This window comes from Poromitra crassiceps (genome assembly GCF_964638095.1).
Source record: "Poromitra crassiceps genome assembly, chromosome: 22".
Classification (NCBI taxonomy): domain Eukaryota; kingdom Metazoa; phylum Chordata; class Actinopteri; order Beryciformes; family Melamphaidae; genus Poromitra; species Poromitra crassiceps.
This window is the reverse complement of record NC_139647.1, coordinates 11082131-11154219: the sequence shown is the minus strand read 5'-3', so window position 1 is coordinate 11154219 and position 72089 is coordinate 11082131. Positions and strand designations below refer to the sequence as shown.

Sequence of the window (72089 nt, the reverse complement as noted above, 5' to 3'; positions counted from 1 at the left end):
TGGGAAAGTATATCCTCCAACAGACCCACGTCTGTCTCACAGATACTGGCTATCCGTTTTCCTGACACCACAGCTGTATGCAGTATGCATTTACATTAAGAAACTCTGACCTCTTGTGCACACAACTGGCTATATACATGAACATGAAGTTGATAATTATGGACCAAACTGAAGCTTAATGATACGCAAAAGCAAAAACCACTTAGGAAAAATAACTATAGTAAACACTATTTTTTAGGGATGACAATATCACAAAACTGTAAGTCCCAGTCCCAGTAGTGCCATAAGAGATCAACAAAATAGCATAAACTACAATGCGGTCACAATAAACTCACTAATGTAAGCGGTAGGCAATAGTGTTAGGACCAAAATGTGCCAAGGAAGGTGTACACCAGGGATTGGCAACCATGTGCAACGGAGGGTCAAAGGTTAACCTCAGACAACAACAGGTGATTTCACTGATAGATGCTCCTCTCTCTCTGGTTGAAGGCATTCTAATAACTGAAATCATCTGCTGTAGTGTTTGGTTGGTTTGGGATGAAGGAAAAGCTGCAGATCCTTGGTCCTCCATGGCACGTGGTCTGTAAACCAATCACAAGGGCACAGGCATGCCCTTTACTTGCAGCTTAGCTAAAACCCAGGCCCAGCAGCAGCACAGCCAGCAGCACATTATGACAAGCCTCAGTACCATAGAGTGCCCGATAGGGGGAGTAAAGAGTACAGGATGGGCGTGGCATACGACATTTATAGTCATTTGCATAGCCTCCTGCAGATGGCAACAATGAAGCCGTGAATTCATCCCACTATTACAACACAACACAAACGATGAGGTCTCCTATGTCGCATGGGAAATGACCATGAATGACTCTTATCAACGCGGTGATGGGCAATCTAGGCAATGTTGGACAGCGTTACGCCAATGCACCAAAAGGCATGCAAAGAGATTTGTGAGGGGGGAAAACCCTGTAAATGTTTTTCTGCCCTGCAATTCATGATAAAAAAAGAAAGAAAGGAAATAAAACAATAACACAAGCATGTAGACCCACAGCACCGAACCGCACAGATGAGCGTATTAAAGAATTGCATAAGATAGTTACTCGACCTTTCATCCCCTGCAAGCTCAGAGTCTGTCATGTTTTTGTCAAGAACAGGGGCTGGGGGACTGGAAACAACAAGGCTCACAGAAGCCATTGGAAAGCGGATCTGCCGATCCTTCTCCGGTACAAGAGTGAATGACTCAATCACTCAAGGAGACGTTGGGTTGTGAGAGATGCTGGAAGATGTTCAGACTGGAAAAAACTCACGGTGTTACATGTCTCGACAGAGACAGTAAACAGACATTCTCCTCTTTCATTTCAGTGACGTTTTAACTCAGTGAGCACAGCTTGATACCCCGCTTTGCTAATGTCCCGTCGGTTGACAGCTGCCATGGTGAAATAGAGGATACGGAGGGAGAAACAGACAGAAATGTAACCATTTTCGTTGATTTCAGCATCTTCCTAGGCTTTCTCAACAGGGACATCATCTCAAAATGGCTTCTGAGGGTCTGGCGAACATTCCTTGCTAATGTATTCGTCCGCCTATATATTGTCCTATCAGGATCTATCTAACGTGGAGACGAAAAATCCTCCCCAGCAATTGGTCGAACATCGTATCGGGTTTCGCCCATGGAAGCAAACGGCAAAGCCTATTGGCCAAAATAACTGTCAATTATGTTAGCATCTGCAACAATGAAGTGTATGAGACGCCCAATGTGTCCTTTGTGAACGTTACTACAGTATTATTATTATTATGTATGGTCACGTACATAACGCAGTTATTAAGGCCATCGATTTACAATAAAATAGAAGACATTCGCGATTCGCTGTAGTTCAGTATGTTTGACTTTTCCTCTCAAACGTACATACGCGATGGGTGCACGCGCCCATACGCGCGCACGACCTTCTTCTCGGTTTAGTTTTCAAGTCAGTTCTGCTAATCACCACCTGATGTCGCCCCGACTCTGAAAATGAAAGCCTCATTTGCTTTCAAAAGATTGTTGAGCAATAACTTGCTGGAAAAAAAGCATTAAGGCAAGAATGCAAATAGGTAACATGTTTTTATAGCCCGAAACATTTTATAGACAATAATTATCTTTCTTGTTTTTGTTTTAATAGATTCTCGTTTAAAAAAGTGCTTATTTTTTTCTTTTCTGCCAAGAAATGTATTGAACAGTAGCTAACATAGTAGGCAGGCATAGGTATGAGTAGTTTATTTATTTATTTATTTATTTATTTATTTATTTATTTATTTATTTATTTATTTATTTATTTAGAAGGCAAAGCGTCACAGCCAGGTGTGAGTTTATTGGCTTCAGCCAATCAGAACAAGTCACCCATTTCATAATTGATCAGATTAATCCTAGGTCATTTTGGGAAATATAAAAGGACACATTATAGATTATGCGATGTATGGTGTATAAACAAACAAATGGTCAAGATACTATTGTCTAAATATAGGCCTACTATTCTTAAAAAAAAATCTGGAGTAGGCTATTATCGCTGATCGGTGGGAGGGCTTATTGCTGTAGGAGCCTAGGTGGCGTGCAGAGCTTGAAGGCTCGACCATCCATCCACACACAGGCGCAGTCAGATGCAGACAAGGGGCCGCGCATCTCACAGAGGCACCTGATGCGCATCCTCTCCCTCCAGGATCTGGCTGACGGAAACTCACCCGAGATCTGCAGTTCTCTAGGAAAGAAGAGCTAAATCTTGGAGGAAAGAAAACTAAGGAAAACTATTCGGTTTTATCACTGGACTTTCAGAGATGGCACTGTCTCTTCAACGCAGCTGTTTGCTTTTGCTCTGTGTGGCAACAACAATCCACAACAGTCAAGCTGTTGTTCAGGTAAGTCGCCTGCCCTTTACATCAGTTTGTTTGACTAACAATTGGCTTGTCGGAGGTCTTGAATAACATGTGGAAAACAGGCATGCAGGCCCACTGGAGTGTCGCACTCTGCCAGACTGAAAAATATGGCCAAGCTGAATATGTTAGCATTCATTGGCCACAATGTAGCCAATGATTTGGAGTTAGTCACTGATGTGCCAAGTTAATAGCCAACGTTAGTACAGCAAATCAATCTCTCTCTCTCTCTCTCTCTCTCTCTCTCTCTCTCTCTCTCTCTCTCTCTCTCTCTCTCTCTCTCTCTCTCTCTCTCTCTCTCTCTCTCTCTCTCTTACAAACACACACACACACACACACACACACACACACACACATTGGATCATTTTTGGCAGACTCATTATACAGACGTAGGCTATTACCCTATGATTGTCTGATTGTAATAAGTTGCATGAAAAAGTTGTCAGTGTAAACTGTTAACTGTAAACTTTGATGTGCACAGCAGCCTGTACACTCAACACTGAAATGATAGGATACCTTTTTTTGGCATTTGAAGGGGGGGGGGGGGGGGGGGGTTTAATTGTAGCATCTGGATATGAGTCTCCTCTTGTCTTGTCAGCTGGTGGCATTTCCCCTGCCTGCGGCGTACAGAGGGAGCAGAGCACTTTTCTGACTGGACAGGTCTCAACTATGTGCACAATGAAAAATTTTCATTTCTCACATCTTGAACCTAGTTGTTATTGTACAAATCCGCCGTTAACGCCAGGGCAAGAATTTAAGGTATGCTGCTTCTGAGATCTTTTTTTCCAATGAGCATGTGATTAATCAACTTTTCTGAAGCGATTACAGGCTCTTTCTCTGAGGGACTTTTGTGATGGCTTATCAAGCCTCTGGGATCAAGTAACTGCTCGGAGGAGTCGGTACCCATGCTATTTTTGAATACAAGGCATGTCCATTCAGGATGTGTTCTCCATGAGCCTGTGTCTTCTACTGCCATGCTAAATATACAGAGGACCAGCATTTTGGACTTAGGTCCCTCTGACATCTGCCACACAGCTTTTGTCCAGCTGTCTGCCACTGGAGTTGGGGTAGTAAGTGAAGGGTTGTGGGTGGTGGGTGGTGGGAGTGGGGGACAGCAGAAAGAGAGAGAGGTGCATGGTGTCACCTCTCACATGTGAATGGCACGAGGTCCAGGGGGGGAGTGGTAGAAAGCAATGCAAAGGATAATTTGTGAAGTAAATCAGGGTGGGTGATGGTATAATGAAGGTATAGTAGAAATGCTGTCTTCTGGACTGGGAATGCTAACGTGTGGAGGAAAACTCCATGTACCCAGCAGTAAGCTGGATTTAACTTTGATGACATCAGACTTCACAGCTGCACTATGTATTTCATCTCCCATACTCCATCAGTTTATGACTGTTGAACTGAGGTCATTTTTGGTCCTATGCTCGTTTTCATGTTGGCAAATCGCTTCATTTAAAACGGTCTTGCCAAGAGACTTTTTTTTTTTTTTTTTAGCTGTTTGCTTATACTGCTCATGTTCACAGAACTGCATGGACAAGCACCAGGTGGCCGGGGTGCTCCGTCAGATGGAGAAGTTTCTGAAGGGCCAAGAGATGCGATTCACAGAAGGCATCCGTATCATGAAGTCCAAGCTGACGACTCTGCAGAACTCCGTGTCAAAGCTGCCACAAGCAGACCAATCAGCTGGTGAGTAATAACAGGATGACAGGTATGCACCACCATTACCATCATCATCATCATCATCATCAACCTCTCTTCTTCTTGTCAAAATATGATATCGCGAGCTTGGAATGTAAGCTTCTATGATGTGACATTTTTGATAAAAAATTAAGTTATTAACATGTTCATTATCTTTGAATGTTATTTTATGGCTGTGCTGTGTGCAGTTAAATACTGTATATAAAAGGATAGAAAGTACATGTCAGTTTTGCCAGATATATGTCAAATCTTTGATGTTCACTATCGCAGAACTGCACTCCACCCAGACGCTTCTAATTCCAAGGCCACAATAACTTGCAAAATGACTGATGCAACCAATTTGGAAAAAATCAGTGTGGCACTGATCTGATCAAGCCACAATAAATCTCAATGTTGACTGATATTATAACATCCTGTACTGTGCTGAACTTCATGATGGAACAGGTTCCTTACACATTCATGCGTATGACACGTTGATTTTTTATTTTTAGGTGGGTGGTGTTTAGTTCAGTGAATGACCGCAAAGTTGAAGTGATAGAAGATTCCAAAATATCAAATTTATAGCATGTTTCGAACATTCAGTTGTTTGATCTTGTTTTTTTGCTCAATGACAGCAGTATTTAGATTTGGAGAGCCAGAGGCGTCTGCTATTATGGGCTCATGTACTCATCCAACAGAGCAGGGACCTCTCAGTTACACAGTTCAGCACTTGACAGGCAACTTAGGAGGAAGTGGAAATGTGTCGTTTGGCAGCAGACACCGAGCCCAATGGACATTTGTTGGGATGGACCAGTGTAGTCCATCGCTCTGTGGACAGTTCTTGGCAGGAAGAGAAGAAGCTGATATCCTTCATCCACAGCAATAAAGACTCAACCAAATGAAATAGACAAGAGTGAAAATATTCCACCCACCTATTTAAATGGCCAGTATTTGCATGTGGCTAATTTGATCTAAATGATGCATTGTTCATTCTCAAAGAAGCGTTTTGTCCCATTACTGTGGAGTAATGGGACAAAACGCTTCTTTGAGAATGCAAATCAACAATTTAGCATAACCAATCAATGTAAATTCTATGAAAAAAAGCCCAGTAGTTTTTCTCTAATCCTGCTAACAGACAAACAGACAAACAGATAGACAGACAGAAAGACAGACACAGACAGACAGACAGACAGACACAGACAGACAGACAAACAGATAGACAGACAGAAAGACAGACACAGACAGACAGACAGACAGACAGACAGACAGACAGACAGACAGAGACAGACAGACAGACAGACAGACAGACAGAGACAGACAGACAGACAGACAGACAGACAGAGAGACAGACAGACAGACAGACAGACAGACAGACAGACAGAGAGACAAACAGACAGACACATACAGACAGACAGACAGACAGGCAGGCAGACAGAAAGACAGACACAGACAGACAGACAGACAGACAGACAGACAGACAGACAGACAGACAGAGACAGACAGACAGACAGACAGAGACAGTCAGTCAGACAGACAGACAGACAGACAGACAGACAGACAGACAGAGACAGACAGACAGACAGACAGACAGACAGTCAGACAGACAGACAGACAGACAGACAGACAGACAGACAGAGACAGACAGACAGACAGACAGACAGACAGACAGACAGAGACAGACAGAGCAGACAGACAGACAGACAGACAGACAGACAGACAGACAGAGAGACAGAGACAGACAGACAGACAGAGAGACAGACAGTCAGACAGACAGTGGAGGTATTGACATATTGCACATAATGACAAGTTGGCGTGTCCTATCAACCAGTTTATATTCACTAGAGGCAGGAAAGTTTTTTTTTTTTTTACATCTTAGTTGGCTACAGCGTCGGCTTCCCTCAAAGACAAACAACAAGAATGGAATTCCAAAGCATGCAATATGTCTTGGATTAGCCATAGCATAACATTGGCCTGCTCCGTGCGGGTCTCATTGTGCCTGATGAAAATGGCCAGCTCTCTGCTGGATTAAACGAGCCATTTGGGCTCGTCATTTCCCATGAAGGCTCCCCATCGCCCAGCGACACGTGCGTATCCCCAGGCACAGCATGCCAGAGGATGTAAGGAGGCTTACTCCACATGTGACCCACCTCTCCCTCCCTCTTCTCTGGCCCTACAGCTCCTACCGCCTGCCCCTCGCTGGAAGCCCCTGCCCATGGAAGGAAGTTGGGCTCCAAGTCTTTTGTGGGACACGAGGTCCATTTCACTTGTTCCCAGGGCTACCACCTCGTGGGCGCCGGGACGCGCGTTTGCCAGGACAATGGCAGCTGGAGTGGTGTCAGTGCCATCTGTAAAGGTAGCGCCCCCTACTGGGTTTGTCTCTAAGGCAGATGTTCAGACTAGGAGGCCAAATCTGATTTGTGAACTTTAATGACCTATTCATGATTCTATCCAGATTGGTTTTACGAGTCTGGACGCTCCAAGTCTGATTTGTGTCACTTTGTCCCAAACCACATATGGAGGTCTGGACACACAGATCCGACTTGAACACTTGCCCAAATCAGATTTGTGGCAGTGCCGACACTCTCCCAAATCAGATTTGGGAAACCAATCAAGATAATGATGATTAATGACTTTAGCAGCAAATCGGATTTGCCTGTAGTGTGAACATGGCCTAATTCAACTTCACGGTTTATAATATAGAGCAAAATGGAGCAATTAAAAACAGGCGATGATTGTTGGTCATTCAAGTTTTGCACAATTATTTACCAGCTAGGCTACAGTTGAAAAAGAACATGGCACAAACCAGAGGCATCACTACCATATGCAGGTAATGCAGTTTGCATTGGGGCACGTAACACGCACACGCACCCCCTCCTCTTTACCTCACTATATTCATAAAACTCTCCAGATCTGACTACAGTATACACATGGTCACAACGCTTTAACAGTCAGTGGTGGTAAGTACTAGTACTCAATGAGCCAGTGCATCTGCTCCATGGTGTCATATACACCATTCATTCACCACATCAACAATAACATAAAACATTTTTACATCGTGTTTTACGAGGTGCGCCGTCACCGAATAATGTTTTCATCTGTTATGCTGCTCCGACACCAGATTTGGTCATCGACGGCACGGCGCTCTGTTTTGCATCGTGATGGGCGGGGCCCCGGCGCTTGGCGTTGACTCGTTACGCCACCTGCCACAAACCCTCACTGTTAACTATAGACCCTTCTCACGGGGGCCATTTTGTGTCGAAAAGGCAGGGTAAATGAGGGTTTCCAACTTCCATGATTGAAATTTGAAAATTGAACCTCATTAGTGTGTTGCTTGCACCTGTGTTTACCCTGCCTTTTCGACACAAAATGGCCCCGTGAAAAAAGGGTCTATTGTGTGAGAGGATGGACTTGTTGTTGTTGGATTAGTATCATTTGAATGAGAGGAATGCAGTCTCACTTCAGTTGTGTTTCTATCATGGGATTAAGAAGTGTTAACCCCAACACACGCACGCGCATGCACACACACACACACACACACACACACACACACACAGGCACGCGCGCGCGGGCACACACACACACTTATCCACTCAGCTTGTCTCCATTGCCGCCTGGCTATGAATCGGTGGAATGCCTTGGGGCCAGGAGGACTGGAGCGTTATTCAGCCTGATGAGGGGAAAATCCACACAGCCTTCAGGGTGACCTTGGCTCAGCAGCGCCCTGAATGCCAGGCTGAAAGAGACAGCGGCCCATGACATGAGCCCAGAGGGGCTCCTCGCACAAACGGATAAGGAGACGGGCAAAGAAAAGGTCCATTCTTTTAGGGTGGCTGGAGCTCCGAGCCACACTGAATGAAGCCCTCGTTAAAATGGCATTAAATGTCTCGGAACACAGAAAAACACCTGTACTGCATTCCACTGTGTGGGGTGCCTTCCCCTCCGTCTCTCTGCTGCTCACGAACAGAGGTGCTCGGGCTACCGTAAGATCATCTCCCCCCTCGCTCATGTTTCACCCTGGTTCTTTGACAGAGGTCCCACCGCTGGACGGGGTCGGTCCACACACGTTATTATACCGAGAGGCCGCGGTCCGATAGCGCGCATGTATGCCAAGCACGCTATTGATAGCTCCTTCAGCCTGCACCGCTGGCACTCGGCCAGAAATTCCAACCCTCAGTTCAAAATGTGCCTACGTTTGTTGATGTTCCCCCGGGTAAAAAAAAAAAAAAAAAAACGCCACGGAAAGGCTCGACCCCTGCACAGTATTATCTCTGTGCGTGTTTTTAAGCCAAAAGGTCTAAATTTAGTCTTGCTTAAAAAGCACTATTGATAGAGTGTGAAAAACTTTGATGTCAAATCGAGTTTAAAAATATCCAGGAGAGTGAAGTGGGCCTTTACATTTTATACTCCTACGGCGGCCCCCCGGGGGAAGCCAAATAAACAGCAGTGGTGTTGGTGGTCATGCAGTATACAGTGGTCTCAGACCTGAAGCTCAGGCTTGAAGGTTCTTCTTCATGACTTCCTGCACTTCTGCCGAGCTCGAGAGCTGGCTACACAAACAGTGGTGACAAGGCATGTTCTTGTCCTATTTGTCCATTTGCCCCCTAAATTCAGCAGACAGAACAGGTTTAAACAGTCAAAGGATCCTCTCCCAAATCAGTTTTACCGTCTTGCTTTCTGTTGTTGGTCAACAACAGTTTGCAATAGTTCAGTCAGGACAACTTTTAGTCAAAAACACAAGACCACTTAGATCAATTTAAAGCTTTTATTTGAATAAGTTATATTTGGCGCTATGGCTCTGTTCTGGAGAGCAGCAGCAGCAGATTCTGGGAGCTCCTTGCCCCCTCCATGAGCAACATGGAATAGCCTTAAGGCAAGGAGAGCAACAAAAGAACCCTAGGTACAGAACAGAGCAAGCAACAATGACAACAGAAAGGACATTGTTTAAGTCAGACACAGCATGAAAGGGGGAGCTGGGGAGGAGGTGGGTTGCAAACAGAGGGAGATGGGTTGCAGAGGAAGCAGCCATGTTAGGCAGGCAGACGTGAACTACCGCAATGCTCGATTTCTGCATTTCCATGTAATGAGTAGGTTTCGTGCAGTCCATAATTACATCACATCTTACTTTACAGCCACTATTTGACCACAATTAATGGGAACATATTCAAGGTTTAAATGGTGCAGAACGAGGAAATGTTTAAAAAGTTAAAACATTTGCAGATGAATGAATGGATCTGAGAGGTCTCCAATCTGTTCTCCCATGTGGCAAATATTTTTATACCCGGCTCATTTTGCCCCCATACCGCTCTCTCACAATCAAAGACATTTACAGTAATACCAATGAATTTGCACATGTTGAGGGCGGAGGCCATAAAGTCGTAAGAGTGAGGTTAGTGTGGGAACTTGAGTCGGATCACTATAAACCAGAGCCATTTGAAAAGGAAAGGATGGCGATCAAGGTGTTGACAGCAAACCACTTTGCGGTCGTTTATTATGCTAATGGAAAAAACAGCGTTCACACAGTGATCTCCCAATAAAGATGTTTGTATGGTTCTATTCTCTTTCCTCCCGTGTTGGGGGGAAGCTACTTTGAAAGCATAGCTTAGGAAGCTACCAACTATACTTCACCATGGAAGTAGTTGAAACTACAGCAAAGCTACCCTGGGAGAAATGTAGTTTAGGAAACTACAAGCTATGCAGAAAAAGTAGTTCAAACTACTTATTTAAAAAAAAACATTAAATTGACAATGTACACGTGTGATATATGAAATACAATAGAATAGCCTACAAAAAGGCACAATGCCAGCAATATATATATATATATATATTGCTGGCATTGTGCCTTTTTGTAGGCTATTCTATATATAGAATTATTCTCTCTCTCTATATATATATATATATATATATATAAACACACACACACACACACACACACACACACATACACACACACACACACACACACACACACACACACACACACACACACACACACACACACACACACACACACACACACACACACACACACACACACACACACAATAAACATGTACATTCAATCTTCAGTTTCTCCATGGCAACATTCATTATTTAGAAAACTTCTTAGCTGGGACATTTCTGTATTCAATCACTCTCAGTCTCCACAAAAATGAAAACACCAGAGCACTCTTAACTTCTTAAGTCTGCACTTTGGGACAACAGACAGGCTGACGTTTTGGCGCTAAGCTTTCCTCACAGCTTTGATGAGATTTCGAATTGTTCTGGCGAAGAAATTCTACATTCTCAGTCTAGAGTCGAGCACCTGGTCCTCTTTATTCTTCAGGCTTGGCAGAAGCACACTGGGTTCATCATATTATTATTAGATGTTCAACATTCACGATTCCTTTTGCAGGACTTTATAGAGAGCCACAGTGGAACGTCACTTCCTGCTTCAGCACTGTCCCAGAGATTTCCATCCACCATTTATTTTTCCCATAGACATTTCGTAAAATGCTTATAAAAATAGTTGTACTTGTTCAAACCAAACGGTTCAGATATATTTAGAAACAGGGGAGACCACATAACATTTCACTCGGACCAAAACGTTAAAAAAAAACGGATTTAAAGAAAATATTATTAAAATTTTCGATGTAGTTTTTGTTTTGGTCTGAGTGAAATGTTCTATGGTCTCTCCTGATTCTAATATAGCTGAACCTTTTGGTTTGATCAAGTAGGGGGATCATTTATTTTCACTATAATTCCATAATTACAGTGCTGAAGCAGGAAGTAGGCGGTCACTTCAGCAGCTGGCCGGTAAAGAGTAAAGTCATTAATGGCCAAAGTAGCATCAACACTGTCTGAGAAAGGCAGGACTATCATTTTCGATTGCATCTTTTGACCAACATGTCTCATTACAGAATGATTACAGAGAGGGGTTGAGTTTTGGAGTTTTGGAGAGGGAAATGATGGGAAAAGGGACACAGATTGAAAATGGACTTAATGCTTCAAGTTCTCAACCAGTAGACCACAGTTGCAATGTGAACTCTCTCCCATTACCCACAGACGTGAGTGAGTGTGCCAGTAACCCGTGCCAAAATGGAGGTACCTGTGTGGAAGGCGTTAACCAGTACAAATGCACCTGCCCCCAGAACTGGAGCGGCTCTCACTGCCAGCACCAAACCCAGACAGGTCAGTAGTACCACAGAAGAAGACTAGAAGGTGATGCATTTGTTACTGATTGGAAGTGAAGGGGGGACTACATTGGGGGACAACGTGTTCACGTTTGCCTTGTGGTCATTGTTAAGTTTGCAGCTGTGTGTGTGTTGTTGCACATGTGGTCATCATTAGGTTATCACAAGTGGAAGGCTAAACTCTTATCGTTGACATTTTGCTCTACAGCGCCACCTGAGTGGAGTGTCATGAATGACCCCGCCTTCAGCCGCCGGCCCCGCTGTGCCAAAGTGGACCGAGCCCAACACTGTAGCTGCGACGCGGGCTTTCACATGAGCGGCACCTCCGATAACAGCATCTGCCAGGGTGAGCCATAGAAGGTTGTTGATGTTGTTGTTGTTGTTGTTTGTTTGTTTGTTTGTTTGTTTGTTTTTGTTTTTAATCTGTAAAAAAACAAAAACAAACAAAAAACGACTTGTTACCCAAAACACCAGTCCCTGTCACAGCATGTCATCAGGGCAGGTACCTGCTGTTATGGGGAACCCCTTGCTCACGACACCCACCTGCTGCTGTAAAATGTGGGCCTAAATACATGAATCTCTCCCTCGTCTAGAATCACAAGATCCGAGGTTTCGAATTAGGCTAATCTGTGAAGAAATCGGTCACAAATAAATTAATCCTCTCAAGAACTCACAAGCTAATTAGTATCTATTTAGGTCATAGCTGAGTTGTTTTTCAGATGTCATTTTGTTCAGTAACATTTTGACACCACAAACTGTTCCAAAGATGTCCATGCAAAGATGCACACCTTTTGGAATGTCAATTAAACTGCAAAGAAAACCAGATAGAGACACGTGTCTCCATTGTTTCCTATATCCTACACCTTTCCTCACTCCCTTGTCCTGTTTTATGCATATTTATCCACCACGTGCGGTCATGTGCGTGTGTGTAAGGTACACACGTGGACATGTGCTACGTGTCTCTCTCTCTCCCCTTGACAGATGTGAACGAGTGTGAAGTTTACCGGCTGGACCAAGGAGGGAAGCTGTGTGTCCATGAGTGTGTGAACGTCCCGGGCTCCTACCACTGCTCCTGCCCCAGCGGCTACAAGCTCCTCCCAGATGGGCGGAGCTGCGAGGGTGAGTGGCAGGCAGGGGAGCTATGGGGGGACAAAGGCTCATTCACAGGGCGCTGGCTGCAGATCAGGCCGGGGGTCTGTTCGCTCCAGAGAGAGGAATACCTACGCTTTACTCTGCACCGTCCGTTAGCTCAGTGGTTCTCAAAGTGGGGTCCGGGGACCTCCAGGAGTGCTTGAGGGGGTTCCAGGGGGGCCCCAGCAAAAAGGGAGGTTCATTTATTTTCAATATAAGTAACACAATGACAGAATGTATGATTGTTTTGGTTATGGGTTTCATACACTTTCTCTAATGGGGGGGACCCTGGGACAAAATCCTATCAAATGGGGGTCCGTGGTCTAATTTGGGCAGTTTAGGGGTCGTTTGACGTGAAACGTTTGAGAACCACTGCATTAGAGGTCACCACATCATGGCTTGGTGCTATGGAGCCCTGAGTTCCTGCAGAGGTGTCTGTAGTGTCAGACCCATGCAGGCATCTCTCCTGCTTTCATCTGCACCCCTGAACTAGCTTACAATGCTTGCCAGTGGAACGAATGAGCTCACCCTTTCCCATGCAGAAGACATCTCTAGGCCATGAGGCGTTTGGGGGAGACTCAACTCAAGAACCAAATAAACAATCACAGCATAGCACACACACACACACACACACACACACACACACACACACACACCCACACACACACACACACACACCCCCACCCCCAGCTGTGGTAACCAGGAAGCAGGGAGACAGACAGCCAGGCGGGTAAAAAACAACAAAAGAAAACTGTCTTCTCTCCATCCTTACATGCCTTCACTGTTTTGTCTTCCAGATGTGGACGAATGTTTGAGCCAGCAGCACAACTGCAGTCGAGGGACAACTTGTATCAACACCGGGGGAGGCTTCCAGTGTGTCAACCCGGAGTGCCCCCGTTCCCACGGCAACATCAGCTACGTCAAGACGTCTCCCTTGTGAGTGGATCTATCGCACTTTGTCCCGTTGGGCTTCATCTCTCTGTCCAAATAAATCAGCGTCATATCGTCATTGTCATCAGTAGACACAACACAACTATGAAGGTGGCACACAGCATAAGGTCTGGATAGATACAGTAGGTGGGGGGACATTGGAGAGATGCCCTTGAGCAAGGCACTAAGCTAAAGCCCCAACTTCTCCAGTGGAGCAACTTAATGGCTAATAATACAACTGTGCGTAACTGTTAGTGAAGCAAAGTGTTCCTGACTACGAGCACGCCTGCTCCACAGAACCTCCCTGGATGATGTTTTTCTCTTTTAAAACTGGACCTTCTACAGTCCTTGTGTGTCCCCGGCAAACGATCAGAGAGACGTTACTAACTTCCAAGCACTCTTGGCCTCATTCTGACAGTACACTTGCCAGTCGTCGGCAAACCGCCTCGTTTAAGGCCATGAAATGTAGCCCTGGCTGCCCCTACTGAACCATCAATGTGGTAAAACACGGCCGCGGCTGCCAGCAGAGTGGATGAACGAAAACTTGAAAGAGGGAGTCGAGCAGGGAATTGAGTAAGACTGTGTGGGTGCGTTCCAATCGCCACGACGTTCCATATTACTTAATATGGCTGAACACCCTGTGCAGTCCACTTCGCTGGGAACTACTAGCCGATTGGAACGCCTGTGAGAGACAGTGTTGGGCAAGTTACTTTCAAAATGTAATATGCTACATATTAGTAGTTACTTTCATTTGAAAGTAATACGTTACTTTACAATATTACTGTCTGTGTACAGTAACTTGTTACTGATTAGCATTACTCTCACCAAAATAACAGCAGTAGCAGAATGACATTGCCGCCCCAGAACCATCCCGAAAAATAATTTCAACCCTCTTGAAGTCAGTGTAAACCATCCAAAATTCGAAATGTTATCCTTTTCCTTTATTATTGTCATCTATAGTGCATAAAAACACAATTTGATTAGAAAATGATTGTGTCTTTATTTAAATGTGCTTTGATCAAATAAAATAAAAAAGAACTTGTGTTAGTAACTGGTATATTATTACTGAAATCCTATTGGTAATAAGCTATATTATTGCGTTATTGCTAAAAGTAATATATTACATAATATTAATTAGTAATTAGTAATATGTTACTTTTGTAATGGGTTACCCACAACACTGGTGAGAGGGGGAAGCTAGATATTGAGCTGCAGGGTCTGAGAGTACACCGGAGATGGAGGGCAAGTTCACAGCATGTTGGCAGAGCATGCTGTGAACCGCTGCGTGTGCAAGTCACAAGGAAAGAATTATGACTACTTTAGCTCTGTATTCATGTAACCCCCTGGTGGTTATATCTCTAAAATTATAAAAGCACTAGAATTAATTAGAATTAGAATTAGAAATCCCCACTCCCCAGAGGTAAAATATCCCCAATTAAAAATGTGTACATTACAGTTGCTGCAACATTAGCCTGTGTCAATCTAAAATATAACTGGTCGTGTCACTTTAAGAAAGTGAAAACAGATTATAGTTTGTTTACAACGTACGAGTCATAATCTATCTAATTAAGGGTTAGTTAATGCTTATTAAGCTTATTAAGACAGCTTATTAAGCGTATTAAGCATTAACTAGAAGACTAGTTAATTAGCAAATGTTACCACTTTGTTCCGCATTCCATCTCTCATGTTTGCTGTTTTTCTGTCCCCGCAGTCAATGTGAGAGGAACCCCTGCCCCATGGACAGCCGCTCCTGCCACCTGGCCCCGAAGACCGTGTCCTTCCACTACCTGTCCCTGTCCTCCAACCTGCAGACTCCCGCCACGCTCTTCCGCATGGCCACCGCCTCCGCCCCCGGGCGCACCGGGCCGGACAGCCTGCGCTTCGGCATCGTCGGGGGCAGCTCGCGGGGCATGTTCATCATGCAGCGCTCGGACAGACAGACCGGCGAGCTCATACTGGTGCAGCAGCTGCGCGGGCCCCAGGACATCAGCGTCGACGTGGACATGTCCGAGTATGCCGAGCGCACCTTCCAGGCCAAGCACGTGGCCAAGGTTCACGTTCTGGTCTCGCCTTATAACTTCTGAGCACACACTCTCCCGAACGGAGGAAGACTTGAGACAGAATGAGGAAGAGTGTATAACGGGCACTGAGTTTAACGATACTGTAAAATCTTCCCCCTGTCACAAAATAATACATTCGTCTGGGTTAGCCAATCGCTGGCCTGCGTCTCTCCAATGGCCAAACAGGCTTTGAAATCTGAGTGAGGGAGGCGCCAATCTCTGACAGTTATATTATGAATATAACAAGATATGGCGATAAAGCGAGAGCGGTGCTGATGATGTGAGTTTGATTGAGTGATTGAATGTGTGAATAAGATTTACGAGCCAAATTGAAAGCAAAACGACGAGTTGGGATTAATACCATTTTTGTTTTTGTTGTCGCTTGTATGTCTGTTTTTTTTTAGTCCCAGCTTAGATTCTCTGTGTAGCTCAGGAATGGGCCCTGAGGCTGATGCACTGCCCCCTAGCTTTACCGATGAGTCATGAATCTATAAGACATTAGTGTGTCTGTGGCTCTAATTTATTGGAAGTATTTGTGGCTGGTTTTTACATTGTAATATGTGCAGTGTGTTTATCTTCCTTCCTATACTGTATATTTGTTTTTGTTTTTTTTACCGGCTTGCTTTGTTAACGGAACCATTTATCATACCAGCTAAGGGAGGGTTTTGTTACAGTAGATGCAGTACCGCACCTGGGCATTTTTCTTCTATTACTCATAATTCTGTATGTTATCAATAATCATTATACTCTAATCAAAGATGATTTGGCAAGCAAGCCAATGCACTAAACAATATACCCGGTACGTATTTTAATTAGTCTCTGTATAACTGCTTTTCCTCAAGTGAAATAAAGTCAGTCCAACATTTCAGTGTTTGTTAAGAACTGTCTTACTTAACTTAGTTTATGTTAAACAGGGTGCTATCAAATATCCTTGTGATAATAGTTGTTTTCATTCTACATTCTACGCCCATTACGAATGCATTTTAATGAGTGAACGGCAAACCAATGGCTCCCATATGAATTTATACTCAAACACTGACTGCAGCGCATTCAGATGAGTGTTGAAAGGGAGGAGAGGAAGAGGAGAGGACGTTTTTTTATGTTTTAGATATACAGCTTTTCCACACAACACAGGTCAAAGTTGCATTTCCTACTTTTCTCTGGAATTTCACAGCATTTTAGTTAGAAATAGAATTTGTTGTGTGTCTATTTGTCAGAGAAGGAAGAGGTTAATGTTCACCACATGTCCTGTTATCCTCCTCTCTGTCCTGCTCCTCTCACATCTCCATCCAGGGGGTTTAGATCGTAATAAAGACATCAAAAGAGCTGCATTCTGCTAGGAGGGAGTGGGTGATGATGAGGAGGCAAACACATGACAAGTGACAAAATGACAATGTGTCACGTGTGCTGCCTCACTTCCATCATCCTCACCTGTATTTTATTTTGAGGTGTAAATCTTGAGCTTAGGGGCTAATGCACACCTTCAGTTTCTTGTGGACAGGTGCGTAGGAGGACAAGTCCACAGGCAAGAGAAGAGAGGATTCCCTCACACTGTCCTTTACTTGCAATAAACCTTATACCTTTCGGTCCTTAGACCTTCACCAGGTAAAGAATGAGAAGGAAGTGACATCACAGACAGATAGAGCCTACAACTCCTCAGATGAGGCCAATCAGGGACCAGCAGCTGACAGGCAATCAGTCCCACAATCTGTGCACTTGACACATTAAATGGCTCACCCCATCACCAAAAAAAAGGACATATGATGACAAATATATCAATTAGTGTGCAAAGAATGAAAGAATAATATCTTTTAAAATCAATTATCCAAGATCATAATAATGTTAGTAAAATGCTAAATCTCAGGGTAACATCATAATATCAACAGTATTGCCACTAGCTCACACTGCCGCTTTTGCTCCAAGCTCTTAGCAATACCAATCCATTTGCCTGGGAGTAACACTAAGGGCCTCCAGGCAAAAGCACAAAGTTGTGTTTTTTCTTTTCCACTGATAAGCCTATTGTATTTCCAAGTGTCAGAAAGATGGTGATTTTGGGGGCTCAGAGTCCATGGTTTGACAAAGAAATATTCTTGGTCATACGACACCTATAAAATGCACATACTGTACCTTTTCACACACACACACACACACACACACACACACACACACACACACAAAACAGGGGATAGGGGGGGGGCAATAATTGCAAATTCCTGACATTCCAAGGGAATTGCTAAAGCGAGATAGGGTATATACTATACCCTCCTGAAACAACTTCTCTCCGCTTCGCCCATTTGAACAATGCCATACATAAAACCATAAGTCATGTTGAAGTGAAACAGGAGGAACTCTCTTGCACTCTTGTGAAGGCCTAAGAAAACAGAAAGGGAGGCACGTGTTGCCAGTGGGGCTCGTTCAGAATGAAAAGGCTTTTTTTTTTTCCCCCAGACTTTTATTATGCAGGAAAGGGGAGAGGTCGCCTGTGGATCATCTTTCATGTGGGATAAATGTTTGGACACAATCCAGAAGTGTGTGAGAGAGAGTGAAGGAGGAGAATGGAGATCTCTGCTGCTCGCGTCAAAGTGCTCTTTTGTCTGGCATCAGAACAGGCCACAATGGGCCTCATGTTTGAAACACAAGAGCAGAGCAACCTCACACTGACAAGCTGGGGAAGAAAGCATTCGCATGATGGCTAAATGGGACTTCTGACTGTTTGTCGACTGTATGGTCTCAGACCCCCCCCCCCCCCCCCCCTCTCTAATGTAAAAATTTCAGTTAAGGGGGACCTGGGCTCCATCGGACTCTCTGGCTCTGGTCCCCACAATGCTTTTCTCCTAATGAGGGCTTGTTTTTTGTCGTGATTGTGTCCACAGAGAGATGTTGGTTTGAAGGTGACTTCATAGCCCTGTGCTTGGAAGTGAAGCATGCAGACTTTCCTAAACACAGTTGACGTTAGGTCTTTGAAGCTTTTGAAGCTGCAGCAGAGGCTTTGGCTTTGAAACACCATCTTCAATAAAGCCGGTCTGTTTCAGCCCTGCACCTGGTGGCATGAAGTGATGTCAACACCGAGCAAAAGTGTCCATTTACACATGCCCATGGTTTTTAAATGGTAAAAAGCAGTGTGCAATAGGGCTGGGGAATCGATACAGCATAGTATCGCGATATTTTGCATGGCGATATATGTATCGGTACATGCACGCCAAGTACCTATCTTTTAAAATCTCAATAATATTGTATCGTGATGACTCTGGGGAATCCCACCCCTATGTCCTTATGAGTTTTTCCTTTGGGGACACGATTTTCAGTCTAAGAATGGTAATAAATCGCAATAGACCTACTCAATCAGCATATCACAAAATGTTGAAAATCACAATATCATCTTATCATCAATCGTGAGACCACAAATATGTACAGTTGTTTTTAGATTTCACGTTTCAGCCCCTTTAGTTAAAAGCCTAAGGGCTAATAGCCTGACTGAGATATAAGGTTCACAATTTCATTTGGGCCCTTGCTGAAAAAATATGCTTCCTCCATTCCTCTCATAATTCATAATTCCAAACCAATACATTTGCTGTTTCATTCAAATTCATCCATATCACTTTTAGCATGGTAACACTTCCACATCTCATTCTGTAGATTCTTATAATAACTTTCCTATTGGAACCTGCTTGCAAGTCAGCTTTATATATATATATATATATATATATATATATATATATATATATATATATATATATATATATATATATATATATATACCGTACTGTATATATATAAAATTTACACTTAATACTGAAATCATAGATCAGAGAACAAATACCTCTGTGTCCAATGCATGTTTAATCTGTGTGTTACAAACTTCATCAGAAGAGACCGAAAAATTGCTGGAATGAACAGTTCAAGTCCATTTCTGAAGTTGAACCCATGAAAAAAAAGGCAAGTCACATTATCCAGCCACCTCTCCACCTGTGGAATGATGTAATACCAGGAGTGAGCCAAAGCCCATCTGTACAAATAATCAAGGTCCAAAGCAGGTGGTCAAAGTTTTACATAACAGAAAAAAATGACTTTATAAGCACAATGATTTCCAGCTTTCTCGACACACAGTAGAGTATCTAGACCTATACAAAAATGGAGGAAAATCTTAATAATTACATTAGAACCCATTCGGGTGACGAGATTGTACTGCAACTCATAACTTTATTTCTCTATGGTGCTTCAAAGTGCAGGATGGGCCGGGCAGATATGGGAGTACAAGTCCCTGCCACCACATGAACTGCAGACATTACAGTAGTGTTAAAAAAAACGGCATACAGACTGGCACCAGCACTGGGCCAGCTATCCTCAAAGACAACTCAAAAAAATAAATATATTAAGACTAATATGAACTAACATAACGGTTATAAAAGTTTTTGTGTGAAACCATCACAATGATTTCCTCTTCAAAGAAAGGAAATGAAAATCCTTAAGAGGAATTTGCTTAAATAAAACATTGAAAATCTGTTGAAGGTCCAAGTTTGAGTAAAAAGGAAGTATAGATTATTAAACACATACTCAAGAGGAAACACGAGCGAACAAAGACTTTTACAATTTGTAAGTACACTTTGAACACAAATAAATAATGAAAGAACAGTTAGAAGAGGGTGGGGGTGGGGGCAGCCCTCAATATTATCAACAGATGTATATTGCTCTTTATGTCAGAAGCCCCCCCCCCTCCCCCACATATACAGTAGATTCACAACATGAGCATGACTGCCTCAACCGACTACAGACCCCCAATTCGACACGTAACTAAAACTAAACTAACTGCATAGTCTCTCTCCCCCCACACTTATAACACCATTTCACCTCTGAAGACGGTAAACAACACTGAACACTTTCATCGATGTTGTGCCCAATTACGGTTACAGATTAGGCCTCGTATCGGAGCCCACACGTAGGCAGGCACAGCTTTGATCTTAAAAGGTGCATGAGAGGACATTTTTTATTTAAGTCTCAGATTTGTGCGCTGCTATCAAAAACAAAACATAAAAAAAGTGTGCTTCAGACCACTCTCAGCCACATGGACACGGCTCACTTCCTGCATTTGCTTTCCCAGATGCCCCAACATCGCTTAGCGCGCAAACAAGATCCTAAGTCATGAATCACTGACCTCAATGGTGTCAAATTCTCTGTCTTACTTCTGCGCACAATGCAATGTTGGCTTGGATCAATCATTATTCATTAATGCTGAAAAAAGGTTATTTTAGTTCTCTATTTCCAACTCATCCCCTCTCCTAAATCATCTCATTATTACAACCAAACAATGTGTGCAGTTTGCAAAATGCTGATCAGCGTTTTCATCATCACTTCATAAAGTAGCGCACTGTAAAATAATTACTGGATGCCGCAAGACACTTAAAATAAATTGTACATCCTTGTTCAACTGTTCTTATTTCTTAGATAAAATAATTTCACATGAAAAAACAACAACCCAAAAAAAACAAATAAATACAGCATTGAATACAAAATGAAACAATCTCTTTGGAAAGGAAGGCTCAAAACTGATAATATCAGGGAAATTGCGAACCGTTTGGTTGGGCGACACGACATAATCGCCTTCCAAACATAGTCAGAGGCGAGTTGACTATGTTTGCACAGTCCAGCGTTCTTGACGGGTCGGGGCTGATGAGCAGCGGGTCTCCCAAAACGGTTTGACACTTGCCTGCATTAACCATGTGAATTTTGCAGCACAACGGGAGGATGCCCCGAGAAACGTGGCGCCCCAGCACCAGCTTTCCGGAAAAACCCTGGAGAGAAAACCCCGCCGGGCACAGCGGAGTCAGGGACAGCCGCTGGAATATCCCTCTGTGCCCCACCCATGGCTGGAGACCTTTCTGTGTCACTCCATCTTTGACATCTCGTACTTTGTAGTCATGATTTCCTGGAAAATGATCGGCATAATAGATTGTATATTATTGACCAGGTCATCATGTCACCGTCAATCGCGCAGCGCTCGGATTTGTCCCTTGGCATTATTAAGCCCGTTGTAATTACTTTGTTTCCAGCTTTGGGAGAGACTTACACATGTCCACAAATCTAAACTGGCCTATCTAATGGCCCAATTATACTCCATTTTCATCCGTAAATAAGGGCGTCCGTTTCAAACGGTGTAATCGTCATTGCCCACATACTTCCATGCGTCTTTCACGTTGGTATCATGTTAAGCAATACATCCACCAGTGGGCAGTAGAGAGTCAAATGCATGAGTGTGTGTGTAGTTTTGCTCCGTTTCATGTGTATCCGTAAGCTTTCAGATGACGGACAGAAAACGGATGAAATGAACGCAGAGTACGGACAGAAGGCTCTGTCCGTCTCCGTCTTTAACGTGGAGTATAATTGGGCCTTAAGGTGAAACGAAAAACAGATAAAGCCTGTGCTGTGGATGAAGTATTAGAAGCTACTTTCACACATGAACTCTGGATTAGGTGAGGGTTGCGCCCCACTATGCCTGCCCCGGATGATACGTGAAGTGTACCCTTTCACACATGAGGCATGTTGCATTCTCACATGAGTAGCACCTCTGCAGAGTTTGTAAAGTAGAGAGGGAGAGGGGGCGGGGGCGGGGGTGGGGTTATTTGGCCATGACCACACAATGGGGAGTTGTGAAAACTAAAAATACATAATGGGCGATAACTGCCTAATAGGGGTGTCACAATATATCGTCCCACGAAATTTCGCGATAGTAAAACGTCACGATATGTATCGTTGAGATGAAATCTCATATCGTGAAAAAAAATTTTTTTTTTTTTTTTTTTTTCCAAAAATAGACAAAGAAACGTCTTTGTTTGTTGAAGTTCAATGTGTGGAAAGTAGATCAGTTGAACAAGTCTCTGAAGAGACACATGAGAAGTTATACAGGAGAGAAACCATTCAATTGAGTTTCTGGCAAAACTGTTTACTTGACAGGAAAAACTGAAGATGCATAGAAAATAGACTAAGAAAAGTCTTGTTGTTTGAGTTTGAAGAAAAACTGAAGATGCATAATGAGAATTTATACTGCTGAGAAACCTTTTAGTTCAAAGTAAATCTAAGTGACGGTGTAACTCATTCTATTTCAAGATAAGCCTTATCTCCAATCTCATGTTTTTTCTAGTTGTTATTGTAATAACAATTTCCCACAACAGCATATTTTGTATTTGTGCATTTCAAATAAAATACTACTTTTCCAGTCATATATTGTCATTATTCAAGTTTAAAAAAATATTGTTAAAATCGTATCGTATCGTATCGTTATCGTGAACCCAGTATCGTGATACGTATCGTATCGTGAACTGAGTGTATCGTGACACCCCTACTGCCTAACGTTCACGGCATATAATCGTTTGCGCATAACGTTAGTAATTAATTAAACAACCCTACAACTCACGCCCAGATGCATCGATTTCCTCGAGTCGCAAGCACTACAAACAAAACAGGTCTTTGCTATGTTCAGTCCTAAAATGCATCAAACCTACTAGAATTATACAGAATACAGGAAGCTAGACGTTTTTACCTTCAAAATAAAATAAATGTTGTATTACTTAGTAACAAAAAATCAGAATGTCGACTCACTACGGGTTAAAATTTACTTTTCGAAGAGAGCAGATATTCTTCCAGTTTATCTCCGTTCTGTATCTTTCGAAACACACACAAAAAAACATTACACGTGCATTTACTTTATTTAATTGCCATTATTGCGAAGGTTATACCCGGAAGTTTTCGTTTTATACTGCCTGACTTGACGCTACTTGGAATTTGCTGTTCTGCCATTGAATCTTCACAAACGCTGTGTAAACTTTAAATAAATACGTTAAAAATAAAGGCATGAACGCCACCAGATCCAGATACCCTACCTAGCGATGTCCAATACTGGGGAGCGGGACGACCCTCGCATCCAAAAATGCTTATTAAATGTGTGTGCTGTGCGAAGCAGACATGAAATCAGAACAGAGCCATGAGCCTTTCAATCCCCAGCAACATGTTGTCTGTCGCACACGGAGCAGGTTTGAGCTTAACCAAACGGCATGATGTGTTTTTTGCTCGCTCATTCACATCGACTATTTATATAATAATAATCTGTCACGATGGCTTTCTGTCCCTGTCCTCATGCACTCACTGAGCTGACTACTTCACGGAGCTCTGGGGGGGGGGGGGGGGGGGGGACAATCCGCTCCTGGCACTACGGCTGGGGCTACACTTCCCTCCGTCTAGGAGGAGGCTCACGGGAGCGCGCATGAGCCTCCAAAATCTGTTCACACATAGACAGCGATACGGATGGCCTCTAGATAACTCCTGAATTCCAGACATGTGTGAAAGCAGCTATAGAGAAGCAATACAATCCATACCTCATCTGAGTCTAGCAGGACTGGTAGAGCTCTGCAGTGACAGACAGGAGCAAAAGGAGAGGGATATTAGAGCATTACAGTTTACATGCACACAATATTCCACTATTGTCTCATGCCGTGTAAGGAAACACTTTGCTGGATCAATTAATATGCGATGCTTACACATCTGCAAGAGAGCTAGGAATGTTATCCTCCACCCACTTCAAGTCTTCATCCTGGACAGGTGGGAGAAACAGAAAAATGACTAAATACCGCCATCTGTTGAAATCTGTCAATTTGTGTAAAGTTGCATTTCCTCAACTCGGACTACTATATTATAAATGCAAAAAGAGTTAAAGGCCCCCAACGTGTAACTTTCTGCTGAGCAGCAGCAAAAGCGGCCTCTGCTGACACAAGTGGGTAATTACAGGATGCTAACTATGCTACTTACTTTCCTGTTTGTACATTACAGATAGCAGCCTTGTTTTACTGTTTCTGCTTGCACTCTCTACTTTGTTAACCCCTCCTGCAGTGTTTACAACTGATTCGCCGGGGGGGGGGGGGGAGGGGTAGCTCAAAATATCCCAAAAATGTTGTCGACTTGTTTTATTGAAACAAGTCCCTAATTGCACCGCTAATCAAGCCAGCGATAAACACATTTCACTTCCTATACCTACCTAGTTCACAATAAAAGCGTCCCGTTAGTTTGTCAGAGGAAAGCTTTTAATATGAAGGAGCTGTAGCAGCAAATGGAGTTAATCCAGGTTAACTTTCCTGCTCCGGGACGGCGGCTCAAAGTTACATGGTGCAGGAAACAGGTGTTCAGGGTGCAGAGTCACCATTCTCCCCATTAGAAGTCAGTGTACATCACAATTATTTAAAAGCTGTTCATATTAAAAGGTTAAAAAGTTACATATTGGGGCCTTAAGGATGCAAATAGCACAAAGTATGTGATGTAAAGCTACAGCAGAACTGTGGTGCCGTTGGGACACTGACCGGGTTTGCTGCAGGCTTCACGGTGCCATTTGTCTCACTTTTAGCTGCTCTCAACTTCATGCCGTCAGCTGTGAAGAAATGAAGCAAAAACAAACCCTCAAAAAAAAATTGAAAAAAGAATAATAATAATCAAAATCACTCCTTACAGTTTGGATAACGCAGTAACATGTCCGTGATGTGGCCATACCTAGATTTGAAGAGGCGAGGAACTCCTCAATCTCCTCGTCGTCGGAGTCATCCATGAGCGGGGTGAAAGCATACCTGGGGACAGCAACAGTGAGTGAGCCACAAAAACCACCACTAGAAAAAAAGAAAGAAAAGAGCACTGAGTCCAGCACTTGTTCGTTTTGGGGAAATTGATAAGCCTGGGTCTTTACTCGCCTTTGGTTGTTTGCAGATGGTCTCCATAAAATCATGATGACAAACAGGATGATGGAGAACAAGAACCTCCAGAAAGCATCGTCCACCCACAGCTCAATCCAATCCTTTTCGCAGGGAGTGACAAAAAAAAAAGGTCAGAAATTAAGATTCAACAATAAACTACCTTGGAAATGTAGGCCTTAATTCATATTTCCAAAGATATCCGAGACAAGAGATTGTGCCAATCGATACTCACAGACTGGCAATCTGCTAGGCGGAATTTTTTTGCCGTCCACCCCATGAAAATGATGGAAGCTGAGGAAGACAAACAAGAGGTCACAAGTGTTCTTCTCTGAAGTCAAACACCGCTGGTCCTTCTCTTCTTACTGGTTTTAAATGGCAATAATGACAAATCTCAACAATCGGCACAGCTCTTAAATTCTAATCTAATTGCAAGTGTTTCATACAACTCACCCAGGACAGCAAATATGAGTGTGTTGGTGAAATGCCTGTAGAGAGATAACTTGACAGGGTTTCTCCTGAGCTTCAGTGTCTTAATGGTTTGTGCCAGACTGATAAATATGTTCGTAGCAGTCAAGGAAAACACATGGCAGGCAATACCATTACAACCATTACATACAATGTAACAAACAGGCCCTTATAACATATGGTATGTATACATGTGTGTAATACATAATATCAATATATTACATTCATTCTTTACAATCATACCTATACAATCCACTTTATTAGGTACACCTCTCAGCGTCCTCCTCCTGAATCTCACAATGAGGCATTGATATGAAGTAAGTACGGTAGTCTGATCTCATTTTGATTTTGAACATGGTATGAATATTGCTGCCTGGTGTGTCGATTCCAAATGGTACTACAGCATCTCAAGTCTTACTGAGAAAAGTGTGGTTCACAAAAAGCACTGGCACTCCTATGGGTGAAAACACCTTGTTGATGAAAGAAGTCAGAACAGAACGGGTTGAAAGCTAAGGCAGATCCACATGATCTGAGGAAAAGAGAAAAATGTAGCCTGGTTCAACATATCCTGATCTTTCCAACAACATGATGCACCATCATCTGAAGATGGAGAGACAGTGAGGACAGTGATGACATGCACAATCCCCAAGATCACAACCCGTCAGCACATCTCTGGTGGAACGAGATGTTCACAGAGAGAACATGCTGCTGTAAAAGATCTACCCAGGCCTAGCTAGGTGTACCTAATAAAGTGGATAACTGCATTTATATATACATGTATCAAATCAAAAAAAGGTAAAAAAAAAAAAAAAAAAAAAAGGTAAAAAAAATCATTCTGTATAAAATTGCTTTAAGCCTTTTAGCAGGAGCACCTGTAAAAGCTGGTGGGTTGGCATGCACACTGCACGGCCTCTATAGAGAGGCAAAGTGGAACGTCACTTCCTGCTTCAGCACTGTACCAGAGATTTTCATCTGCCATTTATTTTCCCATAGACATTTCGTAAAATGCTTATAAAAATAGTTTTACTCGTTCAAACCAAACGGTACAGACATATTTAGAAACAGGAGGGATCGCATGACATTTAACTCGGACCAAAACGTAAAAAAGTTTAAAGAAAATATTCTTTCTGTGTTGTTTTTTAAGTTTTGGTCTGAGTGAAATGTTCTACGGTCTCTCCCGATTCTAAATATAGCTGAACCATTTGGTTTGATGAAGTAAAACTATTTTTATAAGCATTTTATGAAATGTCTATGGGAAAATAAATAGCGTAAGAAAATCTCTGGTACAGTGCTGAAGCAGGAAGTGACGTTCACTTTGCCTCTCTATAGGAATCAATCCACTACACCCAATTCAGACCAAGAGCATCCATCAGTGACAAAGTAGCAAGATTTAAATCCTACCACTAGTGAGACAAACTTAGTGATGATTTTTTAATGCTACATAAATCATATTTGTCAGATTACTGCTTCATACACGGGACAGTATTTCCTCATGTCTTATCTGCCAACCTGCATTTTAAACACCCTATCACTGCTAACGTTTTGGGGGAGAAACGCAAACATGCTTCTCTTGGTCTACTTTGGGGGCGTGACTGAAGGAGGTGAGGGGGGCAGAGGAGAGACCCAACACAGGGAAAGGTAACGGGGTACACCAAAGGATATCCACCAGCATAGAGAGGAGTCAAGCAGAGCCAGGGGAATGTTGGCTAGCAGGGCCAAGTCAGTGTCTTTCGCCTGAGAAGTGAGACCAGAGCAGGACCGGAGGAGACAACACACACAGGACAAAGACGAGATGTAGAGAAACCACAAAGAGAAAGAGAGAGAGTGAGATTCACAACCTTTCACCAGAGAGCAAAAGATCACCCGAAGCAAACGGCGAGAAGAACACCAGCTCCAGTTCTTACGATCACCGAGCTCAGTTAAATAACAAATGTGTTCCGATTTGTTATTATGAAATTAGAATAATCACAGACGGTGGGGAGATTTATTTGGGCTAACTGGTGTGATGTTGACAAGTAATAATGGAAGGATATGAACCAGATGGTGCAGGAGTCAATCACAGCCAGAGCGATGGCTGTGATGAGAGCGGGGCCATTGTCCTGAACCTTCAGTGAATGGACACCCACATCAAAAAAACACAAATCAGAATCTGGAAGTACATTGCCCCCTCAGCTTTATCACTCCAAACCATAGGACTTTTTCCATACTCAAACTTTGGATGACATCAGGTTATGATGAATCTTTAAAAAAGGTTAAAGCCCCATTCCGCAACTTTTCCAAGTTTCGCTATTGGGGAAACTGCAATAGTATCGGTATCGATATTGCCGTTCAAAGTCAACAAAACACAGCGCCAGATAAAGCTCTATGTACATGTTGTGACATCGGGTACTCACTCACCACCACGTGATGAAATAATAATCCATAGTTACGTGAACGTCATTTTCGTAGCAAATCGGCACCGAGTTACTTCCTTGTTTTCCTGAACACAGCGCTTCAGCTGTACACAGAGCATGCGCAGTATCGTATGCCGCACACGCTGCCTCCGGGACGGCGGGACAAAAATTCTTAGTGCCAGGAGAGGCCTTTGGAGGGCAGTGTGGGACTTAGAATTAGAATACACTGGACCATATTCAATGACTAAAAAGCTGTTATATTAAGGTGAAAAAGTTACTGATTGGGGCTTTAAAATAAACTATATGACATTTTTTGACTGACAATAATGCATTTAATAGGAGATGTAAACCACTTCTCACCCCAGTAATCCTCAGGATACCTTCAATGCTAGCGAAGCCAAAGTAGAGGACACCAAGCCCCACCACTCTGTGCATCACTATCCCTAGGCGAGGCCTGGAAGGGAATCATGGACGCAAAGAAGAAAATGAGACAGTCGATTGCCTGATCTTCAGATTATAGTTGACTTGAAGGCTTTTCATAAATGCCATTCGTTAACAAGTAGGCGTGTCTACAGGTGAGGCGTGTTGACGTACTTGACGATGCCGTAACCCAGGCTGACGATGATGACGAGCAATCGAGCCAAGGTTCTCTTGAGGGCAGAGACCAACTCAGCGAAGATCAACAAGCTTTGAGCTAAAGACAACAGAGACAGGAGGGAAATTACACTTATTAAAAAACACAAACATCTTCCCATCTCACATGAGGCAGACAAAAAGCATTCTTAGGGGCCATTCAGACCAAAAGCGTTTTTGGAGCTGCCAGCGTCTTTCTGCAATTAATTCTCTATGTAAGGACGCACTAGAGGTGGTCCTCTTCTAATGAACGCACCTGGTGGCTGGTGGCGTCTGTTGTTTTTGGAGGAGCGCTGTGGGCGTTTTAAAGCTGAAAAAAGTTGAACATTAGAGGAAAAACGCCCTGATCGTCTTTTTCACTCCACCTACCTTTTCTCCTCCCGAGGGATTTTCAACCTCGGCTGCTGCCAGAATTGGCAATAATCTGGCTTTCGTGTTGACAGTGAACAACATCAAACAGACAAAACCAGCTGGCTACCGTCCTTGTGGTCGTTGTGTTCTGATCTGTACTGCACGCAACTACAGGGGGAAACAAACGAAGCACAAAAAAAAACGCTCCGTGCGCTGTGTTTTGTGCACAACGGAAGCGCTCTCAACATGATTTTCATAGCGTTCTGACTGAAAAAAACACTTTTGGTGTGAATGTCCCCTTGTAACGCTGAGGGCTAATTGGGTAGCTGTATTAGCACTCACAGGCAGCGCCGACGCTATTGGTGTTTTCATACTCGGCGCAGAAGACGGCCTTCTCCACCATGCCCAGGAAGATGACTCCTGCGATCCAGAACTGGATCCTCAGCAGGTCCTTCCAGTAGCAGGCGGCCCAGATGAACCACAGCAGGGCGTACAGGATGTACACGATGCACATCACCATGTAGAACTGCAGACAGGGAAGAAGGGATTCAACGGTGCGTAAAACACATCACACATAGAAGCCTTTCTCCTTTATGAGTCTGATTGAGATTGAAATTTGGGGACGCGCGATGATATCGGCACGTCATCGGTATCGGCCGATAAAGGCTTAAAATAAAATATCGACATCGGCCCAAAACGAACATGTCTGCCGATATGACAGGCCGATAAAGTGATTTTTGATGATGATTTTTCCCAGTGAATGTCTACATTTTGAAAAGCATTGGATTCATGTCTGAGTATACTAGTGGGTCAACATGATAAGAGTAGATAATAATGGGTTAATTCCACTACACCAGACTTGACACCTAATTTCTCTAAATTAGGTGGCGGAAAATGCATATATGCATATATCGGTGATAAGAGTTGGAAAATATCAGCAAAAAATCCAATATCGTGCATCTGCAAACCCTAACATGACGACTTTTAAGACCTTTGACAAACCCAAAATCATGATGAATAAACATTTCATGAAAAGAATGGCTAATAGTTTCTGACACAAATCAGTAGCCTTGTTCACCTGAATGACACAGTTTCTTTTTTCAACACAGCACATTACAGTGGCTAAAACATTTGATGAGTCTTACAATCATTACTTACAATCATGAGAGGCCATTCTGTGACAGAAATGAAGCCATGGCTGCCTTTCATCACAACATTAACTGAAAAAGAAAGAAAGAAATGTATCCAAATATTAACATTATGAACAGAGCAGAATAATAAAGGCAGTACATGTCCCTCCGTGTCAGTTAAAACGAGCTCACCTGTTAAATTCCAGTTGGCCTCTTGTTTATTGGACATGATCTTAACGACGAGCAGGTAAGGCCCGTCCTTCCATGTGGTGGCTATAACATGGTCTTTGAGCTTCACACTGCTGTCCTTTATGGCACTGCTGTCGCTCTTATACTCCTCGGAAATCCATCTGGTCAGATTTTCATCCTGCAGCGTCACAAAAATATAGTTTACAAACCCACATTCTATCCAATGCCATCTACAAACTATGCTTTTAAATTCCTTAAAGGGCCAGTTCACCCTAAAATCCAAAATACATAGTTTTCCTCTCACCTGTGGTGCTATTTATCCACCTAGATCGTTTTGTGTTAGTTGCCTGAGTTTTGGAGATATCAGCCCGAGAGATTTCTGCCTGCTCTCAAACACAATGGAACTGGATGGCACTCGGCTTCTGGTGGTCGAAGTGACAAAAACATACATTTGAAAAACTCAACAGCAATGTCTCTTTCCAGAAATCATGACCCGGTTATTCAAGATAATCCACAAACCTTGTTGTGTGCAGTTTCATGTAGGAACTATTTGCTTTAGACTGAACTACATGAAACTGCTCACAACTAGGTCTGCGTTATCTTGGGTAACCGGGTCATTATTTCTGGAAAGGGACATTGCTGTTGTGTTTTTCAAATGTATGTTTTTTCCGTTTTGAGCACCACAAGCCGAGTGCCATCCAGTTCCATTGTGTTGTAGAAAAGGCAGAAATCTCTACGCCTGATATCTCCAAAACTCAGCAACTCACACCAAAACGATGTAGATGGATAAATAGCACTACATGTAAGAGGAAAAACATGTAATTTTGGATTTTAGGGTGAGCTGTCCCTTTAAGGACTAAGAAAACAGAAAGCATTTAATGTTAATAAGGGCACATATAAAACTACCGGTACACAAAAGTCTATTTCAGAAGATTAATCCTATTTTGTGAGCAAGTTAAAGACATACTGGCTGATGATGGCTGTCCTGTTATTTCTCTGAACTCACTACCACCATGCTATCAAAATCAAAAGGCCATTTTTCTTTGCTTTTCTTACTTGCACTGCGCCCTCCACAGGTGGAGCAACTGGACGTGGAACTGCCTTCGCTTTCTGGAAAAACACACAAGAGTTGTCAAATGCAGACGGGTATAAAATGCCATCATCCGAGTGGGGGACAACTTTGAGAAGAATAATGTAACAAGATTAACTCTTACATTGAGCATGGCAAACGTGCTCAGGTCGTTGTGGCAAGGCAAGGGCTTGTGCATGTGTTCGATGTACTCTCCGTGTCCAAGTGGGTTGGGATCCAGGCTATCCCCACGACTCAACGGTGTTCGCTCGTACATCTCCTAAGCACAACGACGACAGGCACGACTCAGACCATCTCTCCATGTCAACAACAACAGGCTCAGTTTGATTCATAAAGAACCAGGCCTTATGAATATGAATGTGCTGCTGTACTTACCTCGATATTATTGAATTCGTTGTGACAGGGGTAGAATTTTAAATACCAGTGAATGGTGAACGTGACCTCTTCGGGGCAGTTAAAGGAGCTGACTGAAAGATGAAGACGAAAGTGATGATAAACAGGAGAAAAATGCATGCATTTCATGCATGGATCTTATTCAATCCAATCCACACACTGACGTTTTCCATGTCCTACCTTCCAATTTAATGTCAGTGTCTTTATACATCGATTTCCTTAAAAGCAATGGTCTTGAGGTCTGTGGAAGAGTCAAAACAAATCATGTATGTGAGTAATGGAGGGGGGGGGGGCAGACATGAAAACCAAAACCTTTAGACCCAGGCAGCTCACCTTACACTGCAACTGGATATGGAGGAGGGTACAATCACAGTGGGAAACTGAAACTTTCCTTAAATTATTGATAGTCAGCTAGTCACTGAGGCAACCCTGCTGGGGATATAATTCCGTGGGTGGAAAGGTTTTCCTGCGCGCACTGGGTGGGGTGGAGGGGGGCTCCGGTGTGTCTCGGCCCAGCCTTCGCTCTCACGCCTTATGGGTGTGGGGGGCGTGGGACGGGGTGGGGCGCATCGGTGTTCTCCATCATTGGTCGAGGGATGCCAGTAGGTCAGAATAGTTTAGGCTAGGCTATAGATTAGCTACAGCCTAACTGTAGGCTGTGTAGAGTGGCTAGACCAGAGGATTACAAAGTCTGAGACCATGGAATCATGTTCTGCTCGCTCTCCTCTTCCCCCTTCCCCTGCTCTCGTCCTACCTCACCCACCTCCTCCCTTTCCCTGCTCTCTCGTGCCCCACATTCCCTCTCCCGCTTCTCTGTCTCTCTCTATCACATGATTATTCAATCATGTTATTATTATTACTGTAACCGTTATTGTTGTGTCAGCTAGATTTAGCTAGACATTCTCTGTGAAGCCCTCTGAGACATCCTTGTGAAATATAGGACTACACAAATCAACTTGACTTGAGTTGATAAATGTTACCTACTTCTCCTCTAGGCTCAAACCAAGCCCAGGTGTATAATGCCTATGTTATAACGATGAACACCACACAGTGCAGGGGCTTCATCGTATTTACTGACGGTGTGCCAACTTTCCTGCTTCAGCTATGTACAGTATTCATGAAGTGAACAGTGATGATGTGTTGGAATGGAATTCCCACCTCCAAGCTTGGTGACACGTAACCCCACCGGTCACAATAGTGGCCGTAAATAACTTTTTCAGTTATAAGGCTCTAAAAATGTTAATGAATGATGTATCAATGCATTTCCAGCAAATATTGAAAGAATAAAGGGTCTCAAAGCAAGATGTGCAGTGTCACATGTTTTTAGTGTAAATTGTCACATGACCAGAGCTGTTTATTTGCGAAGACCTTGGCTGCATCAAAAGCTCACATTTACATAAGTTATGTTTAGTAGCATGTTAGATATAACGTGTCAAAAAAAACTAAGCTTACATTTGAAAATTCAACCAAAATCAGTCCACATGTGATTTTCTTTTTCCAATTTCCTGGGAGCAGACAGACTGAAAAGACTTACTGTTAAAAAGCAGAGTGCCCTCTAGTGGGATTTTTTTTAGCATGGCATAACTCAACCAAGTGGTAGAGATGCCTCAATAAGGATGAGTTAAGTTCGGCACATTTTTCAATAAGAAATAGTGACTTAAAATGGCTCTACCAAATGGTTGAGCAAACTATTAAAGGGTTAAATGGGTTAACCATGAAGGAGACCTGCATTCATCTTGTAAACGGGATAGAGGGGCCGGTGGGGCTTCAATGAGTAACGTTAGAGGTGATCTTAAAGTCGAACTGAACCCGTTCGTCACGTGCATATGAGTCCGTTTCAGACTGAAAACATAGTTTGTCGAAGATGACAGGTTTAGAGGTGGGTCATAGTATCATGTCGATGATTTTATGTGACAATTCTGGGGACTGGATTGGGCTTTGGTCAATCCTGGCGTGTTCCGCCTCCAAATCGAGTGGGATTTAGTGTGTTGTGGCGCTCCCCTCGGGAAGAGCCTGGTGACGCGGCTGAGTGGAGCTCAGCGAGCCGCAGGCAGCCAGCTGCCTTCGTGTTGCCGAGCGGAGAGTGCAGCCTGTCGGCCTGGAATCTCCGAAGTGCGACCCCTGACAACCAAGCTCTCGGATGCGTGCGCCATTATCGCTGCTGTAAATACGATATCCCTGGAATGCACGTTTTAGTTTATGGGATAGGAATTCTGCCAGATGACAGGCACTAGGCGCCATTTTCCCCTTCATTTGGAAGAGAAAATTATCCTGAAATGAAGATTTGATTGACAGCTGCCATGTCGTGATATGATTGGTTGAAATGGGGTAGAAATGTGATAGTACTAGGTGACATCAGCAAACTGTAAATTACTGTTATCAATGAAATCTTGAAAAATGAACTTTTGATGTGAAAATGTGTGAAAAACGAAAGAAATTAGACTTTTGTGATTTTGTTTGCATACATTATTAAATAGGTGCACTGCATACCCAGGTATTTGAACTAAAAGAAAATAAGTCATTTTTGGGTTCAGCTCGACTTTAATGTTATTAGGGAGCAGGGTGCAGACTGAGGACAAGCTAACTACATTATAGCAATATAACCTGACAAAGGCATTATGGCTAACTTTAGCTAGTTAGCCAACTGCTAACCAAGGCTAACGTTAACTAACAACACATTGCTCTATCGTAGGGCACACCTTGTGTTAGCCGGGGTCTCTCACAGCTGGCACTCAAGTCCTTACTTTAAATAACCAAGAGTTGCCAGATAGGGCTAACACTACAGGACAACATACAGTAGCTAGCTTGCATAACTAGGTTGGCTAGCTAAGCTAGGCTAACCCAAGCTGCTGTTATCAAGTGTTTTCAGTACGCTACTCACATTTACAACTGTAATGCTCCACATCCCCGTCTCCGGTGCTGCTATAACCACATTCACGTTGCTTAGTAAAACTGCTGTCAGGATGTGAATTATCCATGGACAGAAAACTATTTTGGTCGGACAGCTGTACGTCCTCCTAACAGAAGCAGCCATGTTTACTGCTTGATGCTGAGGCTTTGGAGGCGCAGTGAAGGCAACACCTGTGGACGAGAAATGCCACTCTGTCAGTTGTCAAGAACCGGCTGCAAGCAAGTGCGGAAGTACTGTAGTTCCGATCCCCCGGTGCCATTTATCCATCTGTGCTGCTGGAATCTAGATCGCTTTGTGAATAGCTTATGTAAAACATGCCATATTTCATTTATTATGTAACATTATAGATATATGCCCCCCTTTATGGCGATAATTCCACTCATGTTTGAATACAGGGGTGTGGGGATCACTGCACAAATCCGTTGGGTAGCAGTCTTAAACACTACAGATCACTGGTAAACATGAGACTGGTATTTGTGAATAATGCAATATGTAGAAAAGTAGAACATGTAATGATTGATTGTCCTCACCAGTGTTGGGCAAATTCTTTTCAAAAAGATACATATTTATTACACTTAACAGTTCAAATATACAAGTTATAAAACAGTATAATAAAACAGTATAAAACAGTTATACATGTTATAAAACAGTATAATTTTTCAAATATAAAGATAGTAAAAAAAAAAAGACTAGACAAAATATTTTTTCAAAAAATAAGCTAATATTACTAAATACTTTCAACTTCCAAAAAGATACATATTTATTATACAGTTAACAGTTGTTCAAATATAGTTATAAAAAAGTTATACGTTTTTAAAGATAGTAAAAAAACACACTAGACAAAATAAATTTTCAAAAACAAGCTAATATTAGTTATAATGAGAACATAGGTAACATAAGGTTTTCAGATAAGCATTAATTTATGCTGTTTTAACTTAAAAAAAAAGGATAAAGACATTCAAAATCCAGGAATACGGTATTTACAAAAACTTTTTTTTTTTTTTTTTTTTACTTTTATAATGGGTACCAATGAGTACCAAAACATGTCAGTATAAGGAGGTCATGTGCAACTACAGTTAGCACTGCCCAACTCATTTTCTCTGGCTGGGGGGCTGTAGCATCTCCTGGAAACTGACGGGAAACACGGGACGTCCTGTGGGAGCAAAGACACATTAAAGCACACTAACATGAAGCCCAGGCAGTTACATGTATCTATCTTTGGTCTCAGACATGCAGCGAAGTCTGTTCAGTTTGGCAAAAATATATGAATGAAATGTCCAAGCTTTCACACTGCCTGCAGAAGCATGCATCTGACATCTTGCTCAGAAAAGCTCAATCATAAATGCACAGATTTAACCAGTCACTCACACACAATATGACAATATATCTCCTCATGATAAGATGTCTTGGTATCTGCTTCATGCAACAAACAAGACTAAATCCACAGCCCCTCATGAACAATTGCCTGCATCAGATCATTCTCAAACCCTGCGCCTCAACCATCACTGACCTTCATCTGGTCCTCCAGCATGGCCCTTGAGGCCAAAGAGTCTGGTGCGATTATGTGTGCCAAGGTGTGTGCCTCACTCGGCATCGTCTCCTTCCGGAACAGCAGGTTGTTCAGCCTGGTGTGTCCATCGTGGCGGCGACAGAGAGGATCGCAGCCCTCATGCCTCAGCGACGCGCCTCTTTCATCTAGGACAAAAGAGAAAGCAACACTGTCACTGACACAACTGGGCAGAGTAATAGAGAGCGGCAGGAATGAGTCCAGAGGTCTACTTCCGGGTTTGTGAGAGGAAAAGTCTATGGGATTTAACATGGAGGTTTCGCTTAAATGCATCAAAAAAGGTCTGTGGTTAACAAAAGTTTATGGGAACGTGAATTTGGGTTCAGCATGATAATCTTCACAAACGTGAATAACTTTTATGACTTTTGGAACATATATTTTTTAGATTTAGTACCTCAGTTTTGTGGTCTAAATCGCTCGTTTCAAGTCTTCAATACAGCATGATGATCATTTTGTAAATTACGGTCCTATTTAGAATCAAATAGACTGTAAAGCAGACTATGTTTTGGGGCGTGATTCCAGTGACCAATAACAGGCAGCGCTGCGGCTCTGTGGGAAACCATTGGTCTCGCGCTAGCTGCTTCTGGCTCAAATAACCAAGATGGCGACGGTCAAAATGTCAAACCCGAGGCTTCAAATCAGGAGTTCACAAACCAATGGGTGACATCACGGTAGCTACGTCCATATTTCTATACAGTCTATGGTCACAGACGGGCAGTACTGTTTCTCTGGGTCTGTGTTGTTGTTTACCTGAGGCGGAGAGAGGGTAGTTGATGTTGATGGTGCGGTTGGGCAATCTGAGCAGCAGCTTCTCCTGCGTCTGTTGGAGTGCCGTGTTGCTCTGGATGCTCCTCTCCAGCGGCAGCCTCAGGTTTCTGATCTCCAGAAGAAGCTCCCCTACGCCCACCGAGCCCGAGCCAGGGACAGGGACACACTCCTTGGACGCCTTGCTGGATTCTGCTCAGAAGTACAAGCAAGGAGAGGGAAATTTAGCTCACGATTGCACAGCATTAACCAGAATTTCTCTCTAAGCCCTGGTTCAGATCAGAGGTGTTGCCGGATTCGCGTCTAACTTGGCTCCCCAAAGTGTCCCTTTTAAATTATTTTTCGCTAGTGCGCTAGTGCACGGACGAGGACACATACGCCCAAACCGGCTTCCCACCCTCAGGCACAGCCAATCGTGCCTGTTTGGACGCCCGAGCAAGCCGGAGGTAACACGTGGATACGAACCTGCAACCCTCATGTTGGTAGGCAGGGGATCTACCTACACTACCCGAACGCCACCAAAGTGTCTCTTTTGAAAAGTAAAGTGGGCATTTTGAAAGTTGGCTTGTCATGCAAAAACGTGTGCATCTTTTGTTGGTATGTGGCCTTTAAAGCCTCTTCAAGCTCTATTAAGCAACACCTTAATTAATAGTACATTTCAAGTTTAGTTTACTCTCACTTTACCATACATCTCTATGCAAGGCAGAATGAGAAAATGTTTCTCTAAAGGATCAAGGTGCAAAAAAAAGAAAAGAAATAACAATATACTGTATAAGAAACACAAATATGCATGCAACCAGTATAAGTGTCCAGTGTAAATGTGAACAATTAAGAGTCTTATCAGGGTGAGATGGATTTGCTATTTAGCAGCCTGGTAGCTTGTGTGAGGAAACTGTTTAACAGTCTTGTGGTTCTGGCTCTGATACTCCAGCACCTCCTGCCAGATGACAGAGGTTCAAAGAGTTTGTGAAGAGGGTGTGAGGGGTCCCTGACAATGTTCAGTGCTTATGAAGGGATTGGCTCTGGTAGAGGTCCTCAATAGCAAAAACAACAACAACAACAATGGCTGTAAATCAGCACAAGACTCTTTTCAGAGACAACATGCCTTGGCGTACCTGTGTGTTTGTGAGTGTGTTTGATCTTTTGCAGCTCCGCACGCAGCGACTGGAGCAAGCATTGGGAGTCAGCCACCTGCTGCCTCTGGAGCGTCACATGACACTTAACCTCACCCTGCAACCTGCAAACGCACACACAGGGATCAGAAGTTTCACAACAAAACAGGTTTCATAGATAACGGTCTATCCCTTAAAGACAATATGCACATACAGTACACGTGTGTGCACACACAGCAACGACTGTAGGAAAGTGATATGTCAGTGAACTGTCCTCTGGGGCCTGGGGTAATCTGTAAAGGATTCAGTATGGCGCGTGCATGCGTGTGCTCTGGGGCGAGGACTCAAATACTATATTCTCATGCTCTAAGTTCTAGTAATAGTATAGAATTATGGTTAATTGTAATGAGTGTTTTGTATGCTAATTGGTTGCCTTGTATACTGTCATTATGGGCAGTAATGATAGTATGTGTGTATCTTGTTTGCGAGTGTGTGGTGCAAAATAGCTTGTCCTGTTAATGATCTGGCCTGTGTGTGTGTGTGTGTGTCTGTAATAATATTTTATCTGGCACGAATACCAAATATCACAATATTTGATCATATAAAATGTCAGGTGCATCATGCAACATTTATGACAGGTTTTTTTATGACAGTGTTGGTCAGTCTGTCTGCTTGACAATCCCATTTTGCTGCAATAAAAATGATTGAAGTGAAATGAACAGATTGGAAACTTGATGTCATTAGATAGAAGCTTTTTCCTTTGGGGATATCATTTGCAGTTGAAAAAAGGTAATCAGGTAATCAATCGCAATATTTTTAAAATTGCAATAATATCGTATTCTGATGTAAGTATTGTGATAAAGTAGCTGTGTGTGTGTGTGTGTGTGTGTGTGTGTGTGTGTGTATGTGTGTGTGCGTGCGCGCGCATGTACCTGTGCAGGTCCTCCTTGCTGGAGTGCAGCGCCTCCTCCAGGCGGAGCTTGTCCTTCCTCAGAGCCTCGCCTTCCTTCCTGCTCTGATCCAAGTTGGTCGTGCGCCGGGCCAGCCTTTCCCGCAGCTCCTCCACCTCTTTCTCCACCTCAGGCAATCTCCTCTCCAGTCGCTCCCTGTCCCCAATCTGTCCGCTCAGCTTCTTCAGCTGATCTTGCAGATCCTGGAGATAGTGAATGTGCAGGTGACTTGCCTCCTGGTATTTCTGCAGTTGGGCTTTGTGCGCGGCCTCTCTAGCCTTGGCCACAGCCTCATTGCTGTGAATCTGACAACACAGCTCTGAAATCTGCACAACAGAAGAAGGACAGACGGCTTCGTGTGAGACACGCCTAACACAGAATCATAGTGAGGGCACAGTAGGGTCACAGCAAACAATATTTGCTGCCGTGATAAATCAAACCACAGGATAGGTTATTATCTCAATTGCTCTAAAGTCAACAATGAGTGAAACGAGTTGTGTTGTTTTAAGCTCACCTCTTTGCCCTTTTCCTGGACGAGTTGACCGAGCTCCTGGATGGATCTGGCGCATTTCAGAGCGTTTTCCTTCTGCGTGCTGATCTCCTTCTTGTTCTCCTCCAACTTCCTAGTCAGGGTCTGTTTTTTAGTGAGCACATAATTAGCAACTCTTCAATCAAACATACTTTCAATACTGTGCAATTTAAAAAAAGGTTGTCTCCATGTACCGTACCTTGTTCTGGTTCTGGGCTCCCTCCAGTGCTTTTGTCACATTTTTATTGGTGCTTTTTGCCTGGGTGAGCTCCTCATTCAGCAGCTTATTGTCAGACTCCAAACGGCTAAGCTCACTCTGCTTCTTAGCACAAGCACAGAATACATGACAAAGAAAAGAAGAAAAAAAAACATGAGCAAATATCAGCAAATATGTTTAGTGAGACAGGGGGAGTGCTATAGTGATCTGTTGTGATTTAATTAAAAAAATAGTTTTTATTAATTATGGTCCATTTCACTCCTTTCACTCTTAAACATATGGCATACTGTACTGTACACACAGCACACACACATACTTCTGTACTTCTCTACTACTTAGCTGAGAGACACTGACAAGTTAACCCCCCCCCCCTCCCCAATAGAGAAAGACAACCATGAATAACCATCAAATTCACCTGGCAGAATATTTGAACAGCTGCAGTGATAACATTCTGGTTAGCCTTATATGCATTCCCAGTTAAAGTCACATGTTAGCGAGCGTCAGTCATCTTATGAAACATACGCAGAGATTAAAGAAGGAAACATGCAGATAAGACCAACCTGAGCATCCCTTTGTGCCTTGTTGTCCTTCTCTCTGTCCAGCGCATCCCTCAGTGCCTACAGGGAAGACAGACAGTATCAAAGGTCACTGCAAAGGTTACTACATAACTATATCAAATCAAGAGTTGATCACTCCTCGTTCTGGGCTCTGGAGTGATGTGTTTTTATGATGCTGCTGTATTGATTCAAAGACGGACTCTACAACAAGCAACTATGAACGAGCTAAGAAAAGGAAAGATGTTTAAAAAAGACTGAAGTCCATGTGGTGGCCCTTACTCTCTGGCACCAACATGGCTGATTCTGATTTGTTTTGGGGTCTTTTGTGATCGGCAGATCCGCAGGTGTTACTGGTATTAATGGTAGTTTTTGACTCAAATTTGGACTCATAAGCTTTGGTGACCACCTACTATATGCAGTTATTCCTGCAAAACACATATATTTGCACCTCCTTATAAGTGTATTGAAAAGCAATGGTAATGATTAGCTTCACTGAGTCTTGAATATTCACCTGTTCTAAATCGGCAACCTTCTTGGATGTGTCTTGAAGTGCAGCGTCCGCTCTCTGAGCTTGCTCTCTCAGACGCCGGGTTTCTCCCACCTCTCCAGTCAGACTCTCCAATGCTTTCCTGACAACATACACAGATGAGATGAGGTGAGCGTCCAGATAGTTGATATATCAAATAATATCAAACAAACATGACTATTCATCGCTGTGATGCTAACACTGCTAGTTTCTTGAATATGGTGGGGTTGTATACGATGTATACGACTTACGATGCAGACACCAGTAGTTCATGTTTCCCTGACAGCTCTCTCTTCGTGGACTCCAACTCTACCTTCAGCTCAATTTTCTGCAGAGAGACAACATTAATTCCATTATAGGACAAATACAGGTGGATGTATAGCAAAAACACTGGCACTAGGAATGAAACAAGTTAGACTAGGCACGCCTAGTGGTGAACACAGCTATTTGATTCGCTGACTTTCTCACTTGTTTCCTGGTTAAAAATCAGTGAGACACAGGGCAACATTTCAGGCTCTGGCAGCCATGCCAGATAATGTAGAATGGAAGTCCTCTGGGGCGGTAGATTCCCTGCCTACCAACACGAGGGTCGCCGGTTCGCGCCCCTGTGTTACCTCCGGCTTGGTCGGGCGTCCATACAGGCACGATTGGCTGTCTCTGCAGGTGGGAAGCCGGATTAAGGGTATGTGTCCTGGTCGCTGCACTAGTGCCTCGACTGCCTTTAGTGTCGGTCGAGGAGCATGTTCAGGGCAGAAGGGAACTGGTGAGAATAGCGTGATCCTTGCACATGTTACATCCTGCCGGTGAAGCTCCCCACTGTCAGGTGAAAAGAAACGGCTGGCAACTACGCATGTCTCGGAGGAAGCATGGTGCTAGTCTCCTGCTCTCCCGAGATCGGCAGAGGGTGGAACAGTGACCAGGGCAGCAGGGGGGGAAATTGGCCAAGTACAATAGGGGAGAAAAATCAGGGGGTGGGGGTTCGGGGGAATGGAAGTGCTCTGAATATACACATATAGACTCAGTGCAAATAGGTGGATTGGCCAGCGCCGCAAAAAAATATGTGTGTACTACAAAAAGATACAAGTCTTACAATACATTTCACTTCTTTTATCTACCGTAAATGGAAAAAAGAGAAGATGAACTTTCCAGGTAAAACAATGAGATTCTCATAAATACTTCTCACCCCAAAAGACAACAATACAATCACAACAATGAAACTGGTTACTGTGGCAACGTACACAAATAAAGGAGCAAAATCAACTGTTCTGAGATCAGCTCTGCAGGCTATGGGTTGAATAACGCCCAGCTGTAGTCACAGCTGGAGTTGTGATGTAATTTATTCCCATTAGGAAACAGTCACATACACATTATATGGCACTGTGAGGCCACATGAATGCATAACAAATCCATAAATAGGAACTAATATACATTTATGCATACTTAAGTATATAGTATATACACACCGTTTTGAATATGTCCTCGGTGGAGTCATCACATTCCTGCCCCTTGCGCTCCTCCAAAAAGTAAATCCGCAGCTTCAGGCTAAAGTTCTCCTTCTTCAGATCCATCAATTGCTGTGTGGATAAATGTAACAAAAGTATTAAATGTCTTGATTCATTAATAATTAATAACAGGCAACAAAAGTTTGTTGAGCTTTGCAATGGACTCATGGCTGTTTCACTCACATCCCAATATTCCTTCATGGTGAGATGACTGGCAGCTTTGATGGGCCACATGTCATCTGGGAAGGAGGGAGCTGTAAAACAAGTCAGAAAGGAACAGTCAGTCATTAATTCAAACTCATTGAGTCACAATAGAGAGCCAAAGTGAAACGTCACTTCCTGCTTCAGCACTGTACCAGAGACTTTCATCCGCCATTTATTTTCCCATAACATAAAAAAAACAAAACTGCGGATTTAAAGAAAATATTTTTTCAATGTTGTTTTTTTAAGTTTTGGTCCGAGTAAAATGTTCTATGGTCTCTCCCGATTCTAAATATAGCTGAACCGTTTGGTTTGAACAAGTAAAACTATTTTTATAAGCATTTTATGAAATGTCTATGGGAAAATAAATGGCGGATGACAATCTCTGGTACAGTGCTGAAGCAGGAAGTAGGCGGTCACTTTGCCTCTCTATTGTAGTGTGCAGAATCCTCCCTTCTTTCTAAGAATAATCCACCCTCCCTGCTTTCAGGAATGATCTGTAATCTTCTGATGTTAGAGAGAGAAAGAGAAAGCAGATGTTTGTCTCTGCAGAGGCTCCAGAGGTGAGAGAGCACAACTTCCTCAACCATTAGTAATAGACTTCTTGTTGCAACACTAGATTATACACTCTCCAAAAAAGCTTGTCCATTTCCCATCACATTTATAATATCGCTGCAAACTGAAAACATCTTAATTATAAATATCGTCATCTTTAAAATACACCACCAAGGCGATGCCTGTGTTGATCATTGAAAGCCTAACTGATCAAAAAAAGGCACTTCACCAGGGGAAAATGGAGCCATGGTATCTATGGAGTCTGGCAGTCTGCAGCTAGGGACACAATTATTCTCCTCTTCTTTATCGCCAACTGTGTCCCTCGCCTTCGCCCCCAGTGCTTCAGAGTTGCTTTTACCTGTCTCACCGCCGGTGCTGCTGCTACTTCCACCTCTGCTATTGCCTCTGTAAAGTGCAGTGGCAGGTGGAGATTTGGGGGACTTGATGGGGGTGGAGGAGAGCCGGCGCTCGTGGAGCCCCTTGCTGGGCAGGAGCTGCTGGTCCATCTCAAGAACCTGCAAGGGCAGACATCAAACATCACGTCACACACAAGCAACCGCTGGCTTCACAGTCAACAGGTCAAATCAATACAGGCAGGGAAAAACAAAACTCACACAATCGAGGCTGTTTGGAATTAAAAGAGAAAGAAAGAAAGCTGATGGAGTAAACTGAGTGAATCACCTTGGTTACAAAGGAGGAGGTGGAACAGAAGGACATCTCCTCGGCCGTTTGCTCCAGCAGGTCAAGGTCCTCGATCCAAATCCCCTCCAAAATCTGCAGCTTCTCTGGAACGGCGGGAGGCCCGGCTTTCCTCTGACCCACCTGAAGCCGTTTGGTTGGGAGAGTTTTAACAGGTATGGTGGTCTTACGCTGCATGGGAAGCCGCTGGCTGCTGTTCGCAATGCCTTTCTGGAAGGCCGCAGGCTTCAACTTGGAGGAGAGCCGGCGCTCGTGGAGCCCCTTGCTGGGCAGGAGCTGCTGGTCCATCTCAAGAACCTGCGAGGGCAGACGTCAAATGTCACGTCACACAAGCAACCGCTGGCTTCACAGTCAACAGGTCAAATCAATACAGGCAGGGAAAAACAAAACTCACACAATCGAGGCTGTTTGGAATTAAAAGAGAAAGAAAGAAAGCTGATGGAGTAAACTGAGTGAATCACCTTGGTTACAAAGGAGGAGGTGGAACAGAAGGACATCTCCTCGGCTGTTTGCTCCAGCAGGTCAAGGTCTTCCATCCAAATTCCCTCCAAAACCTGCAGCTTCTCTGGAACGGTGGGAGGCCCGGCTTTCCTCTGACCCACCTGAAGCCGTTTGGTTAGGACAGTTTTAGCAGGTATGGTGGTCTTACGCTGCATGGGAAGCCGCTGGCTGCTGTTTGCAATGCCTTTCTGCAAGGCCGCAGGCTTCAACTTGCTGCGGGTCATGACGGGGGCACTAGAGATAATAAAATAGGGATGGGAGAAACATGGTCATCAGGACTGACAGGGACATTGTTTTCCATCTCCTCCGGTCCCATATTACACAAGTTTAGATGTTAAATAACTCACTCAATATAACAAACAGTTTTAGGATCACTAATGGTTATATTTTGAGAGCAAAATAGACTTGTTTGTGTCTGTTTTCGAATGTGTGTTGTTTTTTTGTTTGGGGGTGGGGAGGGTTCATTGGCTACAGAGACCCCTTTTCACGGGGGCCATTTGATGTCAAAAAGGCAGGGTAAACACAGGTGGAAGGTGCACCAAACAGTAATGAGGGTTTCCTGAAACTGAAATTATGGCCTATTACAAACATATGGTAATAGGCTACTAACGTTACGTCGTGACAGGCACTGAGATGTCAGGCAGTCATGGACAGAAAGAAAACAAGTCAGTTTCAGTGCAAGGTTATGATGTAGCTTTTGCACACCAAGTCGTATTTTCGTCCGAAATTGATGCACGAAAAAAGAAAAGAATACGACCTAATTTGTGTCAATCATCGTTGACACACCGAGTCCGACAAATACGTCCGTCATTTAAGTTTTCGGACGAGGCTCGATTTTCTGCGTTTTTCATTTTTGGTAGCCTCGACGGAGACAGCCTTGAAGAGTCTTGCATCGACGCTAGCATGTCGGCTTGCTGATTTTTTATCGTTATTTCCATGCTAACGTTAGTTAGCTAGCAACTGGTGATTTTACCTTCTGCTATGTGAACCGGCAGCGGCTGGTCGTCGTGTGACTACTTATGCACATACGGTAATAGGCTACTAACATTACGTGACGACAGTTAGCTAGCAACTGGTGATTTTACCTTCTGCTGTGTGACTCGTATCTCACAAGGGAATCCATGATACATTCACTGACAACAATTTGTAGCAATGTTCGTAGTTTCTTCTCTCTCTGCGCGATGCTCCTCTGTTCTCTCTCTGCGATCCTCTCTTCAATCTCGTCTCTCCTCTCTCTCTGTGATGCTCGTCTCTTCTGGTCTCTCCTCTCTCTGCAACGCTCAGCGGGCGCAAGCCACTTATATCTGCTCCGATATGCAAATGTGGAGGCGGGTCAATAGCTAACGGCGCTAAATTTGAAAAGTCTGTCGACTTCCGACCAATCAGCAGCACACGCACGTACACGCACGCATGCGCACACATGCACGCTAGGTGCTATAGCATACGTTCACGTTACAGTAGTACTAGACAATAATTAGCCTACATGTCAAGGGAATACAATGCCTAAAATAGTCTGTCAAGTCACAAACAGCAGTCAACAAGCCAAGAGCTACATTTTCCAATTGTTTATGTGCCAGGAGTCAGGAGAAAATAGTGGAGCCCCACGCCCCAGCTTCAGAGAGAAGAAAGCAGATATTTGAGTTGAGGTGTCAACTATTACTTGTCAAGGGGGGATTTTCATTGACAACTTTGTAGCCTACTGTTTTGTAATGTTGCTAACTTGCTAACTAGGCCATCCACTGCAGTCAGTAGGCCTACCCTACCAAGCTAAGTCCACTCATAGTAGGTTACATAATATGTGATAATGATATAAATACTGATGGTGGCAAGTTGCAACATCGACTCTCCCTACAAAACCACCTGTCCGGGGCCCCGTCCTGTAGCTGCCGCAGGAGGAGGTGTGTGTACAGTATGTCTGTGTCTGTGGCCTGCACATATTGGTACATTGTAGTTGTTTTATAGTCTACCTACATGACGACACACAAGCAAAGGTACATTTTGAGCCAGTGCCTCTGCTACTATCAGAAAGCCAATTCATGTTTGTCTTTCCTGGAGACTCTGTATGTCACATGTCGTGTGCATGTCAAGGAGCCAGGCAGCCCACGTGACCCCCTGGCCTTGAGGAGGAGGAAGGACTCTGAGCAGGCAGAGCAGGTGCTGAAGGACATGAGTGACATCACACAGGGAGAATAAGTACTTGGAGGTAAGCACAGCAGGAACCAGAATGCTGCTGGTTCCACTCTCAGACCAGCTAGGATCATTTAGATGGGGAAAGTGAATGAAGTGTGATGCCCCCCCCCCCCATCAACAACAACCATCATTAAGGAACTGCAGTGGAGCTGCTCTGTGTTTAACAATACAAGAGCAGCTAATACCTCAGGTGTGCTTTTAGTCAACCAGCAGCAGGGTTATACATTCAAACTTAAAAACAAATTGTAGTGATTGTTGATATCTTGGTTCAGGGTTTTCTACCTTTCTTTAGACAACATTTCTGTCCCAGATAAAGACCATTTCTTTCCCACTTCTCCCTACAGGTTCCAAGGTGTGAGTGACAGTGTGACAAATAGAGAAGTGTGTTCCCATGCAGGTGGAGGAAGCTATCCTCCATGTGTATGTAGACATGAATGATGGTGGTCGGAGGGGCCGTTGAGCACCGATGTGTGGCTGCCACGCTTTCGAACCACCGGTACGAATGGTGTGAACGAATAATGATTCTGTGAAGCGCTTTGAGCACTTGGTGAGAGGAGGGCATCTGAATAGGGACTTCTTTGGGAGTCAAGACTCGTTGGTGGTGGACTGGGGAGGTGGGTGGGGCGAAACGACAGCTTCAGAGGAGATGATGAACAGCCGTGATGCCAGCTGCTGCTATGACCCGCCAGAGAGGGAGGTGACGTAGAACCCTCGCTACATTTTTCTTGTTTGGAAGGAGCGCTTTGGACTATTTGTTTGAGGTGCTCTTTGGATAGAGCCTATGGGCATGCTCTGTCGTATGAGTTGGAGGACTTGTTGGGATAATAGTGACTCTGTCTGCAAGCCTTACCATGTGACCACTTTTGACAGCAAAGAACAAAGTCTTTATTCTAGAACGTTATCAATAAAAGAATCGCATTCATTTACATTACAGAACACTATTAAAGTGAGGCATTTTTGAATACTGGCCAAGACAGACAGATCGATCTCAGTTTAATTATCACAAACATCAAGGGGTAAATAACTAAATATAAATTTACAACTTTTTACAGTTATACAACATTCACTTCATAAAATGTACATTTCAACATTTACATTATATTACACCACATAATTCATTACAGTAAAATATTTCACAGTTCAGTGCATCACAAGCTTACTGGAACATGTTTACGCATACATTATTCCTAACACTGATGGGTTTTCTGACCACATGAAGCTTGAGCCCCGTTCACACATGCAGCATATCCCTGAAATGTTCAGGAACAGTTCCTGCATGGGGTCATGTGTGAATGTTCAGGAAGAGTTCCTGCATGGGGTCATGTGTGAATGTTCAGGAAGAGTTCCTGCACGGGGTCATGTGTGAATGTTCAGGAAGAGTTCCTGCATGGGGTCATGTGTGAATGTTCAGGAACAGTTCCTGCATGGGGTCATGTGTGAATGTTCAGGAAGAGTTCCTGCATGGGGTCATGTGTGAATGTTCAGGAAGAGTTCCTGCACGGGGTCATGTGTGAATGTTCAGGAACAGTTCCTGCATGGGGTCATGTGTGAATGTTCAGGAACAGTTCCTGCATGGGGTCATGTGTGAATGTTCAGGAAGAGTTCCTGCATGGGGTCATGTGTGAATGTTCAGGAACAGTTCCTGCATGGGGTCATGTGTGAATGTTCAGGAACAGTTCCTGCATGGGGTCATGTGTGAATGTTCAGGAAGAGTTCCTGCATGGGGTCATGTGTGAATGTTCAGGAAGAGTTCCTGCATGGGGTCATGTGTGAATGGGAGAAGGGATCGATTCCGGGAAATCTGCACAATTTCACACCTCAAAACCTAGTTAGTAACATTTCAGGGAAAATGCCGGTATAGACCTTATTCGCTAACCCCGGACAGCGCCATATTGTTGACATACCGTCCTGCAGCTGACAACTATAGTAACGGCCTTATTGTCATTTCTGTTCCATTACAAAATAGCGATAGTGATGACAGCAATAAAAACCCCAGAGTTGTTGTTTGTATGCTGCCGTTAATGCCTGTAATAATAAACAAAAGAAAAAACGAGGTGAACAGACTTTGCTGTGAGGAGCTGTCAGAAAGTTTCACCTGTCTCTCCTAACTATCCACACACCTCTCCTGTGCTGCTGACGTATCCTCCGTCTCGCTCCCTTCACGTCTGTGGACGGTAGAGATAGAAACAAACCACGGGGACTTTATTGCTGTCATTACTACAGCCGTGTGTAACGCAGGTCACCATCCGAACACAATTGGAACGATACAGGTAACGCTAACGGCGGCTAGCTTCCTATAAACGCTGCTCTTACATCGGCTGTCACTTAAAGCTGCTGCGCTATGTCAACAACATGGCGGCAGTGGGCGTGCCCGTACGTGAGTGACGTCAATCGAATAAGGTCTATAGCCGTGTTGTGAATGAAAGCAGTAAAATTGCAGGGAAGGGCATGTAACCTGGCGAAAGATGCTTTCACGTGGTGCGAGCAAACCAACCAATCACAAGTCTCCGCCGATACGCATTTGAAAACGCGACTTGTTTACGGTTGCCTTGCTTGTTTTTATTTTAATACCAGAGCATTCATTTGTGCTACTTAAGAAAGAAAGGTTATTCTACATGTGACAGGCAGATTTCTATGATAAACATCAAAGGGGAAAAAAATGGCTTTCTCTTTGCAAGGTCTCCTTCGAAAAGAGTCACAACAGGCCGAACAGAATCATCAGATAAGAAATACCGCCATCTGCTGGACTGTCCCTTGCCCCATCTATTCCAGCATTTCCATGGCATGTGTGAAAAGGTGCAAGACGGAAATGTTAGCTGCGTGTGTGAATAGTGAAAATCACTAGTGGTGCCTGAAATGTTATCCCAGTAATTTACTGGGAACTATGTCTGAAAGAGGCTAAAGATTGCCTCTCGGTCACTGGTCACAATTCCAATGAAGGGGAAAAAACACTACATATATTCCACCCTAGGAAATGTCAAGGTGTTCCATGTGCAATGAGGCATAATGTCTAGCACTGCTGAACCATGGGATGATCTTTTCATTACAGTCTGGATCTCCTGGCTGCAGTCCTCCTCACAGCAGAAGAGATACAGGTCACTTGAGCTGTGATGATCCTCCTTGACCTAAACTTGACAAAAGAGGAGTGCCCGTCGCTGCAGAAGATCGGGGCGCCACCACCACGTAACGATCATCTTCATCTTCATCTTCATCATCTTCATCCTCCTCCTGGCTCCCGTGAATGTCGGCGGTGACCAGAGAGTGTTCCGCCGCTTGGTGGCTGCAGGAGGGCGAGGAGCTGAACATGGGATGGGCCTCTTCATCTTCGGGGAAGCTGGTGTTGATGTAGATGATGTCCTCCTTGCTGGTGGAAGACTCCGGAAGCCTTTCTGTGAGCTTCTCCAACATTTCTCGCAGCTGGGGGAAGAAGGGACGGTCCAGCGCGTCAGCTCTCCAGCAGCTGTACATGATCTCATACCTAGATGCAGGTAACAAAAGTGCAGCTGTCATAACATGCTTTTGTGGCCAGATATATAGCGTCACGTGACCGTTGAGCCAAGGAGAGAAGCATAAATGCAGCAACATGAGCGACACTTTATTTTTCGTCTGCGTCACTTTCTAATAAGTATAAATTAAGCTTAAGGGGGAGAACCAATCAGGTTTACCATTCCATGAGATGTTCCACTTCCAAACCACGTACAACCAAACAGGCGAGTATATTTTCTATTTATTTAATCTGATTGTTGGAATGTACTGTCTGGTTGATACAGGTAATCTAAAGCATTTTAACTACAAAGGTTTCACCATTCCTGTGTGATTTGGTCACACAAGTGTCACATGGTGTACCTCCAAAATCACAACTGAAACACTTCTGCATAGAGTTAAGAGTAGAAGAGAAAGCACTCACAGCTCATCCAAGCAGTCTGTTGGCTGCTTCAGCCTGTTTCCCTCCAGAAGGTAGTCATAAATCTCATGGTTCTGGACACCGGGGTACGGCGTCATGCCTCGTGTAGCAATCTCCCACATGGTGACACCAAAGGCCCACTGCAAGACACAGGACATTCACTTTACACGGCATTTCATCAGGCGTAGACGGTGCAGTGCATGACAACTGTCTTCTCTTCTGCCATCTAGTGGCACCACTGCTGTCCACACAAAATGCATTCCCTTTCAATTTCATTACTCTAAAAAGGATTTTAAAAGCATTATCTCTCTATTTTTGCATGCTCAATCGACTCCATGTATCGTATTTGTAAACAAATAGTAAAATCCTAGTTTGTGATTGTATTCAGATGCTTATTTTATTTCAGTTATACTGGCAAGAAGATAAGTGATTTTTTCCCCGTCACTTTAAGTCGCTTTCACATATGAGCTGTTTAGTCCGCTTTAACCGCGCCAGAGTTCGTTTCCTCGGATAGTGCGGTTCACTTGGGATGGTGTGAAAGCGCAAACGAACTCTGGCGCGCTTGAAAACGTGGGTCTCGGTTCGCTTCCAAGTGAACCCTGGCGCGGTTCGTTTGTTGTGTGAAAGCAAGCCGGACTAAACACAAGAGCGCCAGTGCATCTGATGCACTCATGCAGTGCATCATGAGTAGAAGACGGTAGAAGGGAGCAAAACAAACACTGCGGGTGCACACGTGTACAGTACCTGCGCGCCGCGTCGTGACGTACGTCATCATAACAACATCGTTTCTCAACAGCTGGCTGGCTTGGCTACATCCTTCGGTACGTAGGCTACTCGTTTCATCGGCAGAATGAAATGTTCAACAGCTTTCTGCCTCATCTGCTGCTCATATTGGGCACATTCTTGTCAAATATTTATTTGATAGTAACATCAAAGTAAAACCAGAAATCCCAATATCGCAGGTGGTGTTGCTCCATGGTTTGTGTGTTGCGGATTCACTCGTGTTGTTCAGTCAGCCCTCAGCCAGGCAAGAAGCCTGCTGAAGAGAGGAGAGATTTCCCTTCTCTATTCTGTCCAATAGACGAGTGACTGTTTCGACCACGTGACATTGTTCAGAAAGTTTGGTGCGCTTGTGACAAATTGCATGTGTGAAAGGGAACCAGACCAAATGAAAATCGCAACATTGCAACTTCACCCCCCCGAATCGCACCGAGTCCACCAGCTTATTATGTGAAAGCGAAAATCCGATTCCAACGAATACCGCGAGAAAGACTGAGGGTAATGTGGCCCATGACAGCAGAGAAACCATTATCAAATAATGAAGTGGAAGAGTGTATAGAGGAAGAAACTCAGATAGAAACAACCACTATATGGGCATGGGTCAACCCGCAGTAGCATCATATCCTGTGCAAACGCTATGTAATGCTGAACAATTTGGTGTAAAATCCCCTCAACTGTATGTACAGTAGCTGTAGTGACTGTGTTACTGGAGGGGAACCGGTCTTACTGTAAGAAATTCACATGAATCTGAAACAGCATACTGTAGAATAAGAAGCAGCAGAAGAAGAAGAGAGAGAGGTGCTTACCACGTCACTCTTGATAGTAAAAACTCTGTCTGCCAGACTCTCTACTGCAATCCATTTCACAGGCATTTTGGCTATTCTGCCTTGCCTATAGTAATCCCCACTGTAGATCTTCTTAGACAGCCCAAAGTCTGCCACACACACGGTCATGTCATCACGCAGCCTGAAAAGAGAAACAGCCACATATGCTCATACATCACATGTTTTGCAACAAAGCTTGAAAAAATTTAACCATTGCAAGATATCTGTATTGGAAAAATCATCATGGCTACCAACACAGCTGCCAGCCACAAAGTTCAGTAGATCCAAATATGCCTTTTATTTAATAAAAAAACTGCGCTCCCCACAAGAATACTTACATGCAATTGCGAGCAGCCAGGTCACGGTGCAGAAAGTTACGCCCACTGAGATACTCCATACCCAAAGCAATGTCCGCCATGAACTTCAGCAGTGTCTGAGTGGGCAAAAACTGTATGGAAACACAAAGACATCACCATTAAAATCATTAAAAAAACAAACATTAAAGGAACGAAAATTCCCTGTTGTTACAAACAGTAAATCAACACTTGGTTGTTATTATGATAGCTGCTAGTAATGGGGAGGGGGGGGGTCCAGGTAGTGCAGCAGTAGATTCCCTGCCTACCAACATGAGGATCGTGGGTGGAAAGCCGGATTAAGGGTATGTGTCCTGGTTGCTGCACTAGCGCCTCCTCTGGTTAGTCAGGGTGCCTGTTCGGGTAGGAGGGGAACTGGGGGGGGGGGGAATAGCGTGATCCTCCCACTGTCTTACCAGTGGGCTGTCTCCCAGGCGCGAGCGCAGCAGGAAACTGTGCAGGTCTCCATATCTCATGAAGGGCAAGATGACCATGGGCTTAGGAGAGTGTCCTGAGCCCACTTCCAAACACACACCTGAAGGGGACGAGTCAATACACACGTACGGTAAGGACATGCACAGTCAAATGCATCAGGGAATACAGTACTGAGTATTAGGATTCTTTATAGCCAAACATAATATTTGTTTTTTTTAAGACGTAACATGTTAATTACATTGTATCATTTTATGGACATCTATAGAAGTCCTACCTAGTAGTTTGATGACATTAGGGTGGTTAAAGTCTTTCATGCAGGCAGCCTCGTTCAGGAACTCTTCTATCTCCCTCTGGGATAAGCTATCCACTGTGGAAACAACGACGAGAATGTTATTAAATATGGACGATGCCACTTGTTTTATGGTTTTCCTAAATCATCAAAGGAAGGCATCTAATGACAGAGAAGGCTCACCTTTCATCGTCTTCACAGCAACCTTCTCTGATGTTCCATCTGGCTGCTTCAAATGTCCTTCCACCACTGAACCAAATTCCCCTGGTGGAGCAAAAAGTATACCGCACAATTTGTATTACTGTGCGAATATCTGTGTTCATTTAAATATAATTACTATGTGAACATGAATGTTTATCATTCTTACATATTGCATCAAACTGTTCACTTACCCTCTCCAAGAACTTTCCCTATGGAAAGCAAGTTCCTCATGACCATCACATCCTGAAGTTTGGCCTGGAGTTCATTACTAACACCGAGGTTCCCAACTACAGACAGGACAGGAGACACTCACGTTACTTTTTATTTCAACATGCATGTTATTATTATTATTATTATTTTACGACAACAATACTTGAGAACATACGCGTGACTTCTACAGCTGATCGGTTGTAGGATCTTGGGGGTCTGTACTGTACGATGGGCTGCGGCTTCTCTCCACCTCCAAACATATGCCTGCAGGGGGAGACATTGACACAAGAAAAAATGGGGAATGCCAAAAAGCTCAGTGTGCGAGTGTCTCACTAACATCAAATAGAGCCTAGCTTTTATAGTAGCTCTGATTCAACTGAGAAAGTGGTGTTAGCAAGGAAGCTATCTGTTGTCATGCTTTCCTGACTCTGGGGTCAGATATTGTTTTTCTGTTTAAATAGCAGCCTCTGACACATTGAGTGAGTCAGAGATGTCCTAATGACTTCCAGAGTACAGACAGCTGGCGGATGTGAGGCGGGTTGTTGTTCATCTGTAGCAGCAGCATGGTTCATTTCTCCAGCTGTAAACCAAACTATTGCTGGCCACAGGTGCCGACAATGGTGCTTAACAGGAAGGAAAGCAAGTTCATTAACAGAGTCCGGATTGCAGTTATTAAATTCCTTGACTGGAGAGGAGATTACTCAACGATGCCAATTAATAATCACCCCTTGGTTTTACATCATGATGGTCATTGAGTGAAAAAAACAAAAACAAAGTCAGGCAGAATGGGGCCAGCAACAACACAGAGGTTAGCAGCACAGATAAGGCACATCAAACTCGGAGGAGGGTTGGCGGTTAGATCGTTCGAAGGTTGTTTCTACTGAAGGCGTCTGTCAGCATACCCAAACAATGTGTAAAAGGTGCCGTTGTGTACGCAGATCGCCACCCAGAGGACGAGCAGCAGAAGACAGATGCCACACACCACACCCAGCACAACGTAGACGGAGTCCGAAGCGCTGGCGTCGGGGCTGGATGACGGGGGCGGCACCCCATCTGAGGCAGGGAAAACAAAATGATAAGCATGATCAAATTCAGACCCCACTCAGGCAGTTCAAGACTTGTCCTTATTTGAAGGTTGAGAGTAATCAATGAGTACAAGTAAAAACAACAACAACAAAAATCATTTTACTGTGGGCATGGGACATTTCAGTATTGTTGCAATACAGTGTCAATTAATTTTGAGAGATTTTAATTATAGGATGCAATAATTTAGCAACCTATTACACGTCGTTTAAAACCATAATAGTTGTCTCAATGTGGATCGAAAAGGATCACATTGATCCAAAACAAACTGGGCTACTGGGCATGTTGGCTTTTCTACTACTGTCAGTAATCCGGTCAACAAAGCAGGTTATTTAGCAAATAAAATTTAATTTAATTTGTGAAGGATCACAGATGATTACTGTGTTGAAGTCCTCCTAATTATGAATGACAACGATCTCGTTTACAAACTTTCCTTTTGCACATGTGCAAGACACACTTTAGCTGTCTTCTAGCCGTGTCCCGATGATGAAACGAGGAGATTTATAGATAATAAATAGAGCAGCTTACTGTTCTCTGGCACAAACAGCCAGACTGGTGGGCTGACCATGCCGCTGCCTGCCTGGGTGCACGCTGCCACCTCCACACTGTAGGTGGCGTTGAATTCCTGCAGAGCTACAGAGGCAGTGGTGCTGTTGGTGTGGAACTGAAACAACAACACACAAGAGTCACATTAAGTCATTTACAAAGTCAGAATCAGAATCAGCTTTATTGGCCACGTATGTAGACATACAAGGAAATTGACTCTGGTATACTTTGCATTCAATACACTTACAAGGGGGGGAGGGTATGCAAATAAGCTAAAACAACAAACAAGGACATCGATCGAAGGTGCATAAGTAAGGGTTAATGCACGACGAGGTGTCCATTATCAGAAATTATTGGATGACGTGGAGGCGTGAACCGTGCGAGGCGAAGCCTCCGCGAAGTGTGTGTGTGTGTGTGTCGGGGGGGGGGGGGGGGGGGGGGGGGGGGGGTATTATGTGCATGAGGTAGGTGCAACAGGTAAAGTGATGATTCAAGGTCAAATGATGTACAGTGAAGTGTTCAGAGTGAAGTGATCATGTGACTGGTTAAATGTTCATCAGAGTGTTGGCCTGTGGGAAGAAACTGTTCTCATGTCTGGTTGTTTTGGTGCACTCTATCGAGGCTGATAGAGAGATCTAGGTCACGGGGCTAGGCAACGTTTTAACGGCAGACAAGACATTAACCTCGAGCAGGAACAGTTTGATCTATAAATTTGTGAAAACACGTAATATTTTGGAGACATCCTGGCGGGTCAGCAGCAGGCTAATACTGCAATGTCATGGAGTTAACCCACAAACTTTGTTGCACCTCATCTCCTTCCACTCCCACACCAACTTCTCTTTCCTTCTCCTTTCCAATAAATGCACTTCCGTCAAAACAAAAATGCAACAAAAAGCAGTAGGAGTGTGAATCACCAGATGCCCCATGATATGATATTATCACGATACTCACAATACAATAGTATTGCGATATTAAAATATGCTAGTATTGCGATGTATTGAGTATTGCAATATATTGTGATTTATTACTTTTTTCCAACTGCAAATGATGTCCTCAAAGGAAAAAACTTTGTCAACATCTGTTTTATCTAAATCTAATGAGATCAAGTTTCCAGTCTGTTCGTCTCACTTCAATCATTTTTATTGCAGCAAAATGGGATTGTCAAGCAGACAGACTGACCAACACTGTCATAAAAACCCGTCATAAATGTTGCATGATGCACTTGACATTTTCCAAAAATATTGCGATACTTGGCATTCGATATGATACGGTATATTGCCCACAAAACATCGCAATACTATGCTGTATCGATTCCCCCCCACTCCTAAAAAGTAGTCAGTTATGAAATAATTTGGACAATACTGGGAGGAGAAAGACTCTTATTGTGCCACAAACTCTGGATAAACTGGTGTGCTGAAATGCGAGGGAACATGTGACAGGCAGAAGAAGCCAGGATTTCACAACACCACATAGAGTTCCTCTCTTCTTCTCTAATGTTCTGACAGTCTGATGGAGTTCCTCTCCCTCCTTCTCGAATGTGCTGACAGTGTGACTGGGAACACTGTGACTGAACCCATGATTAACGCTCTATCATGTCTGCGGTTCCGCACAGAGGCGAAAGCCTCATCTATCTAGTAATTCCAGGAATCTCTCATCTGTGAGTGTGTATGTTCTTCACATATATCTCAAGAACTGTTGGTCCGATCCACTTCACACTCGTCAGGTGCGTTGCTGGGGACATGCTCAATATTAATAAACGTTGAATAAACGAGCGAAGTGCGCTCGGTGCAGCAGTGGGGCAAATGGGCACTGCACTGGTACTGGTTACAGTAAAATGCTAATCGTCCATCAACACAGTCCCAAACAGGATTTGGGTTCAAAAGAGGTTGATGGTGGCACAACATGCAACACGCACCTCCTGATATCACCGTGTTGGTGTCGTTCCTGGATCAACACTTCGCATTTTGTTTATTGATTTTAGTTCTGCTTTTAATAATATAATACCAGCTAGGCTGTGCGATAAACTCCTTCAGATGGGCGTTAACAAGTCCATGTGTGATTGGATATTTGACTTTCTGACCAACAGGTCACAAGTGGTCAGAGTCAATAATAGGCTATCCAAGCCACTGCCCATTAGCATGGGTGCTCCCCAGGGTTGTGTTTTGTCCTCGTTACTTTATTTTATACCAACGACTGCATCTCGCTTTCCGACTTAGTCAAAATATTTAAATTTGCGGATGACACCACTGTGACAGGTCTGATCTCCTGTAATGATGAAACAGCTTACAGAGCAGAAGTCTCCTCACTTGTCGAGTGGTGTGCCCAGAACAACTTAACCCTCAACATCTCCAAAACCAAGGAGATGATTGTGGATTTCCGCAAAAATAAAGCTGAACTCCAGCCTTTAATCATAAATGATCAGGCTGTTGAGAAGGTGGAAAGTTTCAAATTCCTGGGGACCACGACTTCCTCTTCTCTTAAATGGAACGTCAATGTGAGCCTTATCGTAAAGAAAGCCCATCAACGTTTGTTCTTCCTGAGGCAACTCAGGAAATTCAAAGTCTCAAAGATAGGGATGTGTCACTTCTACCGAGCTATGATAGAGAGTGTGCTCACATTCTCTATCACAGTTTGGTTTGGTAACTGTTCAGCTGAAGACAGAGAAGAGCTGAACAGGGTCGTGAAAACGGCATCGAAGATCATAGGTAAGGATTTGCCGAGAATATGCGATATTTATAACGAGCGCAGATTGAAGCTAGGGTTGAAGATAATAAGGGACCCCTCCCATCCAGCCAATGCTCTTTTTGCCCCCCTTCCTTCGGGAAGAAGGGTACGCAGCATCAAATGCCGAACCACTCGTCTGCGTAACAGCTCGTACCCTGAAGCAGTGAGGGCCCTTAACTCCTCCTCAGTTCAGTTCACCACCCCAATTTAATTTTACCCCCTAGTCTTTTAATGCACCAGACACTTTAATGCATTGTGCACTTTTTTTGTTGCACTAGCCGCCTGTACCTACCCTGCACTGTACACTGTATTGCATACTGTTTTGCATTCTGCAGTTGTTTTTGATTGCATGTTCCTCTACTTTTTATACATTTTTATACATTGCAGCAGATGTGTAGTTGTATTGTCTGTCTCTCATGGTCTGTTACTGTGATTGTTTTGTCTGTTTGAGCATGCCAAGACAAATTCCAATCAATTTTGGTTGATATGGCAATAAAACTATTGAATCTTGAATCTTGAACATTTGTTCCTAGTAGGGCCCGGAAAACCCCGCCCCCGAACTCATTTGATTGGTCGCCGCAATTGCTTTTTCCTTAAAACGTGCGGCAAGGAAGGAAATGTGGTTAAGATTAGGGTTAGCGTGTGAAAAAAGTGCAGCTGTCGGCGAGCTCGGTCCTATGGCTAAATGGATAAGGTGCACGCGCCTTCCAATCTGAGAACTGGGGTTCGACTTCTGGTCGAACATACATATTTTTATAAAACATTAGGGTTAGACATTAGGTTTAGGCAAGTACAACAATGTGGTTAGGGTTAGGGTTTGGGTCTGGTTGTCGTTAGATAAGAAAACCCTAATCTTAAACACATCTTTTTTACTTGTCGCAAGTTTTCAGGAAGAAGCAATTGCGGTGACCAATCAAATGAGTTCGGGGCGGGGTTTTCCCGGCCCGAACTAGGAGCGAATGTTGGTCCAGGAACAACACCGACACAGTGATATCAGGACATGCATGCAACACACAACACACTACCGTAGTCTTCATTCCAATGGGAACCTTTGAGTTTCTCAGTTTCAGCAGCTGAAAAAACAAATCGCGCTTAAACACATTTTACAGTCATTGCTGGTGTCACACAGCCTATGACATCACCGTTTGACTGGACAACCTACATGGATATTTGGGCCTATGGTCCACATCCCATTGTATCCATATTCCATTCACTCTCTGATGACTCAAGGCCACATGCTGAACAAAGGAAAACACCATTCTAGTTTTCACACTGTCAGCTTCCTTTAACGCAGGACGCAGACAGGAAACACAGGAAACGCGACATTGCACTAGAGAGCACTAGAGTGCAGTCACAGAAGCGACGCTGTGTACGAAATCCCGCCAAGGAAACAATGCACAGCTCTTCGTCACTGGTTTTGTTTAGTCTAAACAATAGGGGGCTCACCATTAACTTAATCTCTCAAGACAGATTTTCCATTTGCATGAAAATCTGTCGGCATGGTCGAAGAAAATCTGGATAATAGCGCTCCTAGCAACTTGCGAAAGAATGCTGTCAAACAGCTCGTCTGTTTGCGCTCCATGTTTCTTACGCAGTGTTGTTGCTGGTCGGAATGTAAACGCCGGAAGAACCGGATATAGCAGTCGGTAAAATTAGCATAAAGGGGCGTGGCTGAGAGCCTCAGCGTTGAGTTACGGGTATGAATGGTTTTTGGGCGGGTGGGGGACAACCGTCAAGTGCCGTTTGTCAGATAACTCTTGCAGAAACCTACTAGAGAGTATCCTAAAATCCTTCTCAGAAATACAATTAGCATCAAGGGGTGTGGCTGAGAGCCTCAGCGTTGAGTTAAGGGGGAATTATGCTCACCCTGCCGTGAAGGGCGCGTGGGTGGAGCGAGGGGCGGGCGCGTCAAATGACGTAAATTTGTTGGGCGTGGTTATTCGCTAGCTCCGTCGGGCACTCGCGCGGTGCGACATTTTTTTCCTCACAGCGCACGGCTTCTCTCCAAACATGTCCGCTTTCGAGCCACTGAACCCTGAACACTGAGCTGTGTTTTCGCCACATTTCTTGACCCATGTGGTAGGCTATAAACTTAGATTAGCAACTGTTCGTTTTTAGTCATTTCACCAAGTAAATGTGTTGTGTTGAGAGCATTATTGAGAGAGATTAAAAGCAGCACAGAGTAGTAGGCTATCAGGGCTGAGAAGTAAAAACGGCTTTCAGTAAAAACAAGTTTGGTGAGTCCTTCATGTGCTGATGTGCGGTCGTTTGAGAGTGAAAGCGCACTCAGTACTGCACAGAGTTTCATTGCGACTTTTCACGGGCTGTTCTCACCATTGTACAATACATGCTGATCACTTTCTGAGTATAATGGCATCACCCCCAGCGCGAGGTCTACACGGTGACTCACGGAGACTCGCGGGGCCCCACCCCCACGGAGCTTTGCTCGAGTATAAGAGCACCTTTACGGTTATGAATGTTTTTTGGGCGGGTGGGGGACAACCGTCAAGTGCCGTTTGTCAGAGAACTCTTGCAGAAACCTAATAGAGACTATCCTAAAAAGGCATTCCTTCTCAGAAATGACATTCCCTGCATTGTTGGGGCCGGGGCGCGTCCAGGAGTGGAAAAGCAGAGGATGCTGAAGTTGATCCGTTGGTCCGCGAGGCAGGTCAAAGGCAGGATCACATATTCCCAATTTCTACGAGGCTCATTCTTTTCACGTTAGTCACGCATTAGTCATCCCTATGTGGAATTTTCAAAAACATTCTCAGCTCTCAAATGACAAAATATCAAAATTAAGGCTTCAATGTGCTAAGTCGAAAAACAAAAGACTAAGTAATAATAATAATAATAATAATAATAATAATAATAATAAATGTTATTTGTATTGCACTTTTAATTTGCAATAAATCTCAAAGTGCTACAGAAGTACAAACAAACAAAACAAACGGAAGCATAAAAGATCAACCAAAACAGGAGTATAAGTGACTACGGTAATCAAAAGCAAAAAAGCATTAAAAGTCACATAATAAAATGCCTAGAGAGGTGGCCTGAAAAGCCTAAAAGCCCCGAAGCTAAACTCGATCCGAGTCTTGCTGATGAGCTCACCTTGTTCACTTGCGTCCCGTGCTTGATGAGAACGTCATAACCGCGCAGGACGCCATTGATCTTATCAGCAGGGGGAGGCCTCCACCTGATCTCCAGCTTTGAGTCATTCAGCTGTACGGTGACGTTGCGGGGATAAACGGATGGCACTGAGGAAGTGACAAGGAAGGGAAACAGAGAGATCGAGGGTTAAGTTCAAAGCTCTCAACTCAGATAACCTCTAATCTAACTACTATAATAAGGTGGCCGGCGGTTCCGTGGCGCACAATTGCTGCGCAAGCACGCAAGGCGTGCGAGAGGCACACTAGAAATGACCATGCGATGCACGCAATATTTCTAGTTGTAATAACATCAACAGACTTTAGAGAAAATTAACCCATAAAACAACCACAGTATAGTAAAAACACGGAGACTGACCCTCTGTTAAGATCTGTGATTATGGTTTGGTATGTGAAGCGTTGGGAACGTTTCTGGCACAGGAGAATATCAAATCTGTCCAACTAAAATATCCCCCCATGGCCGCTTCAGGAAGGAAACCGGAAGCAGCTCCGCCCTGTAAGATCTGCGTGTTTTCTCCATGAGAGCACTGCTATTTCCTATGTGACCACTCAGGAAAACAATAGAGATATGACTTGTTTCAGAAGTGGACTCCTGCTATGAGCAGTCCAGGTAGTTGCGTAACTTCCAGTTATTCCAAGTCACTACGGTAAGAAGGCTTTCGTTGGGAAAATCCTGGATGGGGAAAGTGGTGATTTAATATCGTTCTAGATTCCTGACAGCTAAGGAACCTGCTATGACGAGGAGGAGGAGGCGGGACCATAACACAGCAGGTTCCTCTCCAAAGCAGTGACACTAGGCAGTTTTTAAGGTAACAGTGGCACAGCATTCTGGCTTCAATCATATAGAGAGCCAAAGTGGAACGTCACTTCCTGCTTCAGTACTGTACCAGAGATTTTCATCCGCCATTTATTTTCCTATAGACATTTCGTAGAATGCTTATAAAAATAGTTTTACTTGTTCAAACCAAACTATTCAGATATATTTAGAAACAGGAGAGATCACATCACATTTCACTTGGAACAAAACTGCAGATTTAAGGAAAATATTTTTTCAATGTTGTTTTATTAAGTTTTGGTCTGAGTTAAATGTTCTATGGTCTCTCCCGATTCTATAGCTTAACCATTTGGTTTGACGAAGTAAAACTATTTTTATAAGCATTTTACGAAATGTCTATGGGAAAATAAATGGCGGATGAAAATCTCTGGTACAGTGCTGAAGCAGGAAGTAGGCAGTCACTTTGCCTCTCTATAGGAACATCTTGTTTGCTGGAGTGCATTTGACTAGATTTTGGACCATGTTTTTGGTTGCCTGTTGCTACCGGGAGCAAGATTAACCACCTATACTGCCCACCCAACATTTTCAGGAGTATCATCAACAACCCTAAGTTGGTCCACGGTTCCTAAAGTGCACCCACCTCCCTCTGTGGTGTTGTGCTGGATCCAGAGGGTGACCGGAGAGGCTCCCACGTCGTTGCTGCAGGAAACACTCATGTTGTACCAGGTCATGGCCTGCAACCCGGGGACCTCGCACTGGAACGGTGGCACTGTGGCATTGATGAATCTGGTGGTCGTCACCTCGCCTCTCCTCCGGCTCACCTCTTTAACCTGGGATAGCCATAGACATTAGGTCAGGCTTGATTAAAGAATTTAGTTGGAGGTTCTTATCTGGAGGGAACCCCACGGGGGAGGATGGGGAGAACACGCAAACTCCACACAGAAAGACCCTTTTTGACAACCCCACCTGGGCAGTAGGCACTGAGCACATGGGAAGGGGGGACACAACCTCAGCGTCCCGGACGGGAATCGAACCCAGGACCTTCCTGCTGTGAGGTGACAGCGCTACTACCACTGCGCCCCCTTCTGAAGTGTTTGAGTAGGAAGGGGACTTACCCTGATGTGGCATTTGGTGAGTGGGGAGAAACCATCACGTCCAGGGGTCCAGCTCAAGATGAACTTGTTGGACTGCCTCTCCATCACTGTGACCTCAGAGACAGGATCGGGAAGCACTAGAAAAACACCAAACAAAACTGTTATCAACACCCTGAGATAACATGCAGGCAGACGGTCAGCCTGTAGAGCCTGGGAATGTCCTGGACATTCCCAAAAGGATTCCCATTTACCTTTGATGTTAATGTTTGCTTCTCTGGAGGTGGTGACCCCCTTCGCATTGTAAGCTTCACAGCTGAACTGGGTGAACTTGTCCACACCTGCAGATGACACACATGTTTAACAGGACAATGTAGCACTTTATACAGTATTATTGCAATATAAATAACAAACAGCCAATTGTCAAGGTGATGCAGTGAACATTTGGACAATTCTCAAGCCTCAGCACAAACATCAGTGAACTAAGTTTCACTTTACTGAAGTAGCAAAATACAAGCCAGAGTTTCAGTGTCATGTGAGGTGACTCTGGCTTAGAAAGGCAGAGCGGCAAACTCATTCTGAAGGAATGGAAGTCCCTCTCCCCACCCTCTTTTCAGCTGTGGTTGGTGGGCATGGCCTCAGTTGTACGGATGGAGAGACTCGGGTTCCTGAGGACTAACTCACGTAAGAGATTTTTTTGGCTATGTGGGACCTGTTTCTGGTCCACCTTGACGAGGCTAGGGGACGACGGGTGACTCGCACGGCTGCTTTCTCGCGGTTCGCCTATGTGGGCTCCCATGTACATGTGCATAACATTTCACTCGGACCAAACGTAAAAAAAAAATGCGGGTTTAAAGAAATTATTTTTTCTGTTTTTATTTTTTTAAGTTTTGGTCCGAGTTGTTCAATGTTCAATGGTCTCTCCCAATTCTAAATATAGCTGAACCGTTTGGTTTGACCAATTAAAACTGTTTTTAGACGCATTTTACGAAATGTCTATGGGGAAATAAATTGCAGAAGAAAATCTCTGATACAGTGCTGAAGCAGGAAGTGACGTTCACTTTGCCTCTCTAGGTCAGCCACACTAGGGAAACTTCTCGTATTATGTACTCTCTGATAGCGATCCCTTTGCCTGCTCTGTTTTCCTGGACACACAATTCCCGTCTTTCAACAGCCACAGATCTGCCCAGTTAGAATAGGACTCCGATAGCTGCTAGATAATGTCCCTTTTGTGCTCTTTTGTCTCTCCAAAGTCAAGCTCGGAAACCTTTCCACAACACACAACAGCCTGTCAGAGAGGACTGGAACCAAGATGGGATGTTTTGTTTACGTTCCTCAGGATATCTATCTAATGAGTCTGCCTTGCACTGCTGGGTAAAGAAGAGAGCCTGCACTTTTCACACAGATCAAACATTGACGCAACAACTACAGTAAAGAAAGCCTTGAACTGGGCCGGATCGGATCAGTCACAGAAATCACAAGTCTCTTGCTTACGAAACCACTCCTCGTCGTCAATTCACTTTCGGTCAAGAACACACACACAAAAAATCCAACAGAACAGTTTTGAACGTTCTGAGAGCAACATGCAAATACACTCATTCCACCCAAAGTGTGCAAACATACGGTACAAACAAACCCCCTCACTTTAACCTGAATGGCAATTTTGGCAAATGAGTTCAGACTGACAAACAAAGCCCCTCACTTCAACCTGAATGGCCAACGAGTTCACACTGACACACGGCACAGTGCACACTTAGCAGGCTTTTGGTTACGGTAATCTCCTGTGGTTTTAGCAAAGGGCAAACGGGCAACAGGGACCGAGCCAATTTAGTCAATGGCACCACCCCACGACAGCTACAAACACAGAGGTTGTCTGAAGGCACCGCCCCACGACAGCTACAAACACAGAGGTTTTCTGAAGGCACCGCCCCACTACAGCTACAAACACAGAGGTTTTCTGAAGGCACCGCCCCACTACAGCTACAAACACAGAGGTTTTCTGAAGGCCCCACTACAGCTACAAACACAGAGGTTTTCTGAAGGCACCACCCCACGACAGCTACAAACACAGAGGTTTTCTGAAGGCACCGCCCCACTACAGCTACAAACACAGAGGTTTTCTGAAGGCCCCACTACAGCTACAAACACAGAGATTTTCTGAAGGCACCACCCCACGACAGCTACAAACACAGAGGTTTTCTGAAGGCACCACCCCACGACAGCTACAAACACAGAGGTTTTCTGAAGGCACCACCCCACGACAGCTACAAACAGGGGTTTTCTGAAGGCAATACCCCACGACAGCTACAAACACAGAGGTTTTCTGAAGGCACCACCCCACGACAGCTACAAACACAGAGGTTTTCTGAAGGCACCACCCCACGACAGCTACAAACAGGGGTTTTCTGAAGGCACTATCCCACGACAGCTACAAACACAGAGGTTTTCTGAAGGCACCACCCCACGACAGCTACAAACACAGAGGTTTTCTGAAGGCACCACCGCATGACAGCTACAAACACATAGATTTTTCTGAAGGCACTGCCCCACGACTAGAATGCGCTTCTCGTATTGTGATTGTGAGTCACGTGCCACGACCAATGAGAAGCGCTGTCAGCGTTGCTAGATTCAACTAAACTCTGACGACAGCACATTGAGTAAGCTATTTACATTGTATACGAAAATGTAATGAGTAGATGCGAAGTTGCATTATCGGTAGGCCTATATCAAAATACCGTTTGCACTACTGTTCATTGTTTTTTCTTAAGAAGTTGGCAACCCTACACATAAACAAGAAACAGGAAATGAAAAAAGGTTGACCTTTCTACTTCCACCTTCACTTGGCAAGTAATACAAAACAAAAAGTTGCAATGTCGAGAAGAAAAAAATACCATAGCTCTATTGGCCACTCAAATGGAAACATCAGAAATGTTGGAGGCAATTCAGTAAATGCAGAGTAAAGAGTGGGTTGAAGAAACCAAATCTTAAAGTCCTGCATTGTGGATATAGCAGCCTGTCATTATCAGGTTTGGGAGAATTCCATCTTAAGCTGCCTGAGATGTCTCTGTTGGTTTTTCCATTTTTATATCCAGGCATCAAATATAGCCCCGGCCTACTTTTTCCATTTAGATCGAGGCCTAAATCTTTAAACCTTTGAATGCTGTGTGCACCATCTCCACCATCTGTTTGTGTTTTCAAAGATGGAGCCTTGAGCGTGTGTCCCCTTTGCCACCAGCCTGGATATTATGCAACATGCCGTTTGGTGTGGGACAGAATGATTCAATTAAACATTGGTGACAAGTATTGTTGTTTACTGTCTCTTTAAGATTTACAATGCCCAGATTCTCGGAATATAAGTGGATGGAAATGACTTTCCGAAAAGGAAACCAGTCCAGGAATCATTCAGCAGCTTCTTCCCATAACAAAAGCTTTCTAATCATATCATGGACGACAGGCTTTAATGGCAAAGAGGGCCTTGGCTGCAAAAAGGGCTGTTGGCTCATAATGAGCATGAGGTGAATATGGCCAATGTTTTGTATTGTGAAGATCTGGATGAGAGCAGCAATCTCTGCTAGCTTGCAGCCAGCCATCCTCCCTTTCCAGCCCCGCCCAACACGGTAGTGGGCCGTCCCGTGAATGAAGTCTTTGTGCCGGGAAGCAACCCCCGAACAGTCTCTCTGTGCAGCCCCCCCATCCCCGCACACGCCGGACCAAAGCACTGCTCTGCACCTTAACCCTTCGGTCTCCAGCTGTAGCACCACTCGCTGGCTGCTGCAGGAATGTTTTGCCTAGGGCAAAGCTGTAAATTAAGGGTTATAACGTACAGCGGAACAAGGTTATGCTTAAGTTCCAACAACAAAAGTATATCAATCTTTGCTTTCACAGAGAGGACTAGCATTCCAAAGGGGAAGAATCCACTATGAAAACAGCTATAGAGAGCCAAAGTGGAACGTCACTTCCTGCTTCAGCACTGTACCAGAGATTTTCATCCGCCATTTATTTTCCCATAGACATTTCGTAAAATGCTTATAAAAATAGTTTTACTTGTTCAAACCAAACGGTTCAGATATATTTAGAAACAGGAGAGATCGCATAACATTTCACTCAGACCAAAACGTTAAAAGAAATGCGGGTTTAAAGAAAATATTTTTTTCAATGTTTTTTTTTTAGTTTTGGTCCAACTGAAATAAATGTTCTATGGTCTCTCCCGATTCGAAATATAGCTGAACCGTTTGGTTTGACCAAGTAAAACTATTTTTATACGCATTTCACGACATGTCTATGGGAAAATAAATTGCAGAAGAAAATCTCTGGTACAGTGCCGAAGCAGGAAGTGACGTTCACTTTGCCTCTCTATTCTGGCAACAACCCTTTTTCTTTGAAGACTACTGTGCAATCTCAAGGAAATTCTCTAGTGTCCAATTTGTGGTCATACTCTCAACCAGTCTTGATTCTTGTACCAGCTATCACTTCAATTGAATTAAGTTTCCTTTGATGTTCATTTTTAACGTTACTTGCTGTTGAATTGGCGAGTGATTATAGTTAGTTTACTACCAGCTTTACAACATTGCTTTTATCGTAAGAAACGTTCAGACATACTACAAGTTGTACGAGTCAGTGGATACATTTTCCCCAGTGCCATGGCTTCAGCTAGCAGAGTGCTACTACAAAAGGCACAGAGCATGCCTGAATGAACATCGTTAAGTATTCAGAGGTGTCCAGGGGCCCCCCGGTGCTACGGACCAGGGTTGCTGGTGATAAATGACAGTGGAGTAAGCGCAGGGCACAGATGCTGAGGCAGCAGAGACGAGGCAGAATAGAAACCACCGACAAACCGGTGCTAGCTGACTAAGACCAACTCCACACTGTCATCATTATGAAACAGCCAAACATCCCTCTCTGTGCACCAAGCGTTTCCACATTCAAGGAGGAAACCGGGCAAAGTGAAACTAAGTATCTGATTTAAAGAGCTGTAGCTGTTTGTGGGTGTTATTTAAAAACCAGCAGGAACTTGTGACTGAGGTGGATTTCTCAGCACTCGTGAACCCACAAGTCCCATGCCTGTAAGAATGACCGGTGACCACAACCGATCGAGCGCATTCAAAAGAGCGATTTTGTAATGAGACAAAGTGTACCGTTTCCACCAGAGGCGAGCATTGATATGACTTGTTCAGCTCCATTAAAATAGATCATAGCTCAGGGAACAACGTGTGAATCTTGAGTGCGAGATGCATGAACATGGTGATGTTTTTACTGGGTGACTTTAGGCAGCTCAGTACAGAAACATCTAATATAAAGACACAGTGCCCCTAGTCTCAACGCCAGACCCATGAGAGTTCTTACGCTGGTACACTATGTTACTGTATGCTGCAGAGCTCTCTCTGGGTCTGGGACGCTTCCCCCCAGCCGGCTGGTTATGGGAGGGAACAGTTCATTTGGCCAGTGATTGGCCAGTGGTGGAGTCAGTCTTCCCCAATCGGTAACGACTTTGCAATCAGACGGCACGGGACGACCTGTCACTCATTCAATTTCAACCCGCCTTCAAAAACCAGCAGTGGCTGTGAAGTGGCACAGACTCACTTATGTAGCATGCGGAGCGCAGCGATTAAACGTGCTATTTGAGTCTGGGGAGAGACTACAGTCCCCCAAAGCAGGGTTAGAATGACAAAACACATCTTCCTCCTAGCTCATTTCAGGTGTGTATTCAGACCGCTGTTCAAGCATCTTCTGGTCTTTCATTGGGCAAAGTGTGAGCAGCACAGCAGGAAACTACACCTCTCTTTCCAGATGTTTTTGCCACCTCAGCTTGCTACAGTACAGGGGACGAGCAGCTGCAAAGAAGAAAGACCCAGAGTTTGTGGACGCTGTCTCACCTGACACAGAGTAGTAGCTGGGAGAGATGAGGATGTCAGTATCAGGTACTCCGTCACGAAGCCAGCGGACTGTGACGTTGCCTGGAGGTCCCACCGCCTCGCATGTCAGGATGAAGGGTGTGCTCCTTGTTACGTTCCTGTCCTCTGGTTGCCTGATGAATGTCGGTAGACCTACAAGCAGGTGAAAGAAATGCAAAAAGTAAAAAAAAAAACAGATGCACAAAATGTCCCCAAGCAGCGCCCAGTGATGTGACGTTGCGCCTCACCTTCCACCTGGATGACGATAGGCTGAGACTGGATCAGGTGGCTGATGCTCAGTCTGCAGCGGTACTCCCCAGCATCCACCCTCTGCACCTGGCCAATGCTGAAACACACAAGAGAAGACCTGTCAACTTGCCATCAACTGCATAAATATGGTGTCTGATTCTCTTCTCGCTCTCTGATTTCCCCCCCGTTTTCTCCCTACCTGTACTTGGCCAATCCCCCCCTTCCAAAGCTGTCTGTCCTGGTCGTTGCTCCACCCCCTCTGCCTATCAGGGGAGAGTTGTAGACTAGCACATGCTTCCTCCGATACACGAGCAGTCACCAGCCACTTTTTTTTCACCTGACAGCGAGGAGTTTCACCGGCAGGACATAACACATGGGAGGATAACGTTATTCCCCCCAGTTTGCCCCCCCCCTCCCCTAACAGGTGCCCCGGACGACCAGAGGAGGCGCTAGTGCAGCGACCCCGACACATTCCCTTAATCCAGCTCCCCACCCGCAGACACGGCCAATTGGGCCTGACCAAGTCGGAGGTAACACAGGGGCTCGAGCCTGCTACCCTCGTGTTGGTAGACAGGGAATCGACTACCGCTGCCCTACCCGTGCACCCTGTGTCTGATCATTTGGTATCGTCATCCTGTCATGTTATTTTCCCAAATATCCCAAGTGTTACTGTTACCGGACTGTGGAGAGCAGAGTGGTAACCCCGTCCGTGGTGGTCTGGAGCTCGTTGATGACCACCGTCATGTTGGCTGCCAGGTCCATGCCGTTCTTCTCCCACATGATGGTGGGGTCCAGCCTGGCGTCGGCGATGTCGATGGAGCAGTTGAACTTGGCCTGGTGGCCCTCCGACAGCAGGATGGAGCCCACGGTGGGCTTGAAGCGCAGCCGTCTGAGGTCGTCCGGGCTCAGGTACACCCTGGGAGCACGGCCCTGGACAATGAGGGGCTGGGATGTGCTGGTGGGTCGGGGAAACCGGCCCTGCCGTCCGGGAGCGGAAGGTCCTCTGTGAAGTTGGGCTGCTTACAGAGGAAGTTGTCATGTTATGTGATATTGGCCGATATGGCATCGGCTGCATTATGGTACGAAAAATATGGAAGAAAAAACTATAGGCTAAACATGAGCTTGGAATGATAAGATTTTTTTGATGTCAGTACTGAGATACTGGGCATCAAAGATTTGACATCCCAGCTTGAAAAACTTAAGTTTAATATAATTCTCTTTTTAAAATATGTAATGCCAAAAGGTGTTACAACTGTTGTAATACAACACAACACCACACCACACAAGCATAAAATAACTTTCCCACACACATACTGTATGTAGATACCCTTTCCTCAGGCTCAATTTTGATGGAGAAAAAACTCACATCAACCAATTAGAATAGCCTACCTACACAGTATGATTATGTAGAAGCTAATTCTGAAAAGCAAAACAAAATAATCCAAATAGTCTACAAACCACGGAATGCTTTCAGATAGCCTTCCTTGAGACATCATGAACTGACACCTGCGCAAAATAGTGAAAATGACTGCATTTTGGATACTTATAAATCGACACATTGTGTCTGATTATTTTGTATTTGGCAAGATACAAATTAAACGCGTCTAAATTAATGTATCCAAACAAACTTGGCTTGTAAACAGAACTTTTTGTCTGTAAATAACTCATATAAACTTGCGAGTGGGGAATGTAAAGACTATAAACAGTTCAAAGAAAGCCATTTAAGTGACATCTGGAGTCTGCCATGCACATAACTGATCTAAAGCAGGGCATGGTGGATCAGATCTGCCTGATAAATTCCTCTTGGCGCGACATGAGAGAAATAAACACATTCACCAAAGTAACGTAAATACGGTACTCACCACTGACTGGACTCCCCACTACTATAACGGCGGCTATGGACGCTGCGAGGAAAACTCTCAACAAGCCTGGAGTTGACTTGTTTGCGTTTGCCATGATGCGCTTGACTCTACTGCCTGTGTTGTGTCCAGTCCACGACAGTCTAAAAACCACTTCCCACGTTGTATTCCAGGCGGATTATGAGCGACAATATAACTCCGACAATCATCAACATCGCACACGAGCGTCGCTTTGACTCATCGTTCGTGTGCAGAGTTGTGATCACAATAGCTGGAGGCAGAAAAAAGTTTACTTGGCCCGACCCCATGCCATGGGCCCGACGTCAGAGGAGGGACCCCGTGAAGGAGGGGCGGGGCTGAGGGCTGGGGGCTGGGAATGCGCTCTAGAGTAGAAAAGTCTAAATACACAGTAGCCACAGACTGGGATGACAACACAACAAACCCATGACACTTGTACACGAGTTTATAAAGTTGACATTCGTATTTTTTTCTTCCCTTTGGTGTGATTCCACATTACATTCGGCCTACATCTAATACCAACAGCCTACCTACTAGTAGCCTACTGTAGGTGATAGTCACTGAGGTATTTCCCAATCTATATTATAACTTCTCAAAAACATTTGAAATAAATAAGACTGTCAAGTGACTTTAAATTGCCTGCCCAATTCTCCCACCATGTGGTACTTTTT

General features: G+C 44.1%; 4 protein-coding genes across 4 annotated transcripts in view; 1 reads left to right on the top strand and 3 right to left on the bottom strand.

The window, feature by feature from the left end:
• Positions 1-1237, bottom strand: part of zc3h6 (zinc finger CCCH-type containing 6) — a 13365-nt gene extending 12128 nt beyond the window's left edge. The window contains exon 1 of the mRNA XM_083658116.1: positions 1103-1237. Within this exon, the coding sequence (XP_083514242.1) occupies positions 1103-1191 (89 nt within the window). The 5' untranslated portion in view covers positions 1192-1237. The remainder of the gene's footprint in view (positions 1-1102) is intronic.
• A 1568-nt stretch (positions 1238-2805) lies between these two features.
• fbln7 (fibulin 7) lies at positions 2806-16664 on the top strand (the record flags this gene model as incomplete). Its single annotated transcript, XM_083658448.1, has 8 exons — positions 2806-2886; positions 4428-4590; positions 6758-6934; positions 11623-11748; positions 11959-12096; positions 12732-12869; positions 13679-13817; positions 15523-16664. The coding sequence occupies 8 exons, from the start codon at positions 2806-2808 to the stop codon at positions 15893-15895; spliced, it is 1335 nt and encodes a 444-aa protein (XP_083514574.1). The 3' UTR covers positions 15896-16664.
• Positions 16665-19701: 3037 nt separating this feature from the next.
• tmem87b (transmembrane protein 87B) lies at positions 19702-35253 on the bottom strand. Its single transcript, XM_083658537.1, has 19 exons — positions 35122-35253; positions 32421-32481; positions 32223-32314; positions 31972-32106; positions 31814-31867; positions 30761-30935; positions 30597-30658; positions 29781-29964; positions 29049-29148; positions 28815-28908; positions 28099-28166; positions 26047-26159; positions 25829-25887; positions 25594-25697; positions 25400-25473; positions 25213-25280; positions 24400-24452; positions 24238-24268; positions 19702-21794 (listed from the first exon to the last, which is right to left on the bottom strand). Exons 1-19 carry the CDS (start codon positions 35143-35145, stop codon positions 21753-21755), a joined length of 1593 nt encoding a protein of 530 aa, XP_083514663.1. The 5' UTR covers positions 35146-35253; the 3' UTR covers positions 19702-21752.
• A 14865-nt stretch (positions 35254-50118) lies between these two features.
• On the bottom strand, positions 50119-71497 carry mertka (c-mer proto-oncogene tyrosine kinase a; the record flags this gene model as incomplete). The annotated part of the gene is made up of 19 exons (XM_083658299.1): positions 50119-50500; positions 50930-51066; positions 52513-52672; positions 52869-52978; positions 53300-53418; positions 53593-53685; positions 53791-53871; positions 54000-54095; positions 54194-54282; positions 54921-55071; positions 55630-55765; positions 61480-61625; positions 62951-63140; positions 63426-63541; positions 63656-63742; positions 69275-69445; positions 69541-69638; positions 70218-70557; positions 71404-71497. The coding sequence occupies 19 exons, from the start codon at positions 71495-71497 to the stop codon at positions 50119-50121; spliced, it is 2796 nt and encodes a 931-aa protein (XP_083514425.1).
• Positions 71498-72089: the final 592 nt, after the last annotated feature.

Coding starts and splice junctions, on each gene's coding strand:
- tmem87b (XM_083658537.1), bottom strand. CDS start 35,145: ATGTGGAGCATTACAGTTGTAAAT. Junction 32,315..32,420: donor CACTGACATTAAATTGGAAG/GTAGGACATGGA, acceptor TTCATCTTTCAG/TCAGCTCCTTTAACTGCCCC. Junction 21,795..24,237: donor TCCTGCTAGACTCAGATGAG/GTATGGATTGTA, acceptor ATCATTTTCCAG/GAAATCATGACTACAAAGTA.